Below are 72,089 nucleotides of genomic sequence, written 5' to 3'. Positions count from 1 at the left end.
CTTCTAGGACTGGTTGTGTGGACATCATACTATTATTTTGTCCTTCTAGTACTCGTCAGTGATGTTAGGGACATCATACAGCTATTTCGTTCTTCTAGGACTTGTCAGTGGAGTAAGGGACATAATAAAGCTTTTTCGTCCTTCCATGACTCGTAAAAAATGTCAAAACCTGGACGGGAGGTGCAATAGACCAACTATTCAATAAATTTAATAATTTTCTATATTGGTTAACTTGCTGGACATTGAGTACATGATGACAATTCTGAACCATGACACTATTAAAATGAATTAAAGGATGACAAGCAACCAAAATCCTTAAATTCAATGTGCTTCCACGTAGAAGAAAAGGTTAGGACATTTCCTTAAGTCAGGAGCATTAATGAAACCGGCCTGATGCTTGATCTGAGTACATTGCGACACCAAAACAAACCAGGCAAGGGTCAATAAACGAATGACAACTGTACTATAAATAGATTACTAACGCGTGGCGGACGGCAGTGTGTTGACAGTTCCATACACATAACCATTAGGAATAGAGATGAATCGATAATGCAATTTTTCTTCTGCATAGCATCACTTGATAGCAGAAGGGATCCCAACTCCCTTAGCGACTTAGTATCTCGGACATACGTACTATACATCAACTGTATTTCACTGACGCATTGGTCACTCTAGGAGAGCTTGGACGGGTTATTATCCTGTAATTATTGACAAAGTAGTAAAAGCCTAAGTTAATCTGATGAACACGGATACAATTTTTCAACACTATTTTTTTCTGTGTTGTATTTCAAACATTCCCTGATTAGCGTATTAATACAATACTGTGGCAAAGTTTAATATACTGTATGGATTAGCTGGTATTGTTAGCAGGGATTTATTTCCGCATTAAATAAGCGGCCGTTAGATACATTTATAACGTGAAAATAGAAAACAATTCTCACAATTAAACGTTTTTACTTGTTATTTGTGATTTTTTTGTAAAGGCCGTGTAAAATTTAACATCAGTGAACTAGTCTCGAATTGGACAAACGCGAAATTCAACAACTTTACAATAACCATAGTAGAGATCTTGGCCCAGTTGTTCAAAAGGTGATAAGCTTAATCACTTGATTAGTGAAATTTCATTTCTCTTTTACTTCAAAATCTGTCTATGTATATTCCTTTAAATAGCCAGGAAGGAAGAGACAGACGAGTGTTATAGTTTCATAAAATTTTGTCGAAGTTAGTTTTACTAGAAATGATTTTATCAGGATTTTAAAATTGTTGTTAAACTGTGATTAGCCGAATTACCTTTTGAACAATTGGGCCCATTTCTTTAAAGTGATAATTCCATTGCAGTTGAAAGGAGACGTAAAAATAATCGGTATATGAGATTCACAGTGATTGTTAATGTCCACGGGTTCCCTGCATCTGAGAGAGAATTTCATTTTTATTCCAACAAATATTTCTGTGGATTGGGCAACTTTCTTTGATTAATGCTAACAACCACATATTGTTCACCTTTCCGAAAAGTACATGTGCTTATGCAATGGCGCAACCTCCGTAAGCTTTTCCTAAACATCTCGTAACAAAAGACTAAGTGGATTTTGAACAATCTGAAGCATCTTAGATGAAGATAAACCATTTTTGTATAAACAGTGGGTCTGGCCCATGGGGCCTGAGGATGGAGCTCAATAGGAAGAATTTAGCATTTTTGAAAAATCCTTCTTATACAGGAATGAAAGGATTTGGTATGAAGCATCCTTTCGTAAAGAGGAACCTACTTTGTTTAAACGGGGGTTGAGTGGTGGACCCTAATTAGGGAAATATAATTAAATCTTTAAAATACTTCCCCTTATGTATGAACGAAATGACTTGGTCAAATTTTTGGTAAATGGGAATCAATTTTGCATAAGCATTGGATCTGACACTTTAGGGGCCTGAATGAAATAACGTCTCTCACACAGAGGATGCCATTCCTAAAGGACCTCAGCTGTTGATTTGACCGTGACAGTAGCTTGGCACCCAATGTGAGTGGGATGTAAAGCTACCTGCCCAGGTAGGACAATTCAGTGTGAACTATAAATCAGGACCTATCAAATGCTATGGTCATTAACGGACAAACTTCCCTGTGAGCGGGCTGCATGCGGGTGGTGATTGTTTAAAAGAGAGGCTGTGGTATCTCGTGTTTTTTCTAATTGTGATATCTCGGAATTGATGCCGACATAGTCCTACCTCACAGAAGTACATTGTATTCTGCTGACGGCACCCAGCAGGACACCTTACCCACTCACATTATACTGACAACGGGTGAACGAGTCGTCACATACGCAGAAGGACACCTTACCCGATCACATTATACTGACAACGGGTGAACGAGTCGTCACATACCCAGAATGCTGTGCGTTGACAGGAATACTAGTACTTATAAACAATTCTATATTCAATATGGTATATTTGGCTACGGGATAGGCCTCAATATAGTCTTCATAGCTTTGATCGCTTTATCGAAGGGTAAAAAGCGAGGCAGAATCAATGGACACACTAGAAAAAAGAAAGTTGTTTCGAAAAATAATATCTCAAATTTAGTCGACTTTTACGAATCGTGCTCTTGTGATACAACATACAAAATTTTTATAAAACTTTTTCCATTTGTCGAAACTGTTCTTAAAGACATTAGTATGTTAATAATCCGTGAAAATATTTCAAAACTTGATAAAAACAATTTTTTGTTTTTGCTATAACATCTCTCATTGACGTCATCATGTAAATTAGCACTCGTACAGCTTTCTTTATATATTTATATCAAATATATGTTAATATATAGGGGAAACCATGGTAAGTGTGACTTTCACGTACGTAAAACTTTAAAATTAGATTGTTATTCGGGATAACAATGATTTTACAAACACTATAAGCAATAAACACGCAATAACATGCAGTACATTTTATTTGTAAATATTTTTTCTTCAATATTACATTTAATTTAAGGGGCAATGATAAATGCTTTATAAGGTCTGGCAGATTCTGTGGTACTTTTTTAATATCGTGTGGCGATTTTAATTTGAAAACTTTGACACAATATCCAAACCGGTCACTGACCTTCAGCCACCCAATTCGTTAAATGACCATAACAACACGTAGAAAATTTCTAACACAATACCAATTAACATTCTATATACCAATCAAACTTTTCCCAAGATTTTTTCAAGATTTCAAGATTTTTATTGATACACTCAGACACATGAATTTGTGTAACATGAGGACATTTGTGACAAACCATAGAAATAAGCATGACAAGATGGATACATACAGTGCATAATGCAAGTAACTACACATGTAAATATAGATATACATTCAAATCAAAAGCATCACCTTTCTTAGAAACAGTGCCAGATTGTTCATAATTTGGATATTGCAATTTTTTAGCAGACGTTCTAATTTTAGCATAGTTGGATTTTTGAGAAAGTAGTGAGGTACATGTTTTTTCCTTATACAAGTGATTTCTTCATTTTGACATTTAAACAGATAGTGGAATTCGTCCCCGATACTACTAAAACATAAATTACACATCCTATTTTCCCTTGGAATACCATTCCATCGTCCAGTTTCAATGGGGAATTTGATATTTGAAGTACGCAATTTTGTGATAGTGATTCTATTCTGATCTGACAGCTTTGTTAAATAACTTTCAAATGTAAATTCTTTTTTTAATTGTAAATAAAATTGACCTTTTGAATAAGGTTCTAGATCCGAAAACCATTTTTGTATAAATATATCACATAAACGTTGTTTGACATCATACTTATAAAAACTTGTATTCATGAGTAGTTCATTGTCAAATATATATGTATATCCAGTATCATTAAAAATCTGTTTCACATGATCTAACCACTTGAATCTCATTTGACCGCTGCGGTTCAAACTCGACATTAGCCTATATAATATATTGCTTAATTTATTTTCATTTGTCAGAAGTTGATTCCAAAAATTTAACATTCTTATCTTGAATTTAAGTTCTAATGGGTATCTTCCCAACTCCCCATAAATCATATAGTTTGGTGTATTAGATCTAATATTTAATATTCTTTTACAAAATTTAAGATGTATTATTTCTAGAGACTTGAGATCGTCGTATCCCCAGATCTCTGCTCCATATAACAGAATCGGTTCAACTAGAGAATCGAAAAGTTTGAGTTGCAAATCAATAGGAATTGCCTGATTTCGTATTTTTCTAAAAATTGAGAATATGGACTTTTGTGCTTGTTCGATAAGCTTACGTCTAGCATTTGCAAAATTTCCGTTCGATTTAAAAGCAACACCTAAATATGTGAAGCAGTCTACAGTTTCTAGTATTTGATCGTTAAGTGTGAAATTATGTCGCCGTTTAGTTTTTCTTTTGCTAAAGATCATCACCTTAGTTTTCTTTATATTAACTTCAAGTTTCCATAATTTACAATATTCATTAAAATTATTTAGAGCAGCTTGCATACCTTCCGTTGTTTCAGAGAAAATTACAGTATCATCTGCGTATAATAATACAAATACCTCAATAAAAATATGGAGTTTCTGGTAATCTCATCACTTAAATTTTGAAGGGGAACACTGCCTATTGACATCATAAATTCTTCAAGGTCATTAAGAAATACGGAAAACAAAAATGGGGAGAGATTTTCCCTTTGCCGGACCCCGACCAAGCAAGGGAAAAAGTCTGAGGTTTTCGAATGGTAGTATATACCCAAGTATATAATTGTTTAATGATTTTTTTCGTGATGGATGGGAGATCTTTAATAGTTGAACTTCTGTGTTACCTGAGATGAAGTAAAGTGCCCTATTTCGTCACCTTTCGGTCGTTGTCATAAGACCATTGTCGTCTGCAGCATCTACACTACTATCACTTGTATGAAGAAAGATGCACGACAATTATATTAATTATATGACCTTCGTCCTATAAACATCTCCTAAATTTCTTCTTCTTTCATTATAATTCGGAAATGTTTGTAAGTTGCAAACAAGAACATAACACACACTCCAAAAACACATTAAAAAGACCAAAATATATCTTATACTTCATCTTCAGCAAGTGATAGAGTGTTTTTAATGATCGTGCGTACGTACACTTATTACCATGGTGACGTCACATTCAAACTTTTCTTAGACAGATGATTATACATGGATCTTTTTAATTGAGCGTTATTTGATTTATCTGTCACCCAGATTGCATTGATATTGACAATCATTACAATCTAACAAGTCGTCAATTGTTAAATATTGTCTCAATAACTATACTTGTATGACATTTTTTAATTATCGATCATATTATTCTTAGTGGATTTGGATATATGTATTATATGTTGTAACAATTGCATATGTGATCAATAAAAATAAATATGAGAAAAAAAGAAAAGAAATTTGTCCGGCCATAATTTCAATTCAAAATCGATAGGGCAAACTATGAACAAAAATATAGATTTGTGGAAAAAAAATTGCATGGTGACCATTCAAAAAGTACAATGAGAACAAAACCATGGGCTCTGGAAGGGCACGCGTCTTCTGCTACATTAACGACACGCGCCAAACAATTCTAGGTCAAATACAGTTACGTCGTCATTTTAAAATGAGAATTAGGTAGCTGACAACGTAACCTCTAGACATATGAACAATCATAAAACATGTCCACCTTTATATCACATAATGAAATAGTATCATTTCTGAAATAAGATCATGATATCGACCTGTTTCATGGTAACATCAACCTGTATCTTCTGTGAATATAAACAAAATAATCAACAATACTCGGTATACAGCATGTTAACCTTAAACTTTTGTTTTCCAAAATAACAATACTTTTAAAGAAATGTTTTGCAAGGAATGTTAAAGTTATCTAGAAATGGGAAATTAAAATCAACGTGCTTATCATACAGCTTGTTGTAAGGTAGCTGGTTACATTATAAGTAAAGATCAAAGTAAGCTACTGGTGTTGGAGAGTTTGTAATGTCCTTGATATCACGTTCTACAGGATACATCCGATCGACATGGTGTTAGACAATGCGTCACACATGTCAGAGTGTATGTATTTGGACATTGCCCTTACCAAACTTTATTTGGTAAGGTGTACAAAACAGTTCTGTAACAAATGACCTGATAAATTCTTTGATATCTGAAGATAATATTTTGTTTTTGTTTTTTGTCAGAAATCTCTCTAATACGTCATCTTGAGTTTATATTTGTGTGTCGATAAAACTAAATTAGCACCAGCTATGAATTATGAACTTGTTTTCACAAACCAGTACGTATATAGCAAAGCGATGTTAAAAACATATAGATAACCATGACAAAGGTTACTCCTCGGGACCAGTGAGGTGAACTTTTGCCATTTTCCCCAAAACAGTACAATAAATATGAGTTATTCTACAATAAAAGAGGTTCTGTATGGTAGAAGGGTGGAGACTAATATGGAAATAGTCTGTAAAATCTCCTTTCAACTGTAGTGATTTCGACCTGCATCTTCCATTGATGAAGTAGACATATTAGACTCAAGTAATTATGTCCTATTTTGATGAAGTAATTTTGATCTTTCATGAAATTTGGTATGAAGCGTCTTTGGGTGAAGGGGACTGTATACCATTGAAGTAGAAATTAGCAACAACGCTGGAAAAAACAACAAAAAACGAATACCAACATTATAAGGAAACAATAGTTCCAACACACAAAATTCCATAAACTAGGGGAAAACATGAACAAATGTATGGATTCGTGTGGGAATTATAATTCCAAATTCAAGGTTTCCGGATCCCTTCCGGTGTTTTTAAACTAGACCGGTAGACATGACTTTTTAGTCTCGACAGAACATTTCAGCGAGATTCCACTAAAGAATTGCCGTGACATTGTCCTAAACACCGTCCTTATTGTAGACAGGACGTTAATAGGCACAGCCAACCAAACTTAGCTACACTATCCATAAGATTACAGCGTCAGCGAGCAATATAGCAAACAAAATCGTTCAGGGCGGAATGTGTGGCTTTAAAACAACCGCACATGTCGTCGTGTTAAGGTTTACTTGATGCAAGTCGAAAATTTCGTATAGTATCCTCAATAAATCGTTTGAACCTATGAGTCTAGAATGGTAGAATGGGAGGCAAGAGTCCAATATTTCGCTATTGGTTTGGTACGTTCGGTTGTATTGTGAGACGTATCTACCAATATCAAAATGGTCTGGACTCAGTCACGGTGTCTTGATTTTTTGATGTGGTAATTCTATGCGAGGTCACAACATAATATCATAAGAATATCCGTATCAGTGGCCCTTTGGTTGTTTTGTTAGAGTTCCGTTGATGAATGTCAACAACCTTTCCCTGTATTTGTCTATATTTACTTCAAATAACTCAACTCATAAGATACATTATACAAAATTCGGAGAAGCAATTAATGATATATGTTTAACATGGGGTTTACAAAAAGGCGGTATAGACAGGCCACTGTCAGTATCATGTGATATAGGGATCACGTGTCATACATTTCAGTGTGTCGATATTTGGACATTGTGCTTACCATACTTTATTTGGTAAGGTGTACGTAAAACCATTTTGTAAACAGTTCACAAATGACCTGATACATCACCAAAAAGTCTTTGATAACCAAAGAATGTATTTTTTTTTTGTTTTTTTGTCAGAAATCTCTCTAATACGTCATCTTGAGTTTATATTTGTGTGTCGGTAAAACTATATTAGCACCTGCTATGAATTCCTAGAAGGTTTTCACAAACCAGTACGTATATAGCAAAGCGATGTTAAAAACATATAGATACGCATGGCAAAGGTTACTCCTCGGGACCAGTGAGGTGAACTTTTGCCATTTTCCCCAAAACAGTACAATAAATATGAGTTATTCTACAATAAAAGAGGTTCTGTATAGTAGAAGTGAGGACACTAATATGAAAATAGTCTGTAAAATCTCCTTTCAACTGTAGTGATTTCGACCTGCATCTTCTATTGATGAAGTGACTCATTAGACTCAGGTATTTATGTCCTATTTTGATGAAGTAATTTTGATCTTTCATGTGAAGCGGACTGTATACCATTGAAGTAGAGTCTACCGTCTATGGGCGAGGGATCTGGCTCAACTGAAAAGATCGGTTATCATTTTCTTTCAACGAAATTTGCATTCGAAATCAGGATTGCAACAACAACATGATTTTTTTGTAAAAAAAAATACCAACATTATAATGAAAAATTCCATAAACTAGGGGAAAACATGAACAAATGTATGGATTCGTGTGGGGATTATAATTCCAAAATTCAAGGTTTCCGGATCCCTTCCGGTGTTTTTAAACTAGACCGGTAGATATGACTTTTAGTCTCGACAGAACATTTCAGCGAGATTCTACAAAAGAATTGCCGTGGCATTGTCACAAGCAAGCACCGTCCTTATTGTAGACAGGACGTTAATAGGCACATCCAACCAAACTTAGCTACACTATCCATAAGATTATAGCGGCAGCGAGCAATATAGCAAACAAAATAGTTCAGGGCGGAATGTGTGGCTTTAAAACAACCGCACATGTCGTCGTGTTAAGGTTTACTTGATGCAAGTCGAAAATTTCGTATAGTATCCTCAATAAGTCTAGAATGGTAGAATGGGAGGCAAGAGTCCAATATTTCGCTGTTCATTTGGTACGTACGGCTGTATTGTGAGACGTATCTACCAATATCAAAATGGTCTGGACTCGGTCACGGTGTCTTGCTTTCTTGATGTGGTAATTCTATGCGAGGTCATAACATAAATATAAGAATATCCGTATCAGTGGCCCTTTGGTTGTTTTGTTAGAGTTCCGTTGATGAATGTCAACAACCTTTCCCGGTATCTGTCTATATTTACTTCCAATAACTCAACTCATAAGATACATTACACAAAATACGGAGAAGCAATTAATGCTATATGTTAAACATGGAGTTTACAAAAAGGCGGTATAGACATGTGATATAGGGATCACGTGTCATACATTTCAGTGTGTCTATATTTGGACATTGTCCTTACAGTACTTTATTTGGTAAGGTGTACATAAATCCATTCTGTAAACAGTTTGTAAATGAACTGATAAAGCACCACAAAGTCTTTATTAAAAAAAGAATATACATTTTGTATTTTGTTTTTGTTGTTTTTTTTCGTCAGAAAATCTCTAATACGCCATCCTAAGTTGTTTTGATATCCTTATATGTCGATAACACTGTATTAGCACCTCCTCGAAATTACTCAAAGTTTTCACAAATCTGTACGTATATAGCAAAGCGATGTTACAAACATATCTAGATAACCATAGTAAGGGTTGTCTCAGAGTATATTTAACTTAAAAATAAATTCTTTGTCAGATTCAAAGTAATTATGCAGACAATCATTCATAATATCGACACACGGTATGTTTGACTTACAAACGTATTGCTTTTTAGAATTATAATATGACGAGGATGTTATGATTTTACATCCTTTGATTCAAGTTCAATTGCCTGTGGATGTTCATGTTCAGTAATTGTGATTGAACTGATGAATGTCGATACAATATAGACGTACTCTAACCAGTTGTAATGCCAATTTAATTGTACTCAGTGAAGCTGTGTTTTCTAATCATATTCTAAGAAATATAAACAAGCTAGTTACGTATAGACCTACCTCCGGAGGAGGATTCTTGTACTCGATATTGGTTGTATATAAACATATAAAGATCTCTTGAATAGTTACTTAACATATATCTCTCCTGATGAAACTGTATATAGTCTACGGCTTGTTTATAGTATTTCTGACTAACCATAGCTATGAAACTGTTTATAGCCTACTGTTTGTTTATAGTATTTCTGACTAACCATAGCTATGAAACTGTTTATAGTCTACTGTTTGTTTATAGTATTTCTGACTAACCATAGCTATGAAACTGTTTATAGTCTACTGTTTGTTTATAGTATTTCTGACTAACCATAGCTATGAAACTGTATATAGTCTACGGCTTGTTTATAGTATTTCTGACTAACCATAGCTATGAAACTGTATATAGTCTACGGCTTGTTTATAGTATTTATGACTAACCATAGCTATGAAACTGTATATAGTCTACGGCTTGTTTATAGTATTTCTGACTAACCATAGCTATGAAACTGTATATAGTCTACGGCTTGTTTATAGTATTTATGACTAACCATAGCTATGAAACTGTATATAGTCTACGGCTTGTTTATAGTATTTCTGACTAACCATAGCTATGAAACTGTATATAGTCTACGGCTTGTTTATAGTATTTATGACTAACCATAGCTATGAAACTGTTTATAGGTTACGGCTTATTTATGAGTATTTCTGACTAACCATAGCTATGAAACTGTTTATAGTCTACTGTTTGTTTACAGTATTTCTGACTAACCATAGCTAAGAAACTGTATATAGCCTACGGCTTGTTTATGAGTATTTCTGACTAACCATAGCTATGAAACTGTTTATAGTCTACGGCTTGTTAATGGGTATTTCTGACTAACCATAGCTATGAAACTGTTTATAGTCTACTGTTTCTTTATGAGTATTTCTGACTAACCATAGCTATGAAACTGTTTATAGTCTACGGCTTGTTAATGGGTATTTCTGACTAACCATAGCTATGAAACTGTTTATAGTCTACTGTTTCTTTATGAGTATTTCTGACTAACCATAGCTATGAAACTGTTTATAGTCTGCTGTTTGTTTACAGTATTTCTGACTAACCATAGCTATGAAACTGTTTATAGTCTACTGTTTCTTTATGAGTATTTCTGACTAACCATAGCTATGAAACTGTTTATAGTCTACGGCTTGTTTATGAGTATTTCTGACTAACCATAGCTATGAAACTGTTTATAGTCTACTGTTTGTTTACAGTATTTCTGACTAACCATAGCTATGAAACTGTTTATAGTCTACGGCTTGTTTACAGTATTTCTGACTAACCATAGCTATGAAACTGTTTATAGTCTACTGTTTGTTTATGAGTATTTCTGACTAACCATAGCTATGAAACTGTTTATAGTCTACGGCTTGTTTACAGTATTTCTGACTAACCATAGCTATGAAACTGTATATAGTCTACGGCTTGTTTATAGTATTTATGACTAACCATAGCTATGAAACTGTTTATAGTCTACTGTTTGTTTATGAGTATTTCTGACTAACCATAGCTATGAAACTGTTTATAGTCTACTGTTTGTTTATAGTATTTCTGACTAACCATAGCTATGAAACTGTATATAGTCTACGGCTTGTTTATAGTATTTATGACTAACCATAGCTATGAAACTGTATATAGTGTACGGCTTGTTTATAGTATTTCTGACTAACCATAGCTATGAAACTGTATATAGTCTACGGCTTGTTTATAGTATTTATGACTAACCATAGCTATGAAACTGTATATAGTCTACTGTTTGTTTATAGTATTTCTGACTAACCATAGCTATGAAACTGTTTATAGTCTACGGCTTGTTAATGGGTATTTCTGACTAACCATAGCTATGAAACTGTATATAGTCTACGGCTTGTTTATGAGTATTTCTGACTAACCATAGCTATGAAACTGTATATAGTCTACTGTTTGTTAATGGGTATTTCTGACTAACCATAGCTATGAAACTGTTTATAGTCTACTGTTTCTTTATGAGTATTTCTGACTAACCATAGCTATGAAACTGTATATAGTCTACGGCTTGTTTATGAGTATTTCTGACTAACCATAGCTATGAAACTGTTTATAGTCTACGGCTTGTTAATGGGTATTTCTGACTAACCATAGCTATGAAACTGTATATAGTCTACTGTTTGTTAATGGGTATTTCTGACTAACCATAGCTATGAAACTGTTTATAGTCTACTGTTTCTTTATGAGTATTTCTGACTAACCATAGCTATGAAACTGTATATAGTCTACTGTTTCTTTATGAGTATTTCTGACTAACCATAGCTATGAAACTGTATATAGTCTACTGTTTGTTTACAGTATTTCTGACTAACCATAGCTATGAAACTGTTTATAGTCTACGGCTTGTTTATAGTATTTCTGACTAACCATAGCTATGAAACTGTTTATAGTCTACGGCTTGTTTACAGTATTTCTGACTAACCATAGCTATGAAACTGTATATAGTCTACGGCTTGTTTATGAGTATTTCTGACTAACCATAGCTATGAAACTGTATATAGTCTACTATTTGTTTACAGTATTTCTGACTAACCATAGCTATGAAACTGTATATAGTCTACTATTTGTTTACAGTATTTCTGACTAACCATAGCTATGAAACTGTTTATAGTCTACGGCTTGTTTATGAGTATTTCTGACTAACCATAGCTATGAAACTGTATATAGTCTACGGCTTGTTTATGAGTATTTCTGACTAACCATAGCTATGAAACTGTTTATAGTCTACTGTTTGTTTACAGTATTTCTGACTAACCATAGCTATGAAACTGTTTATAGTCTACTGTTTGTTTACAGTATTTCTGACTAACCATAGCTATGAAACTGTTTATAGTCTACGGCTTGTTTATAGTATTTCTGACTAACCATAGCTATGAAACTGTATATAGTCTACTGTTTGTTTATAGTATTTCTGACTAACCATAGCTATGAAACTGTATATAGTCTACTGTTTGTTTACAGTATTTCTGACTAACCATAGCTATGAAACTGTTTATAGTCTACGGCTTGTTTATAGTATTTCTGACTAACCATAGCTATGAAACTGTATATAGTCTACGGCTTGTTTATAGTATTTCTGACTAACCATAGCTATGCACTTTCACTAAAACCCAGGCCCACTACCCATGACCTTTATGAATAGTAAAAACTATCAATCTTAACACATTGTAATCTTAATGTATGTTCCCTTATAAACAAATATGATATTGTTGAAAATGAATGTTCCGTGTTTGACCTAATATGTCTAACTGAAATTCACTTAAATGCGCGTATACCTGACCAAAAACATCTTTGATGATCACAAAATCTTCAGAAAAGATAGAACAAATCAAAGAGAAGGTGCTCCATTATATGTCAATAATAATATATATGCTAAACATAGAAATTATTTAAAGAATGAAGACATTGAATTACAATGGATGGAACTAAAATTGAATGGCTATATTATATTGATAGGTTGTCTTTACCGACTTCATAACTCTCCTGTATCTTGCTGGGACAAACTTGATGGTCTAACAAATATTGTATCAGAACCAACAAGAACTGCTTTGTCCGCTACTAGCATTGTTGTCATACTAATCAATAAACTGGACTTCATCAAATGTACCAATGGATATTACAAAACTTTCTACCACTACTTTGCCAATGCTAACCTATTTCTATCACAAAGTGTTCTAATGGACCTCTCCAATCTTGATAATATTGCAACATTAAGCCAAATCAATAATCAAGTTCCTCGGTGTGTTGATCAATATGTCAATCTTTAAATATATATATAAGACCAAGCGATGAAATTTTGATGAATGATAAATTCGACAAAAAATAATGCAACGAAATAGGCCAGATCACAAAGCTAAATAATCCAATACTGATCAGACAAAATTTAAACAATTACATGTACTTAAGTGGGAAATAACCCTTTGTGGGAATGCTAAAGAAAAATGTAATGGTTAATTACAAAAAATATCTGGATGATAAAACTCTTTCTTCTGACCAGTGGTGGGAAACAGGAGAAAAAAACTGCACTAAATGGTGAAAACCAACAGAATTAGAATCCTCCCATCATCTCCACAAACATTCATCCATTTACTACAGACACGAATGATGATCGTCTTCCTTAATCTACTCAAACTTACCTCCTGTCACTTGATACTACTGACATTTCTGTTCAAGATGTCTTTAATCAGCTTAGATTTGATTTACAGTTATAAACCTGAAGGACCCGATTAAATCTCCAAAAGAGTAATCGAAGACTCCATCACTAAATAAACTTCTTCACATTCTTTTTAACAAATCTTAATCAACTGACTCTAGTAAATATCAATCCTATCTATAAGGGTAAACAAATCTGATCCATCTAATTATAGACCTGTATCAATAACACCAATATGTGGTAAGATACCAGTGAAAATATCGTTTTGAATATCTTTATAACTACCTAATATTTGATCATCACATACTACTTATATAAAACCAATCTGGCTTTATTCCTAAAGTTAGCTCCTCTCATTATAGTATACTATTATAAATAATTTCCCATTGTTTGTAACAGAATACAGCTTTCTGATTCATCATGATTGACGTGCGATATATGCATTTATTCAGTTTGTAATTCGGTTTCTCCCTCATACCAGTATAAAACTGAAAACATCATACTAACAGTACATGTACTTTGATGTAAGTGAGAGTGGCATGTTGAATTTCACAAAGAAGTTAAAACTGTAAGGCGTTTTATTTTTTGGTCTGTCACCGATCCCAATCTGACGTCATGAGCAAGTGTGACACGTTGGAGAAATAATTTATTCATAGTAATGACGCTGGCCACTAGTGGGGATTCACCAGTTTATATACGTTACAATCACTACACTATGGACCTCCTAAGTTATACCTGTACTTGTACTATTTCAAATCACATAACAGGGGTACATAACTTTCATTAGGTCATCTAAGACGAAGTCTCAAGTGACCTATTGCGATCGCCTTTTCTCCGGCGTCGTCCGTCGTAAATGATTTTCAGCTTCGACTTATATAACCAAGAGATACTGGGTCATGATATTGGGCCAGGCAATGAATGCCCTTGACCTACTTCCAAGGTCACATGGGTCAAATGTCTTAAACATTTTAAACGATTTCTTATCAGTAACCAAGAGGCATAGGGCCATGATATTTGGGCCAGTAGTATGCAGGTATGAAGGAAGTTTGTTCAAATCAATGACCTTGATCTTCGTTCAAAGTCACATAGTCACGTTTACGTGTAGACTTACGACCTTTAGTGAAACTCGGTCCAGATGTCGTAAAATCTTTGAACGACTTCTTCTCAGTAACCAAGAGGCCCAGTGCCATAATATTGGGACTGTATCATCTTTGAAAGAGGGTCTACGAAACTTCTGCAATTGAAATTTAAAGATAAAGGCAACAACTAACCTGTCCTGCTAAACGTTGAAAAGCCTCCCACCTCCTAGCTGTTTACATAACTAATTACCCAATACGCCTACCACGCGTTTCTCTTTTGGCTCACCTGGTTCAAAGGACCGGTGTACTTAAATTATGCCATGGTGCCTCTTCCGTCATCAATCCGCCCGTCCGTCCATCCATCTGTCACCTTTTTTTTCAATCACTACTGTAAAGGACTGAATGGATTTCGACCAAAGTTATTCATAATCATCTTTCGGGAAAGGGAACAGTTTTTTGTATAAAGGGTGACTCTGTCCCTCCTTGGCCTGAAATGTGGGCCCAAAAGGGAAATATAGCAAATGTTTCAATACCCTTCTATGGGGCTGAAAGGATTTGGTGTGTGCTTTGTCTGAAGCATCCTAGGATGAAGGAGAACCTATTTTTTGAGGTTGGTCTAGTACCCATGGGCCTAAGGTGTGGGGCCCAAACAGGGAAATATAGCAAATCATTCAACATTCTTCTCCTTCTGCAGAAATGAAGTGTGTTTTGTCATAATCATTTCAATATCCAGTCGAGCGATGCTCTCTGGGAATCTTTTATTACCACAATGTAAATTAACCGACATTTTACTATCTGGTGTCGTGTTGCAGTGATATTTGTGTACTATCTGATAGAAAATTATTAATAGTCAAACCTGTATTAAGCGGTCACCCGAGGGACCGACAAAAAGTGGATGCTGAAGACATGTGGCTGCTATAATTAGATTCACAAGAAACTCACAACAACAAAACAAAAATTGCATAAATTTATTGCTTGTTAAAAAAAATCCCCCATAAAAGTTTGTTTGCTACATTTCAAATAAAGTTTTTTCATGTTCAGCCTCGGTTTGCATGATAACGCTTAATCCTGCAAAAATTCGACAAGTGTGAAGGGTCCGAGTGTGAAGATTATTATAAACGAAAAAAATAACGTTACGATCGATAATAAAATCTAGTCATGTGATCATGTAGGTTGTTTACCTCCGGACACAATGGCCGCTCAATACGGGATGAGATAACGACTAGGGCAAAGTTTTAGTAACCACTTGCCGCGTTAGACAGGTGACCGCTTATCTAACGTTCATTATACAGTATTTCCCATCGGTCGGACCACAGACTGGCCGCATAATCAAGCTGGCTTGACCGTATTATACTTTCTTATATATAGTCATTTATTCCACCCTAGGGGTGGACTTATATAGATATTATTAATATCACACTATCTATATATAAAGTCCTTTATTCCACCCTAGGGAGAGGGCTTATATAGGTATTAATGATAGCACACTATCTATATATACAGTCCTTTATTCCACCCTAGGGAGAGGGCTTATATACATGTAGGTATAGATAATATCATACTATCTATATATACAGTCCTTTATTCCACCCTAGGGAGGGGACTTATATAGGTATTAATAATATCATACTATCTATATATACAGTCCTTTATTCCACCCTAGGGAGGGGACTTATATAGGTATTAATGATAGCACACTATCTATATATACAGTCCTTTATTCCACCCTAGGGAGAGGGCTTATATACATAATGTACATGTAGGTATAGATAATATCATACTATCTATATATACAGTCCTTTATTCCACCCTAGGGAGCGGACTTATATAGGTATTAATAATATCATACTATCTATATATACAGTCCTTTATTCCACCCTAGGGAGCGGACTTATATAGGTATTAATAATATCATACTATCTATATATACAGTCCTTTATTCCACCCTAGGGGGCGGACTTATATAGGTTTTAATAATAGTATAATATCTATGGAAAAATATCTCGGGGAAGAAAAATAAAAACTTTGAAAGAGATGAAAAAAGACAAAAGACATTTTGTCCAGCAAATTCATGGCTGCTATTTTCGTACTCGTCTTTGATGATTAAGTATTCCATTGCAGATCCAAATTGTATGAGTTAACGGGAGTTAAGAACTGGTATGCTGTCCTCTAATTGCGGCTGTTCCAAAAATACAATTTAGCAGCTTCTGTATGTCCCGGTAGTAATCATAACATTTTGTTGTCAGACCATTGCCTCGTCCGCCTCGTTTTTATTTAATAAAGGAGCCTAAAAATAAACACAGCACGTCAATACGTTTTGGCTGGTAGCTTTGTCTAAGACAGCTGTAAATTGCTTTTAAATCGGCTCTTCAATCTGATAAACATGAGCTGAAAATAGCTACTTGGGGACATAATGCATATACTTTACCTCCTGCAGAATCGGAAAGTTCCTTCTGTCTTTCAAAACAAATAAAATTGGATGTTTCAATTAATGTTTTTGTATTTTTCTAGTAAAAGTATAGCGTATCCAGTTATTTCTCTATTATGTGTGACCTAATTGTGTTGAAATTGTGCAATGCAAATAGTAGATTAGGAATCAGAATTCCCTTAAGTTGTCAGAACAATGCATTATATATGGCAAGCCGTTTTAACATTCCATCTTATTTCCTCTAAGGGGAGATTGTTTTCACTGAAATGAAATTCTTTTTCACTTAAGTAAAGACAAACATAATGTGAATAACTATTTTATTTAAGGTAAAACGACCTTCACTTCGATAATCACCGAGAGCTAATACTCAATTCATCTTAGTTATTTTTTAGATTAAAGAACAAAACCATCTTATCTAATTAGCCTACCTATGTCTGTGGTGCATCGTCCGTATGTTGTCCGTCTATCGCCCATCGTCCGTCCGTCTGTCGTCTGTCTGTCGTCAGTCTGTCGTCCGCCTATCGTCTGTCTGTCGTCAGTCTGTCGTCCGTCTGTCGCCCATCGTCTGTCTGTCGCCCATCTGTCGCCCATCGTCCGTCTGTCGTCTACCTGTCGTCAGTCTGTCGTCCGTCTATCGTCCGTCTGTCGTCCATCGTCCGTCTATCGTCTGTCTGTCGTCCGTCTATCGTCCATATGTCGCCCATCGTCCGTCTGTCGTCCGTCCGACGCCCGTTTGTTGTCCGTTTGTCGTCCGTCTGTTGTTAATCTGTTGTCCATCTGTTGTCCGTCTGTTGTCCGTCTGTCGTCTGTCTGTCGTCTGTCTGTGTTCCATCGTCCGTTGTCCGTCTGTCGGCCAGCGTCGGTAGGTAAACGATTCTTGTTATCATTTAATTGAGAGGACAGTACATGAGGGATCTTACTTCATATGTTGGTTGGTCTACTCTAAGTGATGCCAATTAAAATTTGTGTCTGACTAGGAAAACAAGATGGCCTACATATGGCCATCTTGGATTTTGAGAGTTGAAATTTATTACTGATCGATATATTTTTGAAAGTTTCTCTTAGAATTTTCTTAGACTTCAAATGTAGGCTTTCGTTTTAATTAACGGGTCTGGTGAGGATGAATCGTCAAAATGAAAATGCCGTCCAGCTTTTAGGATCTTTATTGACTTGATACAAACACTGCTGAAGACGGGTTTTATAGTATACAGCTAGGTCCAATGCAGCACAACTCAACTGCAGTCTCTGTAGGCCTGTCTTTACGGAGTGTTATCAGTGATAGTGATCGGAACGCTGCTGTAAAGGACCTTGGATGTGGATGGTGTGTTATATATTCTGGGTGAGTATATATGTGGATGATGTGTTTTATATTCTGGGAGAGTATATATGTGGATGATGTGTTTTATATTCTGGGTGAGTATATATGTGGATGGTGTGTTATATATTCTGGGTGAGTATATATGTGGATGGTGTGTTATATATTCTGGGTGAGTATATATGTGGATGATGTGTTTTATTTTCTGGGAGAGTATATATGTGGATGATGTGTTTTATATTCTAGGTTAGTATATATGTGGATGATGTGTTTTATATTCTAGGTTAGTATATATGTGGATGATGTGTTTTATATTCTGGGTGAGTATATATGTGGATGGTATGTTATATATTCTGGGTGAGTATATATGTGGATGATGTGTTTTATATTCTAGGTGAGTATATATGTGGATTATGTGTTTTATATTCTGGGTGAGTATATATGTGGATGGTATGTTATATATTCTGGGTGAGTATATATGTGGATGGTGTGTTTTATATTCTGTGTGAGTATATATGTGGATGGTGTGTTTTATATTCTGGGTGAGTAAATATGTGGATGATGTGTTTTATATTCTGGGTGAGTATATATGTGGATGATGTGTTTTATAATCTAGGTGAGTAAATATGTGGATGATGTGTTTTATATTCTGGGTGAGTATATATGTGGATGATGTGTTTTATATTCTAGGTGAGTATATATATGGATGGTATGTTATATATTCTGGGTGAGTATATATGTGGATGATGTGTTTTATATTCTGGGTGAGTATATATGTGGATGGTGTGTTTTATATTCGGGGCGAGTATATATGTGGATGATGTGTTTTATATTCTGGGTGAGTATATATGTGGATGGTGTGTTTTATATTCTGTGTGAGTATATATGTGGATGATGTGTTTTATATTCTAGGTGAGTATATATGTGGATGGTGTGTTTTATATTCTGGGTGAGTATATATGTGGATGGTATGTTATATATTCTAGGTGAGTATATATGTGGATGTGTTTTATATTCTAGGTGAGTATATATGTGGATGATGTGTTTTATATTCGGGGTGAGTATATATGTGGATGGTGTGTTTTATATTCTAGGTTAGTATATATGTGGATGGTGTGTTTTATATTCTAGGTGAGTATATATGTGGATGATGTGTTTTATATTCTAGGTGAGTATATATGTGGATGATGTGTTTTATATTCTGGGTGAGTATATATGTGGATGATGTGTTTTATATTCTGGGTGAGTATATATGTGGATAATGTGTTTTATATTCTGGGTGAGTATATATGTGGATGGTGTGTTTTATATTCTGGGTGAGTATATATGTGGATGGTGTGTTTTATATTCTGTGTGAGTATATATGTGGATGATATGTTTTATTTTCTGGGAGAGTATATATGTGGATGATGTGTTTTATATTCTGGGTGAGTATATATGTGGATGATGTGTTTTATATTCTGGGTGAGTATATATGTGGATAATGTGTTTTATATTCTGGGTGAGTATATATGTGGATGATGTGTTTTATTTTCTGGGAGAGTATATATGTGGATGATGTGTTTTATATTCTGGGTGAGTATATATGTGGATGATGTGTTTTATATTCTGGGTGAGTATATATGTGGATGGTATGTTATATATTCAGGGTGAGTATATATGTGGATGATGTGTTTTATATTCTAGGTGAGTATACATGTGGATGGTGTGTTTTATAGTCTAGGTGAGTATATATGTGGATGGTGAGTTTTATATTCTGGGTGAGTATATATGTGGATGGTGTGTTTTATATTCTAGTTGAGTATATATGTGGATGATGTGTTTTATATTCTGGGTGAGTATATATGTGGATGATGTGTTTTATATTCTAGGTGAGTATATATGTGGATGATGTGTTTTATATTCTAGGATAGTATATATGTGGATGATGTGTTTTATATTCTGGGTGAGTATATATGTGGATGATGTGTTTTATATTCTGGGTGAGTATATATGTGGATGGTGTGTTTTATATTCAAGGTGAGTATATATGTGGATGATGTGTTTTATATTCTAGGTGTGTATATATGAGGATGGTGTGTTTTATATTCTAGGTGAGTATACATGTGGATGATGTGTTTTATATTCTGGGTGAGTATATATGTGGATGATGTGTTTTATATTCTAGGTGAGTGTATATGTGGATGATGTGTTTTATATTCTGGGTGAGTATATATGTGGATGATGTGTTTTATATTCTAGGATAGTATATATGTGGATGATGTGTTTTATATTCTGGGTGAGTATATATGTGGATGATGTGTTTTATATTCTGGGTGAGTATATATGTGGATGGTGTGTTTTATATTCAAGGTGAGTATATATGTGGATGATGTGTTTTATATTCTAGGTGTGTATATATGTGGATGGTGTGTTTTATATTCTAGGTGAGTATACATGTGGATGATGTGTTTTATATTCTGGGTGAGTATATATGTGGATGATGTGTTTTATATTCTAGGTGAGTGTATATGTGGATGATGTGTTTTATATTCTGGGTGAGTATATATGTGGATGATGTGTTTTATATTCTGGGTGAGTATACATGTGGATGGTGTGTTTTATATTCTGGGTGAGTATATATGTGGATGATGTATTTTATATTCTGGATGAGTATATATGTGGATGATGTGTTTTATATTCTAGGTGAGTATACATGTGGATGGTGTGTTTTATATTCTGGATGAGTATATATGTGGATGATGTGTTTTGTATTCTAGGTGAGTATACATGTTGATGATGTGTTTTATATTCTGGGTGAGTATATATGTGGATGATGTGTTTTATATTCTGGGTGAGTATATATGTGGATGATGTGTTTTATATTCTGGGTGAGTATATATGTGGATGATGTGTTTTATATTCTGGGTGAGTATATATGTGGATGATGTGTTTTATATTCTGGGCGAGTATAAATGTGGATGATGTGTTTTATATTCTGGGTGAGTATAAATGTGGATGATGTGTTTTATATTCTAGGTGAGTATATATGTGGATGGTGTGTTTTATATTCAAGGTGAGTATATATGTGGATGGTGTGTTTTATATTCTGGGTGAGTATACATGTGGATGATGTGTTTTATATTCAAGGTGAGTATATATGTGGATGATGTGTTTTATATTCAAGGTGAGTATATATGTGGATGATGTGTTTTATATTCTGGGTGAGTATATATGTGGATGGTGTGTTTTATATTCGGGGTGAGTATATATGTGGATGGTGTGTTTTATATTCTAGGTGAGTATACATGTGGATGATGTGTTATATATTCTGGGTGAGTATACATGTGGATGATGTGTTTTATAATCTGGGTGAGTATATATGTGGATGATGTGTTTTATATTCTGTGTGAGTATACATGTGGATGGTATGTTATATATTCTGGGTGAGTATATATGTGGATGATGTGTTTTATATTCTGGGTGAGTATATATGTTGATGGTGTGTTTTATATTCTGGGTGAGTATATATGTGGATGTGTTTTATATTCTAGGTAGGTATATATTTGGATGATGTGTTTTATATTCTGGGTGAGTATATATGTGGATGATGTGTTTTATATTATAGGTGAGTATAGATGTGGATGGTGTGTTTTATATTCTGGGTGAGTATATATGTGGATGGTGTGTTTTATATTCTGGGTGAGTATATATGTGGATGATGTGTTTTATATTCTAGGTGAGTATATATGTGGATGATGTGTTTTATATTCTGGGTGAGTATATATGTGGATGATGTGTTTTATATTCTGGTCATGCTAAGACCATCCGTCCGGTCCTCTACGGTCTAAACTGACTATATCGCTAATGGCTTCAGATGTTGTAATCCCGTTGTGGGAAAAAAGCTCTTAAATAAGAAATTGAGATCCGTGCCTTGATAAAAGATAACTTGCTTGGAAGAACCATTTGAGACTGTTCACAAGCATGCAGACCCTCCCGAAAGTAGGTTGAAGATACGTAATCTAAATATCAGTATGTGTATAAATACATGAATACGTTTATAATCAATAATGTATACCGTATGATGTAGAAGATTAAAAACCACTCAGCTAGTAGAATGTTTATAATAGAGACTGATAATGATCATAGCATTACATCATAATTCCAGAAAATTGCTTGTCATACAGATTTATACGTATAGACGTATGATGGACTGGCGACTTGGTTATTATCAGAAGGCCACACAGCGGTATAAAACTCGCTGGTAATGTCAATGAACTGCTGAAACATACATCATGTTTTCACTTTAAACAACCTTAATGTGGCGAATTGGTTTCGAATACCTATTGATATCCCTGGGTGTAATCAGCTGTTATCTGATCCGGCGCGAGGATAACAAAGGGAATTAAACAGGTTACTGTCTGGTTAATTACAGGTACTGATAAACATCACAGGTAAGTATTAATAAAACTAATCAGGGTGTTTACTTCTAATATTCTACAAGTCCACATTAAATTAAAGATATGACAAATTGGTTTTTAATAATAGATACTGATAAAGGTCACAGGTAAGTATTAATGAAATTAATCAGGGTGTTTAATTATAATATTCTACAAGTCCACAATAAATTTAAGATATGACAAATTGGTTTTCGTATACAAGCAATATCATATATCCTCGTGATGTCACACTAAGTCTGAATCAATCTAATTAAATTATAGATGCTTATTCACACCACATGATTCCTGGATTCCTGTGACCTTGAATGATGTCAATGTGTTCACTCCAGCATGCTACAGGCAAAATATATATAGTTTCTATGTGTGTTGGTCCTCCAGAAGATGCTTAAACGATTTTAGCATACAATTGTATTTGAGTCTGGTGGCTGTGAATGAAAGTCAAGGTCATGCTCATTCATCTGAACAATCGCTATAGCCCTTTACCCCAGCATGCTATATGCCCAATATCAGGTTTCTAGGCTTCTTTGTTAATGAGAAGAAATCGTTCTAAAGTTTTAGCATATTTGACCACTGTTACCTTGAATGAAGGTTAAGGTCATTCATTGGCATTCATTTAAACAATCTTGATAGCCCTTCACCCAGCAAGATATAGATCTAATATCAGATCTCTAGGCCTCTAGGTTAATGAGGAGTTTAAAGATTTCAGCATATTTGACCCTGTGACCTTGAATGAACGTACAGATCATTCATTTGAACAATCTTGATAGCCCTTCACTCCAGCATGCTACAAGCCTGATATCAGGTCTCTGGGCCTCTTGGTTATTGAGAAGAACTTTTGTATAAAGATTTTAGCATGTTTGACACCTGTGACCTTGAATGAAGGTCAATGTCATTCATTTGAATGATCTTGATAGCCATTCACCCCAGCATGATTATATATATATGCATAATATCAGGCCTCTAGGCCTCTTGGTTAATGAGGAATTTAAATATTTTAGCATATTTGACCCCTTTGACCTTGAATGAAGGTCAAGGTTAGTCATTCGTACTATCGTGATAGGCCTTTACCTCAGCATGCTAGACCAAATATCAGGTCTCTTGAGTCTCATGATTATTGAGAAGTTGTTTTAAGATTTTAGAAAATTTGACCCCTGTGACCTTTAATGAAGGTCAAGGTCAATCATTTGAACAATCTTGATAGCCCTTTACCCCACATGCTATATGCCCAATATCAGGTCTCTAGGCCTTTTGGTTATTGAGAAGATGTAAATGTAAATTGTTTACGAATGGACAACGGCGGACAAAAGGCGATTAGAAAAGATCGCTCGAGATTCCTAAACATCCTTCTCTTATGTAATTTACCTAAATTTGTGAACATCCCTCTCCATGTCATTTACCATAAAATTTGTAAACATTCCTCTCCATGATTTCATTCTGTCTCCTATGTCCAGCTATGTCCCAGTCCAAATTTCATCAAAATCCATTCAGGCATGCAGGACAAGTCGCAATTTAAAGTAAATGTTTAGGACGATAGACGCTGCCCCATGACATAAGCTCACCAGCTCTCTGGGGCAGGTGAGCTAAAAACTGGACATATAACAGATAAAACACACCAGATGTGCTTGTTTTTAAATAAATTTAATGAATGTATATTGGTATACATAATGTCAATCGATATAACATTGCAAAATAGAAAATAGATATCTAAACGTATGCATTATTACATACAATTTATAAACCTTACAAGATGTAAAAGAAAACAGCAGATCTCTATCCCATAACCAGTAATTAAACTTTAACAGGTAATCAATGTAGAAAGAATTCAAACTTTAAACCAACAATATGAAAAAATAGCACATGAAATAGGCTTTATCATCCTGACCTTTAAAATAAATTATCTGTCAAATAACAGGGTATTCCTAAATTGCAGATTTTATTCTAATTATGTTATATATATAGCAGAAAAATAAAATTAATACTGGTCAATTATATCTAAATGCAAAATAACAGAAATATCTAGTTTCAAAGTTTCAAACATTAAGGGAAGAGTATTGGTTTAAAACGTTATACCAACCCATTAGCACTCTAAACAACATACATATATGTGTGGACAATTCACACAGGAGAGGATTCTGTTAGTTGAGCCTAATCCTCTTGCTTAAGTAAGCTATAAAATATGTTTAGAAGTCCTGTATTATTTAATTAAGCAAAAATTACAATCACATTTAAATGAAATTTTCAGTTAAACAAAACATGTTTGTCAGACTTTCTGTTTTAACAGGTTTGTTAATAATAATAATGATAAAAAAACCCAAAAACAACAACAGTTTTGACATTTTTCAGTTATCAAGCATAAATTGTTTCTATGAATATAAAAAAACAAAAAGAAATAACTGTGCAGTAAAGACATAAAAAGCCTTTATGAATTATCTATCGATTACGTTTTATAACGAACTAAATCTGAATTTCAATTATGATCGAGGGACAAATGTCCTTAATGTTAAAGTAATTAGTGGTGCGACAGGGTTATTTATTTGCAAGTTGTAAATCTCATATACAAGATTGGATTTCAATAGTTAATGTACACTCCCTGTGTGAGAAGTGACAGAGAGATCAGTCTATGGATAGCAAACTAAATCAAATACAACGTTTGTTGTTTATTTCATGTACCTAAACCTGATTTTCCTACAGACCCTATAACACATTGCCTGTATCCAAAATTCTGTGCCAATAAAAATGAGTACATGTACCTGGGTATTTGAATTAAAATTCTTTAGACCTAAACTAAGAAATAAGAAGGATTTCATACAAGGATGTTCCTTGTCATTCAAAGCCTAATTGATTTGCTGTGTAATCAAAGGATACTTTCTCAAAATAACATTTTTTTTTAGAACTACATGTAGATGAAAATAATAAAAATATTTCTGAACAAAATTGAAGATATACAAAATGTAAATATTTTCCATTTCTATATGAGCTTTGAACAGGCTAAGCCCAATTCTTTTATACATGTTGTAAGTACAGTATTACAAAGAAGTATTAAGGTTACACAAAAATATGTAGAATCTATATCACAATTGTTATTTAAATCTTAGCTTTATAACAGAAACTAGAAGGCACTCTCTGAAATAACAATGTATATTTATTTAAGTTTTCCTACAAACTTCCATTGTTTAACAAATGTCCAACAACAACTTACAGTATATATTTAAATCATGTTTTCAATTAAAAATTGATAACACAGAACTACTATAAATCTGTATCTGGCTGGAGATAAGTCAAAATGTTAAAGTCCCTAAAGAAATGACCAAGTGTATATATAATATAGATGTGTTTCTAGTCGTGTTAATGGTATCCATGACAACTGATTGTTTAGGAGAAGACGACTCTATATTCCAAAATCATTAGGTTTTAACAAAGACTGCTTTCTATTGTTCTCATATCACACTGAACAAGCATACTACGGATTGCTTTAGTAATACATGTCCCCTACCGGCCCTGCCTGACTTTTATGGTCCTTTACAAATGTCTGAAGTTTGATCCAAATCCTTAACGAATCAAGCCTTTAAACTGCTGACAATGATTTTGAATAGAAATGGTGACCTTGACCAAACAGCTGACAAATGTACAAGACCTCCCACGGTAGGGGAATAAAAATTCAATTAACATGCTTGAAGCTGGCAAAACAAGAGCAGATCATTGTAAGAAATTGAACAAACTTTTCAAATGTGTAAAAAAATTTAAGCATGAAAAATTGTAATACATTTTCAAGAGATGGATATAAATCAAATGTCACTTGTTAAAACATTGTATATGCACTGATAAGTGTAGACATTATGAAGTTTTGGAAAGCAATTGTTTTGGTCTAGAGATCGTACTTTACAGACACAAACACTACAGGCACTCAGGTAAATGGATATGTTATACACAATTATAGGAGATGGAAAATATCTCGTATTATTATACTTCTAAATTACAAATACAGATTTCATCAACATAGCCATATATATGAACACATCCACATAATAAATATCCCCAACCCAACAATGATAACGAAGATTTGTTCTAAACATGAATTCTGTTTTGCAAGCTAACATTTCCTTGCATCACACACGGGACTATTAGACCTCACACCACCGTATCACTGCTATACGACTCCATGGATTGGCATTTAGTACAATAACAACTATCAAAACATACGATTATAAAGTGTGATCAGACATTGGGAATGTCCATGGTAAGATAATGTTACAATATACCAGGTATTTCTCTAGAATTGGGAATAACTTTTCTTGTTTCAGACACATGTCAAACCAGCCTTTTCTAAATATTCTTCATTTACAGTAAGTATATAAACTACATAATACAGGACACTCATAGTGCCTGTATTACCCGGAAATATCAGTAAACATGGCAAAGCACTCAAGTTATATCACAAATACTTTTCCCTTTTTGGGATCTGCCCCTTAGTACCATGTATTTCAACTTTTTCTTTAAACTAAATTTAGCGTTCTGGTTCCAAAGAAAATTCAAAGGAAACTAGAATTATGACAGGCCAGAAAGGGCCCCGTCGCATGGTTATATATCGCCAAAAATCCCTATAATGCTGAAGTTGCTACATTTCCCCTATTGGTCCCACCCTTCAGGCCCCTGGGGGGCCAGATCTACTATTTGTTCAAAATTGGTTTCCCTAAGTTTAATTCAGGGATGCATCAGACCAAACTGGGTCATAATCTAACAAGTCATTTCTGACTTGTAATGATTCTTAGGAAAAGTTTACTGACAGACGGACGATGGGCGACAGACAGCCCTTTGGGCGGACAAGCTACACAAATTATTAACTTTTATATACTATCAAATAAAATGAATATAAAGATTTAGTAAAGAATATTCCTCACCAATGCACCCTACCAGTGTACTAGATGAGGTTTTAGATCAATTAATGGCAAGAATTATTACCTAAATGTACATTATACAGTATAAAGCCAGTGTTTATTTTATAACGTAAATTTGATTTTTAATCATTTCATCTTTCTATTATCAGTCTACTGTACATGTTCTTAAATAATATTGTAAATGTATAGATAAATATTGAAAAACTAAAATGGAAATTTGAAATTCTGTAAAAAATACACATAGTATCTATAGATGACCAGTTATAATCAATTAATTAATTGGTTTACAACTATTAATCCTTGATTTGTTTTTATAAATTGAAAACATCGCAAAATACCTAGTCTAGTATAGGATAGGCAAATTGTAAATTTTGTTATTTTTGTTAGGAATACATTTTTAAACTTATTACAATAAATATTTTAGCTATTTGATCATAATATTTTCCTTTTTGAACTCACAAACTCCATTCTTTCCTGTAAAATGAACACGAGAAATGTTGGAACCTAAGGTAGGACAGATGAAGAATCATAACAAACCTTAAAGGTTAAATAGAGATAACAGGTTCTGAAAATTAATTCATGGTTGTCTGTAAGTGTGAACAATATCACAGAAAGCCATGGAATTTAGACTGGTACTCCTCATCTCTAAGCCTCAGGCCAGTGTAGCGCAAGGTCAGCGCCCTCTTTGCGGAACATCGGTGTGCTGGTGGCCGCGGCTGGTCGTATTGCAACTTGACGTCTCTTGTTTCCAAGCATGCATGTGATCGGTTTGGATATTGTGACCTTCAATTCTTTGCCTTTCCTAAACAAACAAAATAAAAAAGAGTCAGTGAAAGCTGAGGACAAGGATCTATAGACATGTAAGGGCAAAAGTTTAATAAATATACCATTCTGGGAAACACAACTACATATCATGATTATAAATTTAATCAAAGTGATCAATTGAAAAATGTAAGAGATCTTTAAACAAAAATCAAACACTGAGAATAATTTCAAACAAGTTTGAGTTGAAACCAACTGGTAGATTTGGAGAAGATATATAAACTAGGTGTTGTTCAGGAAAACCATGATTGAGCAATAATTTTACAAAAATTTAAATAATTTGTTGGCTTCCCCTCCTTAACATCCCTTCCAACTTTCAGCTCAATGGCACCAGTAGAACCGGAGAAGAAAATTAAAATATGTTTTTCAAGATGGCATCCATCTTGGATTTTTGACTGACCCGACAAATAACACCTGGTTAAGACAATCTCAGGGTCATTCCAGACAAGTTTGAGATGAATCCCACTAGTAGACTTGAGAAGAAGTTTGAAATGTCAAAAGTTTACATATGGTGCACAATGCAAACAATTTACGAGGTACAATGACTATAGGTCACCCTGATGGTCAGATGACCTAAACATATGACCTTTAGTCAGCTGACTCCTTGTGTAATTCTAATCAACTTTGCTTCATAATGATTTAACAAAATGTTTATCTGTGAAAAGATACCAATATGACCTTTACCTTTGATAGCATAGCGTTAACCTTTGGTCAGTTGATGTTTTATTATGAACATCTTTGCTTCATCAAGTCATGTCTTAACAAAACTTTAATCAGTAAAATTACCTTGACCTTTGACCATGTTTTTTTTTTTACCTTGGTATGAATTCAGATTAAAAATTATATGGGTTCCCCTCTCATTTGGTTACTTTTTTTTTCTTTTTCATATGTAACCTCTTTTGATTTGGACATGTAATTTGGGGAATTTCTTGCCTCCAATTCATTATTTTATGTTGTGTGTGTTTATTTCTTATGTAGATGATAAGCTGGGGGTCGCCCCATCTGAAACAGTCTAAGCAGAGCCGCCTGCTATAGCTACCAGCTGCTTACTCTGTGGCTTGAGATGGCTCAAGTTAAGGGATCTCTCCTTTCTTTATTCAGTCATATCTATCTAAGCTTGTGATCGCTCTAGCTCAGGGGTTGCATACCCTACTAGTATCACTATTCTTTTAATAGTTTAGGTATATCTTCTAGTAGTGAGTTAAATTAATTATGTAATATTGTAAGTTGTGTTATTGTAATTTAGTGTAAGAATGAGCAGCCCCTAAGAATGCCAAAAGTTTAAGTAATTAATGTGAGCCTGATTAAGATATTGGTTCCATTCAATAAATTTTTGAACTTCTATACTCAGTCTGTTTGGTGTGTTGTGTATAAAATAGGCACATCGAGGGACAAAGAGAAACCTATACATATGAAGTTGGAGAAAAATCCTTCCCGTACTTCTAAAGAAGTGATAACAAGGAATGTTAACAGACAGACAGATGACAGAGGAGATTTGAACAGTCCACCACCATACCATAATACTCCTGTCTATTGTTGGAACTCTGAGATTAATGTATGATAGATACAGAGTTGTATTACTGTATTCTTTGAAGAGGGGAGATTTATGGTTACTTAATACTTTTTATAGTAGCTATCATGATATTTTTCCAAAGGACCAAACATCCTTAAACCTGTCCAGGAAGCTACTTACTGCTGCCAGAACCTGCAGAGAGTGCCAACAAACTCGCCAACCCGTTCCTCTTTGCCTGGACTGGACAGGCAGATGACCAGGTCATTTCCTCCGTTCAGATGCATGACCACCAATTGGTCAGAGTCAGAAGTTACACTAAGACCAGTGACCTGGAAAACAACACATAGTTAAATATTTTCCCAGTGTTGTCGACAATAGTTGACAGAATTTCAAGTTCCAGGCTGTTCTGATGTTATTTTACAATTACAGAATGAAATGACATATCAAAAGTGCTTAAGAAATTTGAAACATTCTGTTGCTAAATTTGTGTTTATTTTGTTATGTATTTTTCATAAGAGTAATAGGTGACATTTCAGCATAGGTTATTTATGTAAACAATATGACAGAATGCTGGACTTTCACTAAGAATAGCCAGGGCTGAAAGTGGCGCCTATGTTAGTGGCCATGGCGCCTTAAATTCACCATTGGCGACCAGTTATTGACCTATAAGGCGCATGCATGGCCATTAAACCAAATTGCGTAATTTTACGATTTGGTTAATTTTTCAAATGTTGCAGTCCATGCTAAATGACATTAACAATTGAAAAAGTTACAGAGAGATATTATACTGATGTAAGAACAAAAAGATTTTTTTTTATTTATTCAAAGACAACAAGGTCAGGCGACTAACTTTTCCAAATTGGCTCCTAGATTTAATGACTTAATTGGGAGCCAAATAGGCCACCTGGTAAAAATATCCACTTTGAGGCCTGATAACATTTTTTGACATTTGACATCAGGACTTTAAAGGCAATTGCAAGTAGGCAGCAAAATAAACTTTGCTGTGGATCTTGTTTCCTACCATCTTTATATACCAGTATATTAATACTCATGCTTTGTTTTACATTATCCATGGCCATATAGTTAGACCAATTAAATGGCCTTGAACTTTGACCAAGTGACCTTGATCGTTGGTCAGTTGACATCTTGTTTAATCTCCCAACCAATTTGCTTTCATAATGTCATGACAAAATGATCATCAGTTAACAAGAGGCTGAGAGGGCCTGCATCGCTCAATTGGATATTTTAGTAATCATGGCAAAATACTCTTATTTAAGTTATATTATAAATATTTCCAACTTATTGAGCTTTCTCTCTTAGCAATGGTTAAATGCGTCGATTAACATTTTAATGACATAAAATGTTTTTGTGCAGTAATTTTTATCATATGGTACCAAAAATTATTTTATTTTTTTAACAATTTTAAGATGAAGAATTAAATATTTCAAAATGCACATGGTGCCACGTACAGTAAGTGATGGCTATTTGACCTCTGTGACCCTTATTGTAAGTAAAGGTTATTCCTTTGAACAAACTTAGTAGCTTTTCACCCCAGCTGGCCTAATGTCAGGCCCCTGGGTCTCTTGGTTATAGAGCAGAATTTATTCAAAGGAGAAGTTGATGGATGAATAGATGGAGGGATGGACCGAGGAACTAAACAGAAAATAAGCTCACATGCCCTTCAGACAGGTTAGCCAATAAATAAGGGGGATACTGAGCATTACCCCTTCAGACAGGTTAGCCAATAAATAAGGGGGATACTGAGCATTACCCCTTCAGACAGGTTAGCCAATAAATAAGGGGGATACTGAGCATTAGAATAAAGTCTTACATCAGACGTGGGTATTCCTTTCTTCATGGGTTTAAATTTTTTATTCGGGTCCAGCTTGTAGATGTACTTGTCTGTGATAGCGACCGCTCGCTCTGCCTGCTGGTTGTGTTTATTCACCTGCCACAGAGGAAATAACTTTATTTAAGTATTCATATCATACCAACATATAATTGAGTGAAACACTTTTGTTACAGTAGTAAATTTGTCCCAAATATATTTCAATGCTTTTTGTTGCACCAAAATTGTTGTTAAATGACTATAGAAACCTTTTTATGGCTGTTCTGAAAGAAATTTGTCATAAAAACATCAGTGCTTCTTAAAACCTGAAATTTTCTAGAGATCCAACAGGGATCTCGGTACCCATCAATGAAGGAACATTTTGATTATACATGTATGTATGACTGACCTTTACTTTTCCCTCCTTTCACAATTTCCTTTCAATTATTTGATAACAAGGGGAACCTATAAGCAATAAAATCTTACAGAAGTCTTAGAAGAAACAAGCAATTGTGATAACAAACTTCATTTTGTACCCAAATATGGTGTGATGTAATACTATTTGTGTGTAACTTTACCATACATCCATGGGAATCCAAATGATTATGATGTCATACCTTCTTGACGTATGTAGAGAAGAGGATCTTTGTAAAAGCATCGTGTGTTTTGAGTGAGTTCATCTTTGTCACAAAATCAGCGGTACTACTGTTGTCCTTTGTCTGAAATCAAATCATACTTCTGTTAAAGGAGCCGATTCACTAGATACATTGTAACAGATTTTAACTTACTGAGTAAATCAGCTAACACTGTAAAATCTCATTAGTCAACATATATATCTCTAATATATATCCAATGTTTGAAGAGTTGAGTACTGTTTCTTCTGTGGGACAAATTTCTCCCAGCTTCTCGTATTCTAAAATTAATTTATTTCGATCAGGATGATAATTTCCCAAGAATTTGCATTTCCTTTTTCAGGCAAGTTATTGTTCACAAAATATGACCAGGAAAATAATCAACTGCCCAATCACAGCAAAAACAAACTTGAGGACTAACTCCAGTCTAGCTGAGCTTGATATCTCCTAGGTGAGCAAAACATGTTACCTATATACATATATCACTGATAATCTGAAATAAAGAAATGACTATACAAGCATGCTTTTTATTCAAAGTACCATTAATCCCATAATGTCCATTACCCATTTTACCTTGACCAATTAATGAATCAAATCTACATTTAGTTTCTTTGCTAATAGTTTTTAACTCTGTGTGTTTAATGAATCAGTTATTAAAATGGTTCACCTTGATTGTTTTATTCAGGTTTAGGAAATGAAGACCATTACAAGAGGCCCCAGGTGCCTGTATCACTCAACTGGATATTTCAGTAATATCACAATAAAAGCACTCTTAAGTTACATAAATAAATAAGAATTACAAATACTTCTCCAAATTTTTGGGACCTGCTTCTCAGTACCATATATTTTAGTCAATGTTTTCCTGTAACTAAATTTAGCATTCTGGTTCTAAAGAAAATTGAAAGCAGACTAGAACAATGCGAGGTCAGCAAGGGCCCCATCATGTTGCTATTTATCCCCCACAATCATAAAGAAGCCATCTTTCCATATCACCGAGACATTCAAAAGCAGTTGCAAGTAGGACGTGGAATACACATTGATGTAACTCTTGTTTCCTTCCACCTCCATATAACAGTATAATGCTCATTTGCAAAGCTTGATTGGGGCCATTGTCTGCAAGAGATCAAATTTGTCCTTGACCTCAGAACCCAAATGGCCTTGAACTGTTACCCAGTGACCATGATCTTGAGTTTAGTTGACATCTTGTTTAATCCCAATAAACTTTTCTTCATAATGTCTAGACAAAATGTCCATCAGTGAAAAATAAGAAAATTTGAACTTGACTTTGAAGCATTGGACCCGGTAACCTTGACCTTAAACATAGATATTTAATCAGTTGACTCATTGATTGACCTTAACCTTTGGTCAGTAGACTTATTGTATTATTCCAAGTAACTATGGTCAAGGTATTCATTTGAACAAACTTTGTAGCCCTTCACCAAAGCAAACGTACATGCCCAATATCAGATTCCTGGGGTTTTTGGTTATTGAGAAGAAGCTGTTAGAAAGATTTGAGCACATTTGACCCATGTTACCCTGATTGTATGTCAAGGTCAATTATTTGAACAATTTTAGTAGCCCTTTACACCAGCATGCTACAAGCCAAATATCAGGTCATTTGGCCTCTTTACTGAGAAGCAGTCATTCAAATGTTTTAACATGAAAATCAAGGTCTTTTATTTGAACAACTTGGAAGCCCTTCACTGCAGCATGCTGCAGGTCAAATACCAGGTTTCTGGGGCTCTTGATTTTGAAGAAGTTGTTTAAAGGGAAAAGTTAATGCTGGATTGATACCAGCCAGACAGCCATCAGAAGGACGCTGTACCACTACATACGCTCACTTGCCTTGAGCTATGAAGTAGATACCAGCATAAAGCGATCTGCCAGTATATAGCTACAATTTGTACTTAAAATGGGTAAGTTACAGCTGTAGGAATTGTAATTTGAACAAGATGAAATGTGTATATTTAGCAATTTAAACAAGAGATCCAAGAGGGATCTTGGCGCCCGCTGTTGAATGATCTTTTAAGATCTTTTCTCTTCTTTACTGATCTAATAAAACATACAGGTAAAATTTCAGAGATATCAATGATCCTGAAAAAACGTATACAATATCATGTATGTGTTAGTGTTGTAAACAAAAAAATGGTTAGTTTGGGTAGACACCTATTCGGTACTGTTGAAAAAACAGACAGTGAAATACACAGGACAGCTAGAATTCAATTATTTCATGGTAATCAGGAATTTAAAATCTGTAGAAAATTGTGTGTAAACAAAACCAAGCGGTGAAATAGAAATGCAAGCAGTTTATAATAATCATTTAGCTTGTATAGCTACTGTAGCCGACATGGTAGTTTATAGCTGATATAAAACACTGCCCTATATATTAGTTTAATGAAACTAAAAAACTTAATCCTTGCTATTGGTGCTTTCTATAGTGAAACTGAAAACCTTCATGTAGCCAAACTATATATACACCAACATTAATGAGCAAAGCATAGTATATATATGCATAAAAGTTGGTACAATTATAGTGTTGCAAAAAATGGAAAAAAAAGTTAACTAAATAACCATGTGAAAATGAATTTGAAAATTGAAGAATGTTATTCTGGAAAAAAACTTTAAAATGAGGCTTACTGCTAAAAGATGTTCACGTCTTGATATGAAAGTGAATATAACAACTCACTGTTATTTCTGTACAAGACTTTCTATAGAAAGCAATGTCCAACTTGTTTTGCCCATGGCACCCTTAAAACACGACTGGGTCACGTACGTACAAACAGAATGCTATATCTTCGCCCCGACTTTGCGTGGTGTATAATAAAACTACTCTGAATTTAGCACTACATTAGCTGTATGTGAAACCTCTCTATAACATCAATGACAATAAACAAGAAACAATGAGATGTGGGATGACTTGGTGAATGTCGATGAATGAGGTTAGATGTGCTCTGAAGTCACATCTAGAAAACAGTGCTAATCAGAACAAAAAACTGTTCGCTTTTCTTTTTGTGGAGGAGAGAATCATTCAGACGGAATTTTTTAAGCCAGTGTAAGGGAGATAACTGGTGTAATGCATTCTCAAATCAATGTTTTTGAGAGAGATGAGAATTATTTGTATGTAACGTATGAATTTGTACACTGTCAATAAAATTTGATTGAAGAAAGATTTCATCCATTCACAAAAAAGAAAGCAAACAATAAGTTACGGAATTGAACAGTTATGCATTCCTCTAGGCCATAGCAAGCTAATATTTGTATGTATACCTGGGAGACTTCGGGTGCCTGTCAAGTGTATAAAAGGGGAGACAAGTCTGATACAATTCCATGACAACAACATCAACAAATCATGCAGAATACCTAGTAGGTATGGGAACTATTATTGACTCTTTGATATACAAAAACCCAGAAGTTATATATCAGTTGTGTGCCACAAATTTAAACATGGACAATTGTTCTTTATACATAACATCGTTTTTGTTACTCAGCTTCAACATGCAGGTACATACAAATGTAGTAACTAAAATATTTCCACAAAAACTTCTAAAATGACAATATTTTCATTTTTCTTTTACATGATAAAATTGTCTGTTCTTTTAACATGACCAAACTTGATCCTCATGACATTCAAATTGTCTTTTGCATGATAACATATTGCCAAAGGTCAATTTTTTAATATTTTTTTGCTGAATGATATAAGCAATAATGCATGTATTTTTTCAGCATAAATTTGACTTTGTATGTCTATACAACAACAAACATTTACACAGTGAACTCTGTCTAAACCAGACTCTGTTTATTCTGTAATCTGGCCATATTTCAAGGTCCCCTTCCTCACTTAGTCTATTAAATCAAATCTGTGTAAACCTGTGACAACTTCATTCTGGTTGTCTACAACAGTGACTTTGTGGGCTATCTGCGAGTGTTAATGCCCACTGGAGTCTAGTTTAGACATGGCTGAACGATATCTACCCATTGGAGTCTAGTTTAGACATGGCTGAACGATATCTACCCACTGGAGTCTAGTTTAGACATGGCTGAACAATATCTACCCACTGGAGTCTAGTTTAGACATGGCTGAACAATATCTACCCACTGGAGTCTAGTTTAGACATGGCTGAACAATATCTACCCACTGGAGTCTAGTTTAGACATGGCTGAACAATATCTACCCATTGGAGTCTAGTTTAGACATGGCTGAACGATATCTACCCATTGGAGTCTAGTTTAGACATGGCTGAACAATATCTACCCATTGGAGTCTAGTTTAGACATAGCTGAACAATATCTACCCATTGGAGTCTAGTTTAGACATGGCTGAACAATATCTACCCACTGGAGTCTAGTTTAGACATGGCTGAACAATATCTACCCACTGGAGTCTAGTTTAGACATGGCTGAACAATATCTACCCACTGGAGTCTAGTTTAGACATGGCTGAACAATATCTACCCATTGGAGTCTAGTTTAGACATGGCTGAACAATATCTACCCACTGAAGTCTAGTTTAGACATGGCTGAACAATATCTACCCACTGGAGTCTAGTTTAGACATGGCTGAACAATATCTACCCATTGGAGTCTAGTTTAGACATGGCTGAACGATATCTACCCATTGGAGTCTAGTTTAGACATGGCTGAACGATATCTACCCATTGGAGTCTAGTTTAGACATGGCTGAACGATATCTACCCACTGGAGTCTAGTTTAGACATGGCTGAACGATATCTACCCATTGGAGTCTAGTTTAGACATGGCTGAACAATATCTACCCACTGGAGTCTAGTTTAGACATGGCTGAACAATATCTACCCACTGGAGTCTAGTTTAGACATGGCTGAACAATATCTACCCACTGGAGTCTAGTTTAGACATGGCTGAACAATATCTACCCACTGGAGTCTAGTTTAGACATGGCTGAACGATATCTACCCATTGGAGTCAAGTTTAGACATGGCTGAACAATATCTACCCATTGGAGTCTAGTTTACACATGGCTGAACAATATCTACCCATTGGAGTCTAGTTTAGACATGGCTGAACGATATCTACCCACTGGAGTCTAGTTTAGACATGGCTGAACAATATCTACCCACTGGAGTCTAGTTTAGACATGGCTGAACAATATCTACCCATTGGAGTCTAGTTTAGACATGGCTGAACAATATCTACCCACTGGAGTCTAGTTTAGACATGGCTGAACAATATCTACCCATTGGAGTCTAGTTTAGACATGGCTGAACAATATCTACCCATTGGAGTCTAGTTTAGACATGGCTGAACAATATCTACCCACTGGAGTCTAGTTTAGACATGGCTGAACGATATCTACCCACTGGAGTCAAGTTTAGACATGGCTGAACAATATCTACCCACTGGAGTCTAGTTTAGACATGGCTGAACAATATCTACCCACTGGAGTCTAGTTTAGACATGGCTGAACAATATCTACCCATTGGAGTCTAGTTTAGACATGGCTGAACAATATCTACCCATTGGAGTCTAGTTTAGACATGGCTGAACAATATCTACCCACTGGAGTCTAGTTTAGACATGGCTGAACAATATCTACCCATTGGAGTCTAGTTTAGACATGGCTGAACAATATCTACCCACTGGAGTCTAGTTTAGACATGGCTGAACAATATCTACCCACTGGAGTCTAGTTTAGACATGGCTGAACAATATCTACCCACTGGAGTCTAGTTTAGACATGGCTGAACAATATCTACCCATTGGAGTCTAGTTTAGACATGGCTGAACGATATCTACCCATTGGAGTCTAGTTTAGACATGGCTGAACGATATCTACCCATTGGAGTCTAGTTTAGACATGGCTGAACGATATCTACCCACTGGAGTCTAGTTTAGACATGGCTGAACGATATCTACCCACTGGAGTCTAGTTTAGACATGGCTGAACAATATCTACCCACTGGAGTCTAGTTTAGACATGGCTGAACAATATCTACCCACTGGAGTCTAGTTTAGACATGGCTGAACAATATCTACCCACTGGAGTCTAGTTTAGACATGGCTGAACAATATCTACCCACTGGAGTCTAGTTTAGACATGGCTGAACGATATCTACCCATTGGAGTCAAGTTTAGACATGGCTGAACAATATCTACCCATTGGAGTCTAGTTTACACATGGCTGAACAATATCTACCCATTGGAGTCTAGTTTAGACATGGCTGAACGATATCTACCCACTGGAGTCTAGTTTAGACATGGCTGAACAATATCTACCCACTGGAGTCTAGTTTAGACATGGCTGAACAATATCTACCCATTGGAGTCTAGTTTAGACATGGCTGAACAATATCTACCCACTGGAGTCTAGTTTAGACATGGCTGAACAATATCTACCCATTGGAGTCTAGTTTAGACATGGCTGAACAATATCTACCCATTGGAGTCTAGTTTAGACATGGCTGAACAATATCTACCCACTGGAGTCTAGTTTAGACATGGCTGAACGATATCTACCCACTGGAGTCAAGTTTAGACATGGCTGAACAATATCTACCCATTGGAGTCTAGTTTAGACATGGCTGAACGATATCTACCCACTGGAGTCTAGTTTAGACATGGCTGAACAATATCTACCCACTGGAGTCTAGTTTAGACATGGCTGAACAATATCTACCCACTGGAGTCTAGTTTAGACATGGCTGAACAATATCTACCCACTGGAGTCTAGTTTAGACATGGCTGAACAATATCTACCCACTGGAGTCTAGTTTAGACATGGCTGAACAATATCTACCCATTGGAGTCTAGTTTAGACATGGCTGAACGATATCTACCCATTGGAGTCTAGTTTAGACATGGCTGAACGATATCTACCCATTGGAGTCTAGTTTAGACATGGCTGAACGATATCTACCCACTGGAGTCTAGTTTAGACATGGCTGAACGATATCTACCCATTGGAGTCTAGTTTAGACATGGCTGAACAATATCTACCCACTGGAGTCTAGTTTAGACATGGCTGAACAATATCTACCCACTGGAGTCTAGTTTAGACATGGCTGAACAATATCTACCCATTGGAGTCTAGTTTAGACATGGCTGAACAATATCTACCCACTGGAGTCTAGTTTAGACATGGCTGAACGATATCTACCCATTGGAGTCAAGTTTAGACATGGCTGAACAATATCTACCCATTGGAGTCTAGTTTACACATGGCTGAACAATATCTACCCATTGGAGTCTAGTTTAGACATGGCTGAACGATATCTACCCACTGGAGTCTAGTTTAGACATGGCTGAACAATATCTACCCACTGGAGTCTAGTTTAGACATGGCTGAACAATATCTACCCATTGGAGTCTAGTTTAGACATGGCTGAACAATATCTACCCACTGGAGTCTAGTTTAGACATGGCTGAACAATATCTACCCATTGGAGTCTAGTTTAGACATGGCTGAACAATATCTACCCATTGGAGTCTAGTTTAGACATGGCTGAACGATATCTACCCACTGGAGTCTAGTTTAGACATGGCTGAACGATATCTACCCACTGGAGTCAAGTTTAGACATGGCTGAACAATATCTACCCATTGGAGTCTAGTTTAGACATGGCTGAACAATATCTACCCATTGGAGTCTAGTTTAGACATGGCTGAACGATATCTACCCACTGGAGTCTAGTTTAGACATGGCTGAACAATATCTACCCACTGGAGTCTAGTTTAGACATGGCTGAACAATATCTACCCACTGGAGTCTAGTTTAGACATGGCTGAACGATATCTACCCATTGGAGTCTAGTTTAGACATGGCTGAACGATATCTACCCATTGGAGTCTAGTTTAGACATGGCTGAACGATATTTACCCATTGGAGTCTAGTTTAGACATGGCTGAACGATATCTACCCACTGGAGTCTAGTTTAGACATGGCTGAACGATATCTACCCACTGGAGTCTAGTTTAGACATGGCTGAACGATATCTACCCATTGGAGTCTAGTTTAGACATGGCTGAACGATATCTACCCACTGGAGTCTAGTTTAGACATGGCTGAACAATATCTACCCACTGGAGTCTAGTTTAGACATGGCTGAACAATATCTACCCACTGGAGTCTAGTTTAGACATGGCTGAACAATATCTACCCACTGGAGTCTAGTTTAGACATGGCTGAACAATATCTACCCACTGGAGTCTAGTTTAGACATGGCTGAACAATATCTACCCACTGGAGTCTAGTTTAGACATGGCTGAACAATATCTACCCACTGGAGTCTAGTTTAGACATGGCTGAACAATATCTACCCATTGGAGTCTAGTTTAGACATGGCTGAACAATATCTACCCACTGGAGTCTAGTTTAGACATGGCTGAACAATATCTACCCACTGGAGTCTAGTTTAGACATGGCTGAACAATATCTACCCACTGGAGTCTAGTTTAGACATGGCTGAACAATATCTACCCATTGGAGTCTAGTTTAGACATGGCTGAACAATATCTACCCATTGGAGTCTAGTTTAGACATGGCTGAACAATATCTACCCACTGGAGTCTAGTTTAGACATGGCTGAACAATATCTACCCATTGGAGTCTAGTTTAGACATGGCTGAACAATATCTACCCATTGGAGTCTAGTTTAGACATGGCTGAACAATATCTACCCATTGGAGTCTAGTTTAGACATGGCTGAACAATATCTACCCATTGGAGTCTAGTTTAGACATGGCTGAACAATATCTACCCATTGGAGTCTAGTTTAGACAGAGTCCATTGTATACTGAAATCAGAACTCCTGGATTTCTGATATCATAATGGCAGTCAGTGTTTAAGAAAAATCCACATTGCAACAATGAATATGCATGCACATATACAGACCATTACGGAAATGAATTGTGTACATCATAATGATTTTGTAATTCATTCTTAAAACTCTCATGACGTTCAACAGTGTTGATTCTAATTTGCTGAAAAAGGGGGTACTGGGTCCATCCCTTCTCAGAACTGCATGGGTAACATTTTTTGCTGTTCTCACATAAAGAACATTTCATGCCCTTTTCATCTTTCTTTGGCCATAGAATTTTTACATCGAATGCATTAGGATCCTCAGCAGTTTTGTTCCAAAATTCTTCCAACAGCTGTGTTGTCTCATCTATGTCTGTTTACGATGGTTTGAATCGGAAATAAAATATTTTTTGCTTCACTTTCACCGAATGTCACATGTGGGTCAACAACTTTGACAGCACAGTCCACACATATGGCAGAAGTCATTTTTGTCTCCATATCTCTATTTGGACAGTGTAATAAGCTTCAACCAATGGTAGGTAGCATAGTAAAGTCTTAGTGCAGATGTAAACAATATGGCGTCAGAAATCATGATAATGAAAGCCTTTAGCTAGATTTTCTGTTTGATAAAAGGGGATTATCATTTAATAGCAATGAAGACTAATAAATGATAAAATGCAGACCCCCAAAAAAACGCAGACACGGAACAAAAATACAGACACAGAACAAACACTTCCCCTGGTTTGACATTTTGCTACATCATTTGAGTATATGTGGTAATACCACGAAGCTAGGCTCTAGAATCAACACTGCTCAACACCTACACATTTGTCTGTAAAACGTACAGCAGAATACTTACAGAGGAAAGGTAGTTGGCATCCCACCTTCTACGGTACCCCCAGTCTGACCTCTGACCTCGGAGTACATCCTGTGCTGTGACCTTGAGTCTCAATACAGGCCATTCTGACTTTGGCTGGTGTCGTAGAATCATGTGTGCACGCCACCTTCAGATCATATAAATAATATCTTCATTATAAAATAATTTCTTAGTACTTTTCTGAATACACTAGCTGAATTGATATATTAAAGTGATATGCTGCTGAAGATCAGCACACCCTTCCCTCATACACCGAGTAGATATTATGTTATGCGTGAAGTTCATTTTAAATGGAAATATGTTTCGTAAAAGACAACATAACATAGCCATAACAGTAAGTTATTGTTTACGGATGGACAAACAATGGATATCAGACAACAAAGATAATTTTTATGGCCAAACATGATCATGATGGGCTAAAAACATCAGATGTGGCTACATACCGTCCATGAGTTTGTTGTAGCATGGCCACCATGCCTTCCAGTACAGATGGAGGCCTTGGCCACTGGATTGACTTTCCATAGTCTTTCATGTTACGTACATTCCTGAGATCAAAAGATAAAATATTTTGTTGTGAACTTTTAACTAGAGACATCTATAGGACAAGAAAGTCAAGTATCATTATTTGACAAATTTCCATAAAAAGCAACAGTGACCTGTATGACATTTGAAACCCTGAAATACCAAATTGCGGAAGATATTATTGTTCATTAATAGGTAGAGAGATATTGAAGTGATACTCACCTGAATCGCTCTACACAGCTGTTAACATAGCGCCTCATTTTGTACCTCCTGAATCGTGACATGATCAGATAGATAGCTCGCATGAACTTGGCCTTTCGTCGAGCATTAGCTCCTCGCCACATCTGAAGAAGAAATCAAAATAAAACTCATTAAATTGTCAAGCAAATACTAACAGATCATAATATAGCTATTTCATTCATAAAAAAATGTCCAATTACTATCCCTTGATTTTTTGAAACCTTTGAGTAATATCCCAGAATCGTGACAGTTTTCAGCTCACCTTCACAAATGAGGTAAAGATAGACTAGAGGCCAAATGGGCCTGTATCAGCATCAGGATTTTAAGTCATTATTGCAAAACACTCACAATTTAAGTTATATTACAAATACTGTCAGAGTTTGAGATCTGCCACTCAGTATCATACATTACAGTCAACAATTTCCTTTGATTACCATTTAGTTTTCGGGGTCCTTCATTGTGGGAGATCTTATCTGCTATATAGTACTGACCCCCAACCCACCCACACACCCTCATAGGGAACTGATAATAACATTGCATGAATTCTGTATCCATCATTGTGTGAAATTTAATCAAAATCCCTCAAGGAATGAAGCTGCTACAAACATATGTACAAGATGGCAAATATAGATCAAATCCTTTCATTCCAACAGAAGAAGAATTTTAAAGAATTTGGTACTTTTTATATTGGGTCCTGCCGGCCCTTCAGGTCCCTGGGGGCAAGATCCATAGTTTATATACAAAAAAGGTTCCCCAAGGATGCTCCAGATGAAATTTGGTCAAAATCTACTAAACACGTTCGTAACTAGTAGCAAGTTAAGCTTTAAGAAAAGATGACAGATGGATACTATGCCATAAAGCCATAAGGTCACAGGCCCTTTTGACCAGGTGAGCTAAAAATCTGAAATCATACACAGGTGAGGTAAAAATAGAAAAGTTTGAAATAAAACGTGTACCTTCTGCATGAAGATGATGATCTTTGGTAGGGACCTGTCCCTCTCTTCTTCCAGGGCAAACAAGGTCTGAGGCGAGCGGATAAATATCTTTGATTTCCCATACTTGACGTCGTCATTGTAATTGAACTGGTTAATGATAGTCTTGACACCATCGATATCAATTCCTCGAAAGTTTGGCCATGTTGCTTTTGTGGTACATTTGTATCTATTAATTAGCAAAAAAATTGATATTGAAAAGGTTTTAAGATTTTCTTTAAAACAGTATTTATTCATTACTTTCATGAGTAACTGGATTTCATTGTTTAATGGGTAATATTTCAGGCTATTTTTCTTTGAAAGCATAAAACTTAACAAACGAATTTGGTAATTTGATTGCAAAAAGTGATATTTTAAGTCACAGTGAACTTTAATATTAAAATGCAACCATTTTTAATTCTCCTTACTTCAGTGTAGTCCAATCAACATAAATGTATTTACCTGTCAATAAGCATATGTCCACAAATAAGCCCCTTTCCTGCCCACAAATATTCGCCCCCTTCTTCATTTTTGTAGAATCATCATATTTACAATATCATAATAGTTCCCAAATAAGCCCTCCCCAAATTTTGAGTGTAGATTTTTAAACCAGGAAAAGTGACACAATTATTTGAGGTCAAGTACAACAAGATTGTGTTACTCGTTAATATGAGAAACCAACCTGACTGACATCTGATGCGATGAATGTATTTTAATTTAACCATGTGTAGAGTGTATAATATTATGTAAGAAAAGAATAATACCTTTGGAGGAATCTTCCGTAGCCAGCTCGATAGGCAAAGCCCGCCCTCCGTACATGGACATTCTCCAGCAGTCCGAGGTACATGACCTGATGTTGGACACGCTCTGTGTCAATGCGTGATGGAGACTTGATCTCATTTGGCTTGATGCATCTGACATAGTGTGGCTCCTAACAGGGAGAAAAGCAAAATATTGGGGTCAAATGATTTCTTTTTTATGAATTATCTTTCAGAGACATAATAATTGTCGATAATAGTCAATATTCTGTCTAGATTGGGAATTAAAGTATAGATTATCAGTTGATAACACCTTTTCTAGTAACTGATGGTGTTTGCATTTGTCAGATTATTAAGTATTTGTTTATTTTTGGAAATTTTGTTAAGCAATCTCTAAACAGCAGAAATCAGTGAAAGTAAACCATAGATAGATCTGTAAATACCCTTTGGATTACTGACAACCCGAAAAATTACATTTGATCAGAACTACATCTTAGTATCATTTCAGATAAGTTTGTGTAGAAACCAACTGGTAGTATTTGAGAAGTTTAAATAGTGTTTTTCAAGAGTGTTTGGCTGTCATGGTTGTCATCTTGGATTTCCGACCTGAATGAAAAACAATCTGAGAGTATTGTTAAAGCAATACATGTTCCGTACTAGCCCCTGCTAAAAATAATGACGGTGACCTTGACCCAAAAACCTTGAACTCAAACTTTATCTGTAGCCTCATACAAACTTTCACCAAATACACCTTGAAGCATGGCTGATAAAAGTGTGGATAACTGAGTGGACTTTCGACATACAGACAGATGGACGGACTGATATATAGACAGACGGACGGATGGACGTGGAGGAAAGCTATAGTCCCCCCTGTTTCACAGGTAGCAGACTAATAAGCATTCTTGTTTAGACTTTTTGTGTGAAATTTAAAGCCAGGGAGGTGATATGCCTCACTTATAAATTACAGCAAAGTTCCCCTTTGGAAACACTGTCACTCTGTCCTGAGGGGTCAGACCGGCCTCATTTATATAAAATACGATCGCCATGCCCCAAAAATGCTTCACACAATATTTGGTAGAAATTTACTTAAAGGTAAGGTTAAGGAGGAGTAGTGTTTCGAAAGTGAAAGTTTAATAGCACAATGGCTATACACCATAGGGTATTTCACTTACTTTTGAAGCCAAGTTTTGCACCAGAGAAATAATGGAATTCTTGAAGTTAGTTCCTGCAGTTGTGGGACGTTTTGTTGTCTCTGTGATTTTTTGGCTGCCATCTGGCCACATATCCTTCAACAGGGACTCTTTGCTGTAAAACAAAAAGAAAAAAAAATTGAAATGAAAAATGCTTCAAGAATTTTTCAAAAGTCATTCAAGTATATTCTTCAGCTTAGCACATTAGTCTACCTAGCTGTATATAAACAAGCAGACATTGGATGGTGTTCCTGGTAAAGGCTTGATGTACATTTTGTAGTTCAGCCATAGTGATGTAATAGTGTGTCAGACAGTATTAGAATGTGGTTCAGCCTTAATTGTTGATAATACAAAATTTTGTTGTAAAGTTTACATCTGTGACCACAGGAAATTTTAACCATTGTTTTCCTTAGTGTACATAAATGCTGTTTTTTATTTCAATAGATCTGGGTAAAATTTCTGTATAACAAGTTTCCCCAACCATTGGAAATTGTTATATTGTAACTTTATTATAGGATTTTAAAATAATACAGCCGAGCCAAATTTAGGAAATTTTTGTTTTTTATTATCCAATAATCTATTCTACAACTAAAACACATACAGGGCCTGGTGTCCAAAAAGTTATATACTTGAAATCAGTGGTGATTCTGATCTTTGTACAGCAGCAGTTTAATTCTGTAAAAATTTTTCACCTGTTGTACAGTAATCGTTTAATGTCCTGGAATAACGTGTCCCTGTTCTTGTCGATAAACCCTAGCACACTGTATTGCACTTGACCAGCGTAGTGTTTGATTCGGAAGTCACGACTGTGTTCTAAGGTCTTGTCAGACGGGGCAAGCTATAACACAAAATATACATACTGCTTCATAATTTACATTATCAATTGTATACAGTAATAAGGATGTTTGATAAACAATAACACATTTGTAAAACATTTGTGCCCTAGCTCCCAATTTGAAAGATAAGGAATTTAATGCAAAATTTATGTTCAAAACATGTCAAAAGTTTTGAATTCATAAAATGTAATATGAATTGATCACTTCAATACGGTTACTGTTTACGAGTAAATTACAGATTCTGCAAAACTTCAGGCAAAGCATAATGCCACTATTAGGCCTCCTACTGCACAAAAAACTGACGAGTGCCGAGAGGAATGAAGGAATTTTATAACCTATTTCCAATAGATTTTCAACAAAAGATAGTCAAAAATGTGATTATCCTGTATAGAATATAGTAAGTTAAGCTCTTCCCCAGACGCAAACATGAGATCGTATAATTTATAATTTTGTTGACCATTGGCTGTGGGAGGTTTTTGCAAAATGTCTCTGACATTAGAGAAGTTGAAAATGTAAAAATGAGAATTAAACATATTAAGCTACATTAACCTAATTTGGCATACTTGGCAACTTCTTGGAAAGTCTATGGAGAGCACACATGTTCATTATTTCAAGCCTCTTTGCAAATACCTCGAAACACTACTTTTTAAGCTGCTCTTTTTGTTGTTTTCAAACCAAGAACTTTTTAACCAACATTTAACACATTTGACCCATGACCTTGAAAAGGTATGCTACTCTCTGCTCCTGGTCCAATATCATGACCCTTTGCCTCTTGGTTATTGAGAAAATCAAACCTGTTAATTGTTGACATTGCAAGAAACAGAATATAGTCTCAGGTGACCTAAAAATTCACACAATTAGAGTTCTCCCTTCCAAATAGGAAGTGCTGGCAAATAGCTTTTTTTATTTTCCAAACTATGACTGATATTTGAGTTGAAACTAGATTAAATGTTCAAGGTCAATTTAATAAGTGAAATGATTGGAGGCTATCTCCCCTTCTCCACTTGTAGGCCCTAATTAATACAAACACGATCTCAAACATGAAAGACAAGTCTGAATAAGCCAGAAAGAGTTATTCCCCTTTGACAGACTTACTATCTTCTTGCCAATGCTTCCCATCTGTGTGACACCCTAAATTTCTGCTGTTAATAATAACCATGACAGAAAATGGAAACTTCAAAACTCCACATAAAAATATATTCTTAATTCTACGTACCTCTCTGCAGGTAAAATGGTCATGCTTGCCAAGTTTCTTAGCCATCACTGATAAAAACATCTGAAAAGGAAACCACATTATCAAACCATAATACAAGTCAATAATAACTTACCCCAATTTTGAAGTGAAACAGAAAAAAGAGAATTCAATTGAACAAACTAATTAAGTAGCACTTCACCTCAGCAATCTCCAGACAGAAGTTAAATATTTTAGCCTACTTAACCCCTGTGACCTTGAATGTAGGTCAAGATCATTCATTTTAACAAACTTTGTAGCCCTTTACCTCAGCATGCTACAGACCCATTTTCAGGTCCCTGAACCTCTTGATTATTAAGAGATTGTTTAAAGATTTTAGCATTTGTCATACAGTTAAAATTGTTTTAAAGACCCTTTCCACGAGATCCTGGAAAAAAGGTCACATGACATTTGGTCTCTTAATTAAATCCAAAATTCGATAAAAAAAAAAAAGACTTAGAAAGACCATATACAGTATCAAACTCTTTAAAATGCAATGTTTCAGTGACAACATAAGACAATAAACCTGTGCAAAGTAATAACTAGAGGATGCAAATAAATTGAAAGTTACTTAGCAAATTAGATTAAAGAGAAAGAAAATTTTTAATGTTTACCTAATTAACTCTTTACATACTGAAAACAAATTTTGCGATTGTAAATGATGGATTTTTTGGTAAAAATCAATTCTGACTAGGCCTAAATCCAAATATATCTACCATAATGAAGTTTGAGTGCTTTGGTCTTAAACAGTGGTCTTGACACATTTATTCTTCGCAAAAAAGCATTTTTAACCATTTATAGGCGAGTGAGTTGAACTCCTGGTTTCCTGTAAGATACTGTCAGAGCTTTGAATCCTGGGGAATATTGCTTTCAAAGTTAATGATAACCTCTTTACTCTTTCTCGAATTGCGTATCTGTCTTTCCCACTTTCTGCTGCTATCTTGTAGGCCAATCTTCCAACATTACGTAATCTGATTGCTTCAATCTTGTCATTTAAAGTTAAACTTTATGTTTTGGCCATTTGTTTGTTTTTACTTAACATCCTATTAACAGCCAGGGTCATTTAAGGACGTGCCAGGTTTTGGAGGTGGAGGAAAGCCGGAGTACCCGGAGAAAAATCACCGGCCTACAGTCAGTACCTAGCAACCTCCCCATATGGGTTTCAAACTCACAGCCCAGAGGTGGAGGGCTAGTGTTAAAGTGTCTTATTAACCACACTTTGGTGAAGTCATACTCTGACTACACTGGGCAACTAAAACAACAACAGGGCTTAATGGCACATAAAGCGTCCCAAGTGAGCACTGTTCCTTAAATCTCACGAAGAAAAAAACGAAGTACCTCATCAGTGACCTTGCCGACACTGAGACAGGCCTCATCCAGGATGGCCAGCACTCCTTTGTGGGGCTGTTCGACCAGGTCACAAATGATCTTGTTATTGAAGTATTCAATGTGGGTCCATTGGATTCCCTCCCTCATGTACTCCTCCTGTTCCTGTTTCAGGACAAGCTCGATAAACAGCTGCTGTAGCTTCTCGTTACAGTAGTTAATACAGAACTGTTCAAAACTGAAACAACAAAGAAACACATAATCTGCCGTGTCAAATGTTTAGCTCAAGGATATATATATAATACATGGTCAGTGTCTTAAAATTTCAGATGTATTTTGGCAAGGGGTAAAGAAAGACGAAAGTGGCGAGCCTTGGCAAGCCACTTTTGTCTGTCTGTCCCTAGCCAAAAATACAGCTTATATTTTAAGACACTGATCATGTATTCTATTTATCCTGCAAGAGTCATAAGAAATTTTCTTCAAAAATAATCATTTTGAAGTGAAACAGTGTCAAAAATGACAGAAATATGTTTGCTTTTTAAACGTTGTTTCACTTTGAAGTAGGTCAGTTGAATTGACGCACGTGCTAAAATCCCAAAACACGGCTGTTTTCCATCAGTGGGTGTATTCCGACAATGCAGTGGTAGTTGCAGGATATAGGTAAGAAAGACGACAATAGATGTAGGATCACACTAAAATTATCCCTGAGTAATCAGCTGGTTAAGACAGGTTTACAAAGACTATAATTAGTGACCTTCAAAACTGAACTAATGGAGGATTTTAATCAACCTTGTTACAGTATGAGACTGAAAGATATTTTTCAACAAACAATGTATTGTTGTTGCTCCGCTCTGAGTGTAACAGGCCTCAGGACCATTAAAAAAATTCCCTGCCCACTATAGTAAGCCTCTTCTTCATTTTTGCAGAATCATCAATATCAAAGTAGTTAAGCTAAACATGATTCACAGATTATCTCTTCTCAAACTGTAATATCAAAATTTTACAATAAAGGAGGGACTTATTTGAGGATAAATACGGTGTTACCATTCTTGTTATGAGTAATCTGTCACTTAATTGCCTTCATTTGTTTTAAAACTACTTAACATCCCAGATCACTTGATTTATTCCTATTTAAAATAATGACTGCTCCAATGCAGGTTTGGTAAAACCCTGATAATTACATTCATATCTTGCTCACCTGTTGTTGTCGAAGATTTCAAATCCGTATATGTCGAGAACACCAATGACCGTGTTCTTTCCGACGTAGCCCATACCACTGACCTTGGGGTCAATAGCCTCATTGATCTGTGCCACAATCCATGAAAACATTCGGTCATAAATTGCCTGGAAAATACAATAAATGGTAATTAAAAAGATTATACATTATTCTACCACGTTTGCTATGCAACGCCAGTTTTGATTGGTTTAAAACGGTGTATGATTTGCCAGTAATCCACTCTTGTGTCAATAATACACGCTCGTGAGTAACAGTGCCTTGTCGTTTCTTGTGAATTGTAACAGCCATGTAGCGACACATTTCCCGGGGTTTCTTTGCCATTTTTATATTAGGAAGAGGTAGATCTCAGAACTAAACAGTACTTGGTAGAATAATAATAATTAACTTTGCCTCGTGTTTTGTTGCAGGATATACAACGAGAACGAGGATATTTGCAATTATATTAATAACGAAGGCCGCAGTTATTAATATAATTGCAAATATCCTCGTCCTCGTTGTATATCCTGCAACAATTACACGAATCATTGTTAATTATTTCTTAAAAAAACAAATTGGAAATCATGAAAGGAATACTTTCATGTAAAATATATACAGTCATACCCTGTTATACCGTCACTTTTGTCCCATGCCAATTTTGGCAGTATAACGAGATGGAGGTATAATAGGGTTTCAGTAAGGCAGCCGTACACATATTAACCTCGGCTACAATGTACATCAGCAGGTTGATTAGTTTCATTTGTATGTTTTAAGGACTATTTGTAAAATGAACTGTTGAACCAGTAGCCACTGGGTAATTATAGTATATCCTTCACTCTCTAATGTAAGCAGCGTTATAACATTTATTTGGTGTCTAAGATTAAACTTTGGTTTGGTTTATTTTGTTTCCACATCCTATTAACAGCCAGGGACATTTAAGGACGTGCCAGGTTTTGGAGGTGGAGGAAAGCCGGAGTACCCGGAGAAAAACCACCGGCTACGGCCAGTACCTGGCAATTGCCCCACGTAGGGTTTCGTACTCGCAACCCAGAGGTGGAGGGCTAGTGATAAAGTGTCGGGACACCTCAACCACTCGGCCACCGCGGCCCCTTCTAAGATCAAACAAATCTCAATTTAACTATATTGGTGACATACCTTACAGAAGGCATCCCTAGCATACAGGGCATCAGATGTACTTAGTCCCTTCTCCACCACTTGACCCCCTGCAGCAATCACACGGTAACACAGAGCCTTCTCAAGGTCATCAGGGGTCACAGACAACATGGCTGCTATGTTGCCAAGCAATTTCTTATCTTCAATAAACGCCACATCATGGTCTTCACTTGTTCCATATTCCACATTTCCCTGCAGAAATAGACAAGTCACTTGTTTACTACTTGTAACATGATTTGGAGATTCGGAGACAGGTGTTCATTTCTTGGATTATATTACTAGCTTCTAATTTAAGGACATCAATTGAAACTGAATCCCTCTTATATAGGAAAAATATTGAGCGATACCATAAGATTATTACTTCTATCAAATATCAATTGAATTTCACTTAGGATTATTTAGCAGCATATTAAAAGTGTAAATTTAGAAAGAAAATGAGATACACAGTTTGCTGGATTTCATGATCTCAACTGACAAAATACATTCATAGATTTTGCAATTGAAACTAAATCATTAAAGGGAGACAACTCCTTGCTCCCTATTAGTATAATATCTTGACTGTTATAAAAATTGTGACCTATTCCTTATACCAGTTGTAGGATTGCTGACAGAACTTTCCACAATGCTTCGGCGTGGCTGTATGCAAATCCCATCGTCTTCATGGCCGACATGACGGCACGGTAATCCTCGCGATCATTTAATGAGGCACACTGTCAGGAATTACAAATATAATACATGGTTAAATAGCTTGAATGCTTCTTTTAAATTGCGAAATTTTCAAAAGCTCTTAAAACTATGTATTTTTTTAACAAATTAGCTCCTGCCAACACATAAGTCACCTTTATTTATGCCAAATGATCAATTTTAAAATAGAAGGCTATATAAAGCAAGTTTTAAATAATCAAAGGTTTCTAGAAGGCTATATAAAGCAAGTTTTAAATAGTGAAAGGTTTCTAAAACATAGTCTGTGTACCTTTGGGTCTCCACCTTGTCTGATGAAGTGATATTTCATTGGATCTCGTGTCAACTTGAGCTCTGCTAATTTCTCATCCTTGGCCCCATACAGTAACTATAAAGAATAAAACAGATTTACAATGATCCTCACATAGAAACCTCTCATTATTGACAACATTATCAGTAAAAATAAAACCAGTTTGATTTATTGCTTGTTTGAAATCATTTATGTTTTGATTGTACGAGAAGACATAATAGTTTTTTTAAACAGGCAAAGCAAATCCTAATTCTTATTGATTCCTGATCAACCTGTATTCAAGTGGGGTTTTTTTTCATCAATTTTCCAGTCCTAGATAAGGGCTGATAATTAGCATAATAAATCACTGCATTAAATGTGTTAAATGTAATAGGCCCCATTACAGAATTCCCCAAAACTACCCCCATCAGTTGATAATGGAGATTAAAGAATTAAACCACAATATTGTTCCCAAGTCATATCACATCTAAACACCATATCTCATCGAAATTGAACACCTAGATTTCCACCAATCAGACGATAGCAAATGGGGGTCATTCTTTTCCATTCAGAAAGGAATTCACAGTTGTATTTTCCTATCAAAAGTATCAAAATTTCCAAACCATCAGAGGTTTCTAATTCATTAACATGGCAACAAAACTTTTTCAAACAATTTTAAATTTCCACCAATCAGAAGCCAGAAAATAATAACCATTTTGTACAAGAGGCCCACAGGCCTAATTTAACGGTCATCTGATCATGAGTTCATTCGGGGTGATTTAATGATAAGAAACTGAAATAAAAAACAAAGTCTTCCACTTCGTTTAGGGGACTTAAAAAAGAAAAGAATTAAAAAGAAACGTCAGTAAGTTCCCAAACACGGACTTTATTACTTACATGATAAAATGAATGGAAATTTCTCTCTCCCTGTTGTTGATGAACTACTCTGGACTGAAATAGATTAAACACATATCAATATGGTCAGATTCTAAAATCTAAAATTCTTAGTACTTATAATTCTGTATAAAGGCATCGATGCAAACAAAAGACATGCTCAAAACAATATTTTGAGACACTCATTTCTAAATGTTTCTCATTTAATGTAAATACTAGGGGTACACATTGGGACATTAAAGTACCATATAAGGCCGGTCAGGTTATTCAATCCACAGCCTCCCAGCATGCACTAGAGAGGGATTGTAAACTGGAGAACACTTTCTGCTGTCAATTTGTATATTTTGGAAATTTCTTTTGTTCATTTCCTATGTCATTTTAGATCCCATTATTTTTTATCTTTCAGATTAAGACCAGTAATAGTTTATTGGTGTTTTGATAAGATTTCCAAAGGATATTTTTTCAAAATTAGATTTTTAAAAAAAATTCCTTGTACAAGAATATGAAAATTCTGAGTCAGAATGAGATTTTCAAGGCTTACAAGCATGTATATCAACTCCTATGAAAACCAAATATGAACAAATCAAAGGAATTTTTGAGTCAGAAGTGAAGTTTTGAGGCATGTCTGACTATATATATATCTACTACTTCCTTAGTCATCTTTTCCACTTACTTTCTCTAATAAGTAATTACTGATATGGCCACCAATTGGATCCCCCTTAAAGTCAAAGTTGATGTCCATATATTTGCCAAAGCGACTGGAATTGTCATTTCGATTGGTCTTTGCATTTCCAAATGCTTCGAGGATGACATTAGATTTGATTAGCACGTCTTTCACTCTGAAAATATATTTCAACAAACTGCATAAAAAAATCTGAACTGATATAACAATTTACATTATTTAGAACTGTTGGAAATTGAAAAAAAAACAAAAAACAACAATTTCATGACTTTGTCAACATGTACATTAGTTATGATCCTTTCTTGTATTTGATGTTGCACAGATTAAAGAGACTTTATCCGTCAAGTTTAAATTTTACAGTTCTTTAAATTAATTGATAATCAGTTCTATGAATGAATCAAATTACATGTAATAAAAATTTCTAATTTCATAGATGATTTTTTATATTTATAAAAAAGCCATACTTTTGTACAGCATCTGTATCAAAATTATTTTCAAACAGTTTTTGAATTACTATTCATAAAATTATATTAAATTTTTTGTGTAAGGAACACCTCCTGACACTGAATCGGGAAGCTCTGTTAAAACCTTTAGTTGTGTCCAAATGTGGTTAAATCCTCTGTAATTTTAAAGGTTTTAGCAATATCAATCTCAAATTTTCCACACATTTTATAAAACAAAGTAAAACCTTGTTATACTGCCACTTATTCTGAAATCCAATCAAACGACGTAGTCAAACAGTGACACAGAAAGAAATACTGTAAACGTGGTAATTTTTAGTCAGGGGTAAAGTTCTCAATTTTGATATGTAAATTATACGTGTTAGGGCCATTTTTGCGTGGGGGATTTGTTATCAAAAGGACTTCACATAATTAGTGTAATTTCCCCCTCCTGTAAAATTTCATGTTAAGAGTATTTAGTAACAACAGAAATCTGTGATATGTTGTCAATGAAGTGGCTGCTGAATGGTGTTATAATGAAGTTTAATTTTCTATTTATCTCATAAAGCTGACAACATCCAAACTTTCAGTTCAATGTACACAAAACCACAACTTCAAGTATCTATATGCTTGAAGAAAACTACATTATCAATATTCATAGAAATACTTTAATTCGCAAAATTAAATATAAGTGTAGTTTTATTGAAATTGGTTAACTGTGTTTGGAGTAGTCCACAGACAAGATATTTCTTAGTGACATATCAAAGGGCCATAACTCCAGAAATAATTGATAAAAATTAAGCCACTGCTAAATAAATGTATAAGTGTAGTAGAGGAAACTTGTACAATAGGCACAAGACAAAATGTATCATTCCAGAAGATGAAATCAACACCATCTTTGATTTAGCAATGATTTATATTTCTAGAGTTTTAATCTTGAACTAGATGAAACAAAACTTGTCTTAAGTCATTATAGTAAGTTCTTAATATTCCATCAAATAATTTATGACCAGAGAGGTATACTGGTAATTAGAAGGATTCAGGGGTACATGAAGGATAGGTGGACATTTATAAAGTGAATATAATCATATTTATAGTAATATATTCATGAGACATGCAGAAAATCTATTCTGGCAGCTGAAGCGAATAATAACTTTCTTTTTTTTTAGATACAAGACATGTAACACACAGTCTGTGTGATAATTTTCCACCTGGATTGCTTCGAAAAGATGAGATTTTGTTTTCCACAAGCTGGCAGTACAACAGCTGCTGTTTGCTGTGGTTCTGTACGCTGCGTCATTTTCCTATTGACTTTTTGTATTTCAAACGTAAAGGCACGGTGATGAAATGAATCCATGCTTTAAATGCTTATACAGAAGGATATTCAGGACACAAATCAATGTAAAGTTAAAATCAGAGCTTTTCTCTAAGCTTGAAGTAAATTTTCCAAAATACGGCTGAAGTAAATTTTCCAAAATATGGCAACTTTTAATTTATACTGATTTTATACCATGATTAAACCTGCAAATTCAATATTACACGACTGATATTCATGTAATCAGGAGACGATGAACTACAATACAGCTAGATGTTGGTAAGAAATTCAATAACTATACATACTACATCAAGCTATTTCAGGTGTTTGTGACAGAAATGTGAACTGATGCAATTCAGAATCACGAGTAAAAAAGGATTTCCAAAGAAGGAGGTAAAGAAAGACAGATTGTCAGCAAATGAGAGAGACAGCAATATGTGAAATGATATAGATCGAAACAGCAAACTGATCTCAAACCTAATAACAGGTAGCTCTGTTGTATACAATACAGATATATAGCATTGTTTTTGCTTTGGAAAATCAATACAATTTCACTGCAATAAAGATATCTGTTCTCGTAGACATTAGGATTATCATTTTTTTAATTTTTCAATTAGCTCTTGTTTTGCCAGGTAATATAAACCAATGTTATAAATATTGTATGACACTTGTGTGATATGACTATTATGTTGTATCATAAACAAATCACACATCACATAAATGTCTAGTTAACATACCCTATGGGTATTTTTTTTATTTTTTTTTTATTTTTCCCACATCTGAATAAACTTCCACTTTCTTACTATAAACTTTTTAAGATTAAAGACATGTCAATCCTACCATCTTTTAATTCACCGCAAACAATTAATGACAAACGATATATAGACATAAATTATCACACAACTGAAAAAATTCCCAAAAGTAATTGTGTTAATGAAAATCGTGAATAGACTTGAATCTATCTGCAGTATTGCCAATTCATTAATCAAATCAAGAAAATGAAATTCCCTAACTATGTGTAACAATTATTACATCACTAGAACAGCAATTTCCAAATGTTTTAGGGACAAAATTTAAGAGAACTTTCAAGAAATTGCACAAACTGCAGTGACAGAAAAGCACAATGTAGATATTTTAACCAACGAAAAAAATTATAAACTTTTATTAATTCAATAATCTTTTTAATTTTTTTTAAATTACAACACTGAATTATTGTTGCAAATATCTTTATCAAATAGATTGAAGAAAATCTCAATTCCATCGAAAACAGATTTAAACACAACTTACATGTGCATGTCATAATTAGACATCAAACAAAGAAAATTATACTAGAAAAAAATTATGGCAATTACATCCGATAACATCTTAACTGCAAAAACCATAATTTACCAAACCTTATATCAAAGATAACCTTGTAGAAAGCTGCAATTATAAGGAAATGGCAGGATGAAATAATTTCCATGTTATAGTTTTCTCAGATTTTACATGCAGAGATATCGGATATAGAGGTATTTATCCTTGAGCAGACATTCACAATTTTGTGTAGGTTTTATAAGTGAACACAGTTGAACTACATAAATGATCTTAAACTTTTACCTTTCTACCTCATTCCTGTAATAAATATTTAAACAAATTTCATAATGAGATTCTTTCAAGTTATATTAAGACTTTAGTGGAAGGTAATTTTGTGAAGATTGTTATCATATTAAGTTATGTTATTTCCTGTTCGACAGATTTTCTTTAGAATGTTAACCTAAAACATTTAATATACATGAGGGTTGAGGTCTCTATGTAGGATTCCATTTTTATACTTCAATATGATTTTGTGAGTTACCATCTTCTTTCATACTTTACTATGTTATGGGTTTTTTTCAATCCATAAGCTTAGGATCCAGACTTGAATACAAATGATATCACCCCTAAACAGTTCTGCTGCTTTCCAGAATGTTTTATTACATTTGTCCATTCAATACAAGCTTTGATTTGTTTGCATTATTTTAATTTCATAAAAAATAGTCTTACTAATATCAAACTTAAATAAAACAAGCATACTGGATATTATTAAAGCAGTAGAATGACCCCTGCTAAATATAGTAATGACTTTGACCTTGAACCAAAAACCCTGAAACTTGAACTCATCCAAGGTCCTTTATCTTTGTGTGAAAATTTAACAAAATCCCATGAGGAATGAAGCTGCTAAAGGGCAAACAACTTATATGTATGAACACACATATATACAAGACAGACAGAGAGGAATTATTTAGTTCTATGTTTTATCAATAGGGGACTGTTCTTGTATACAAAACGTCTGATATCAATGTTAGTAATCATATAATCTATACACATCTAGTGATGAATCTTTTTCAAATCATAAATATATTTAATTATTGATTTTAATCTTAAATTATCTTTAATGAAATTCATATTAAAACTTGAATGTTTGGCCCTAATACCTTTCCACTTCCTTCTGTCCACCGAGATTGGTAACTGCAGCGATGTACCTCATGATAATTTTTGAAGCCTCTGTCTTACCTGAGCCACTTTCACCTGTAATGAAGATAATTTTGTGGTATTATGAATAAATTCTGCATTACTAAACACGCAATACTAGAAATTAAGGTAAAAAACTTCTATGCAAATTAAAATTATGTTCTTTTAAATGAAGATTGAATTGACAATTATCTATGCCATATAAAGCATGTACAACGTCTTTACCCTGTGTGTAGCATAGTCATCTCATCTCCTCTAAAGCCATTAGCATAAGAGGCCAAACAAGCCTGTATATTGCTCATCTGATTCTAATGCAACTTTGAAGTTGAAGTCACTCATGCAGATATGTAGATAAGAAGGAAGGCTACACACAAGTAGCTTATCTATGGACTGGGGGGAACCTACAGATGGAGTTTGAGAAAAATATCTTTAGTACTTCTCGAGAAATAGTGTTGAATAGGCAAACTAAGGACCACGACAAACCTACATATGGAATTTGAGAAATACTTTTTTTCTCAAGAAACAGCATAAATATCAGATTGACAGACGATGAATAAACCAATTTGTACACAGGACAATTTGAATATACACAAATTGTTTGTTATCCAATGCCAATGGAAATCATTTGATAATGCAGGCTCATTTGAGTTGGGATAAAGTGTATAGGCTAATTCTTTGGTTTATTCTAAATTATTATTTAAATCTTTTTTGTTTTTATATTTGAAATAGCATACATGATTATATTAAAAACAATGCAAATATTTTAAATAGATAACTACATTCTTTTTTTACTTTTTTATTTGAAAGGTGTACCACAAAAAAGAAGAAAATAAAAGTTGAATAAAAGTTAAATGATGTTATACCTGAGATAACGATACATGTGTCTCGACTGTTTCTCTTCATCGTTTTGTAAGCACTGTCGGCCAGGGCAAATATGTGTGGAGGTCGTTCATAGATCTCGCGGCCCCGGTATTGGTCAACAAAACTTTTGTCGTAGATGTCCAAGGTACGGTAGGGGTTGACCGACACCACCACCTCCCCAATGTACGTGTAAATTCTGTTTTTTTCATATCTGTAAAGCAAACAAACAGGAATACATGAAATGTTTTTCTACATGAAATTTACATCAGGTAATTGTGCCTGCTTAATTAACAGGTAAAATAATATACATCTGTGGTTTTGTTCTTTGTAGGGGATTTTGGGACATTCTGAAGTCATTTGAGTAGGATTATCCATGAGATTCCGACTCAGCCAGAGATATGATATGAGGATACGAATGTCAAGGAGACACCAACAGCTCGAGTCATAGTATGAGGATACGGACGTCAATGAGACACCAACAGCTCGAGTCATGGTATGAGGATACGGATGTCAAGGAGACACCAACAGCTCGAGTCATGGTATGAGGATACGAATGTCAAGGAGACACCAACAGCTCGAGTCATGGTATGAGGATACGGATGTCAAGGAGACACCAACAGCTCGAGTCATGGTATGAGGATACGGGCGTCAATGAGACACCAACAGCTCAAGTCATGGTATGAGGATACGGGCGTCAAGGAGACACCAAACTGAGCCAGAGATATGGTATGAGGGTACGGGCGTCAAGGAGACACCAACAGCTCGAGTCATGGTATGAGGGTACGGGCGTCAAGGAGACACCAAACTGAGCCAGAGATATGGTATGAGGGTACGGGCGTCAAGGAGACACCAACAGCTCGAGTCATGGTATGAGGATACGGGCGTCAAGGAGACACCAAACTGAGCCAGAGATATGGTATGAGGGTACGGGCGTCAAGGAGACACCAACAGCTCGAGTCATGGTATGAGGATACGGGCATCAAGGAGACACCAACAGCTCGAGTCATGAGGACCGTGAAAAGTCAATATATATAGTTAGTTTTTAGCAAACTCCAAAATTCAGTAAAATTTCAGTAATTTTTTCTCAATTCAATAATCATAAAACTGCTACATAATAGTATGGAAGCACCTTTGAATGGTCGATTTCTCTGTGTGTCTTGTTTGTGTGCGGTTTTCCCATTTATTGCCGATGAAGTGACCTAATTGAATATAAGTTTATATAACTTGCTTCACAATTGTTGTAAAATAATGAAAGTCTCAGAAAGAGCGGTAAGAAGAGGAAGGGTAATTTGAATGGTCGTTAAAAATCCCTTTTGTATCACTTGTCTTAATGTGTCAGTAAACTGATAAAGATTTCATGTAAACACGCTGACACATGTGTGTGAAACCTACACATTACTGACAGCACTCCAGCTCTGAAAGAATGAACACAATTAATTCTTAGGGTGAACCTTTAAAAAATCATCACTACAAACAATAGTAGCAATTAAAACCTGCCACATCAAGGAAGGGACGGCACAATTGAATCTGACAGAGATTAATTATATATATAAAGTCTAATATTTAGCTGTGACTTTGGCTGTGTTGTCTTTGATCTGGGTGCATTTGTAGGTAAAAAAGTTGTGGTGATTTTGGAAAAGCATGCATGTTCCCCGAGTGATCGACAGCTAGATGATAATCTAGCTCTTGTTAGTTAATTTTCAAATTTAGAAAAAATACACTAGTTAAAAGCTTGTGTCTTTTACTCATGAATGTATATAATATATACACACTTTCATCACGACTCCTACATCCTATTATCATAGTACCTTGGGATGTATATAGGATTCATTGTCTTGTTAACAATACCTATAACTACAGCAGCTGTCAATATATGACACTGTGTATAAGACGGATGTACATAAATAACTATCACTACCATGTTTGGGTAAAAAACACACTGTTTTACATGTACTGCACTCAAGACACACCCCTTATGTCCTCAACAGTCATGCACTTATTATTCAACAGTCACTGTCAAATTGGTCCATACCTATACTTGGGTGGTGGAATTTCAGTATTTTAAGTCATTGAATCTCTATAGGAACATTAAAGAACAGCTGAAAACATCCAATATGATTTCATTATAGGATTGAGGAACATATTGAGGGGGGATATCATTATTACTTTATTTATTCTCACATAAGGACAGTCGTTCAGATCCCTAACCGAGGCAGCCCACTCACAGCTGCGCGTGCAGGGAAATGGACCGGGCTGCCCTAGTGATCAAATTTTAATCATTTTAAATTTGATAATACGCCATATTTATGAACCACATTTAGCTTATTACACTATTTTTAAATGGATGGCACTGCCAAAGTGAAAGGGCTTGTTGAAATAAATGTGGGTGTAGGGCTTACTCCTGTGGGCAAGCTTTTTTGCGGATAAATGCGGTAGTTGTAATTTAATGTTTTTTGCGGATAAATGCGGTAATTGTAACATAATGCTTGCTGTGTAACAATCGAGATGCCCAACATTAATTGTTTGTAAACAATGGATGATTAATAATTGGATTTGAATAAGGAAACACATATTTGTAATTTGTTTACATCCTCATCAGTTTGATGTGACATTATATTTATGAAACCTAGTCCTTTATAAGAGGCCTAATGGGCCTGACCATCGAGATTGGAGTACCAATTTTAGGCCAGAAATACTTTCTTTCTTTCAGCAAATTCAAGATCATTTTTAGCTTCAATAGAGTTCTGGATTTGGATGTCATAGATTTAAGGATCTATTAATACAAAAAGCACAAAAACAAAAATTGTATAAGTAGCAGCTGGCCAACCATATTGCCCTTATCATCACTGATGATTCCCATGATCTGACTCTACAGCTGTACCTATACAAATGTAATGAAAAGTGCTGATGTCTTGTACTGTGTTTTGTACAAATTCCTTTATCATTATCAAACACAGAATTGGCCAAGAGGACAGTGATGGACTAAGAGGTGTATTATTAGCTATAAAGATCAGTGTTTAATGATCATCAGTGATGTCCATATATGAGTCCATGTCCATCACTTGCTATAAATCTGTAATAGTGACAATGTGTGACAGCCATATTAAGTACCAGAGATATAGGACTAGTTCAAGTTTTATTGTAGGTATATAAACCTTACTCCACAGGTACATACATGTACTTTATAGTACACAAACTATACCATATCTAATTCCCTACCTTATTTACACGATCTTATATAGCTTCAGTGAGTTTCAAGGAACAACAGTTTTGATAAAATATTTGTCAATATACACATATAAACTAGAAAATCAATTATTTTAGACAAAAGATCGAAGTCACGTTTTCCCACCTTTATCAAAAGATTTTTTTAGACATAGATACTGATAAAACTATGTTTTACAGTAAAAGAGATTACAGATATCATGCTGTTTAAGATGTCCAGCATGATAAAGGTGCCTACGCCCTAGTTTCACAGTGTCACGTTTCATCACCCTGTAAGTGTCGATTTCAGATTCTTAAACATCCAGGTCAGTTGTTTCACAGGAATTTTATACTACAATTCAATTCAGGACCTACTCGAGTAAATAAACAGGTCATTTAGACATCCTTCATTGAATAACATATAATCTACCAACTCGAGTGAGATGGAGATATTACTGTAGCACTTTTATACCTGCTGCTAGGAGGGGATAAAATATTGACAGAGTCTCCAAGAATTTGATAGTATTTAATGAAACCCTGGTTTGCAGATTTGACTTGATGTAGTACTAGTGTAAGAGTCTGCCTATACATGTATTCAATTGTGAAAAAATACAAACCTGTTTGTACACATCTATACAAATACCGAAAACAGCAGACATTTAAAACTTTCCAGTATATCTTCAAATACAACAGTACTAGTGTTAACACTACAGGTAAATTGAACAGACTTCCTGTTATGTATAATCATGGCATGTTTATATCAAAAGTATTAGAAAGTTTGTTTTTTAAAATTATTTTGTTCATTTATATTTAGTAACAGTGACCTTATTTGACCTTTGAATTTTGACGCTGAAAAGCAACTCTTTCAATAAGGAAGCACTGTATGAAGTTTGAGTATCATCATCCCAAGGAATCTCAAGTTATTCCTTGGTAACTGATTTCTATTAAAAGTAACAGTGACCTTGACCTTGGAAGCTGAAAAGCGATAATTCTAAGAAAGCACGTTCAATAAGAAAATACTGTATAAAGTTTTAGTTCGATCAGTCCAAGGAAACTCAAGTTATTGCATGGAAATTTATAAAGTGCTGGCAGACAGGCTGACAGACAGATGGACACAGCGGACAGGCTGACAGACACACAGCGGACAGGCTGACAGACAGATGGACACAGCGGACAGGCTGACAGACAGATGGATAAGAAGGACAGGCTGACAGACAGATGGATAAGATGGACAGGCTGACAGACAGATGGACACAGCGATATGGCACCCACACTTTTGTATGGGACCCTAAATATAACAAACCATGTACATGTGAATACATCAATGTAAGCAATACCTCAGGAAGGCTAGGTACAAACCTGTCAGATTTTATTGAATTATTTAACTACATCAACTAACACTGGATACTGTACATGCTATAAATTCCAGATAACACATCAATATACAGACTCTGTAAGCATGGTTAGCTTAACATTGAAATAAAAGACCTGATTTTATACAGCCGTAAAATCATGATCATGTTATGCATCAGGGCATTTATTTTCATATTTTTAGGAAAAAGCTGAAACTAGAGATCGTTTATGTGAACAAAAACATATGTCTCCCTTTCTCCCCTACTATATATATGCACCCCCTGGTGATTAAGGTCACTGTGGATGATAAAGATCGATGTACAGCAATTTTCGTTAAGATGTCCTTAAAGGTTGAATAGTTATTGTCCAGGCAAAAATTATAAGACATTTTACCTTGAGGTCATGCAAGGTCACAGTGACCTACAGTAGTGCTTTGCACATTATCTTTAGAGGATGCAACTACTCGTTTCTTCAACATATCTTCAAAAGTGTTAGAAACCCTTGTTGGCCAAGAAAATGCTGACCAACTTTCATTTGTTTGACCTAGAGGTCAAGCTCACAATGAAGTAACTGCAGTTCACTGACATCAGCTTTAGGTCATGCAACTATACTGTATACCATTGAAGATATGGTTATGACACTTGCACAAGTGACGTCACTTTCGTATCTTCAAAGGTTTAGAAATTAAGGCCCAGACAAGACAAAATTAACACTTCTCTGAACCTTTGACCTTGACCTAAAGGCAGGTCATAATGATCACTGCACATCAGCTTTAACTGATCATACAAGTATTTTTGATGAAAGTATATATGCTGTAAGCTTCATGAATATACCTATTATTGGATATTTGCACTTACTTGACCTTTGACCTTGAGGCCAAGGTCACTGTGACCTAACAGCAATGCATTTCACATGTATGTTGTCTTTATGAATATGAAGCTATGCCGTTTCATTACTAAATCTTCAATGCTTAAGAAGTTATATGATTCTGGCAAGAAATTATTATATTTTATTAAAAGAAGAATTAAAGAAGAAAAAGAAGGACTAATGCCATATATATCTTCCTTCATTCTAAGGCGAGACATAATTATCAGATCAAATTAACAGAGACGCTGATTTCTATTTTTCAGTCATCACAATTCAGAGAAACTGATCATTAATAATATCCAGTAAATAATTATCTCAAGTTGTAATCTAAAATGTCGTAACCTTTCAAAATATATATGGCAGAATTAAGAGTGAAGACGTTCCATATGTTCTTTAAACCTTTCCTGAAATATGAGTATATTTTAGGAAAGGAAGCTGACAATGCTACTTTAATACTGTTACTGAAATGTGATGTGTAGTTTCTGAGTCAGATCCTGTACCTAAGTAAACCCACTATATCTTCCTCCGACATTCTAGTGGAAGTGTTGTCTAAGTCAACATTGTCAAGCATGCTGAGCAATTAATTTCAAAACTATCTTTCTACTTGATTTGTCATGAGTTGAAGGGTTCAAGCTCCTTCAATAAATCCCATATCATAATACAGCAAGGTGGAAGTTTGAACATTTTGTTTACTTTTTCAGATGATGTATATACGTAGCTCATTTAAAAAGTGTATACAATTTTAGTATACATTTATATTTCATTTTTTTACTCCAAATCACTGTCAAGGCAGAGTTAAGAAGTGTAATTTTGAGAAAACAAATATGATTTTCCTATTAATCTTATAGTTTCAATAATGATTTTAAGCTATATGTGTAAAATAATCATCTTGTGTTTCAATTTATCTGTATAATTAAATATAAAATCAGGATCTGAACAATATGGCCTCCGACACTGTCAAGCTCTGCACATGTAATTTGTCAGTAATTGATTCACTTAGTGTTATTTACAATTTGCCAATATCATTTTTGGCCACATCACTCATTCTATAAACTTTCTTGAATTAGATATTCGTCATTTTAGTCAATTACTTTAGACAATTTCATATTTAATAGTTTGATATAAATATATATACATGTAAATGAAATTTGTCCAGTGAATCATCCTGGGTTTTTTTCTGATTATAATATAAGTGAGGTGAAGCACAAACTTCATCAGTGAAAAAACTAAAATATCCACCTAATTTTATTCAATAACCCCTTCCATCTTCTGAAGTAGTTTAGACCCATTGAAAATCTAGGGGTGACAGCAGCCTTACAAACACTGCCCCACCAAGAACAAACAGTAATGTACTGGTACTGAGAAACGCGATTCCTCTCGATGTTTGGTAGTTTAGCCTAGGAACAGAAGTATGTGATAAGAAATATGGGTATAAAATCCTAAAACTACAAAACTTTGACACCGAGACTTTTCTGTAAACTGATCAGTATATATATAGCAAGTAAATAGACTCATGAGCTGCAATTTAAATTAGGTAGGGCCAATCAAGGGGCTGTGAAATATATTACGAAATCATATAACATGCGTTTGACTACAAGGAATAAGTGCTAATTAGTTTTCTCTAACAATTCTGCACAATAGCTGGCACATTTGTAGTGGCATGAAATGCTTATGTAGATGGTGAGCTGGTAAGTTAATTCCAGGGCAACACATGGACACTGGTCAAAACGAACAGGTTAAACTTTTTATTTTTTTATTCACCTATTAAAGTGTATTATCCAGATGATGAAAAATTCATTGTAATTTTGTAACTGTTGTTTATTTAATGACATTGCTGGTTCAGGCCGGTGCATTGTGAACAGCCTATTGGTGTTTGCCACCTGAGGGTGGGTCGTTGGAAAAATGCACTACATGCCTGATTAGAATTGGGCACCTAATATCAATATTCAACAGGATGTTTTTACATGTACAAATGTCATACTAAAGGCTAGAATTAAATCCAGCTATAATTGTGAATGGATATTTAAAATAAATTTTAAATATCAGAAATTAAACAACACAAACAAGAGGCCTATCACACCTATGGGTCATCTGATCAAGTTCTACCCACCTCAGCCCCTTGGGGGTCATGATCAGGGCCAATATGTGCATATATACCATCAAACTGCCATCATATACCAATGATTCTACAAGTTTGAATTATTGGCAAATCAGATTCCCTATATAAAATAAAGTTTACCCCATAAGATTAGATACAACACCCATAAGTGTCATGAAATTCACAATTTTGGTAAAGCACCCTAGGACTTTTCCATTTGTGAAGAATTTTCGATTCTATCCTATCTGGGCCTTGAAAAAAAGATTATTTGAAATTTCAGTCAATTTGATCCCTTTTTGCCCTATCCATAATATAAGGCCCCTGGGGGATAGGAATCAATAATTCAATGCTAGTAAGTTGTCTTTTGGCAATATGTCTATAGAGTGTTACCTAATTATATAAGTGAGGGCAATCTTTGGGGAAACAAGCATTCTGTCAGTATTACTAAAGCAATACATGTCCCCTACTGGCCCCGCTAGAAATATAACAGTGATCTTGACCTTGGCCCATAAACCCTGGAACTTGGTTCAGATCTGTAGCTACTCATACATACATACCAACTCTCACCATCATTCCTTGAAGGATGGACGGAGACCGATTAGAAGGCTGGACAGGTAGACTGGGAGGAAGACTAGTCTTCGCAGGTTTCACCACCACTTCGGGGAGAGGGGCTGTGATACATTTTTTGGTCTACATCAATCAGTGTGGGGAAACACATGCTTCGCCCCCTCTGTCCATGTCACATAGTATTATACCTATGAAAGTAATCTTGGGGCCATAGCTAGTTGGGGAAGGAGGGAGAACACATTGGTGCCCATGTGATGTCTTGGACTGTTAATAACAAAATAATGGTGGAGGATCGGTTTGGGTGTTAACATGACTTGAGCAAGCTTAAGTCTACCTGTTGCAGATCAAGTCACTTAGATACAACACTTTGTCTGCTTCCCTTGGAATACTCTAGTATTTAGGGGATTTGGAAGAGCCCTTAATTTATAGAAATGCAAGTAAACACAGAGTTAGCAATTGAGCAATCAAGGGAAAGCCTATACTAAATAAGGTGCCTGCATGAATTAAACCTATTCAAGTCTCTATGGGGAGTCTATAGGCTGAGGACATTCCCCAATAGAAGTTTTTGAAAAAAAAAAAAAAAAAAGATGCAAAATGGTATATTCTTTGATCATTCATCAATGGAAGTTTTTGAAGGAAAAAAAAGATGCAAAATGGTATATTCTTTGAGTATTGTGTGGTATCTTTTGCATTATAATACATAATGAGCTTAAAAAAGATTGAGTTTAATAGGATAATAATATAAAAAATTCTTCTCCAGACTATCGAGTGGCATGTCAGATGCTGCCTGTGTTAATCAGCTTGGTGATCATCGATGGCCACGTGTTAGACATTTGTGCAGCTACACCCCTATGTACACTTACTATCAAAACACCCATATATTAATTCTAAAAGTACACCCAATTTCAATTTATTGTATTATTTATTTTTCGTCTTCCCTCATAGTTTCTGTCATCCATTTTTTGTTATTATTCATCGGAATCAATGCGACACTTATTACACAACTCGTGTTTCAAGCGTCTAGGTGTGTTATAAATGACTGACCAAGAAAATAGATGGAAACAGGAAAAAATTCTGGATTTGCAGATTTTTCCGGAGGTGCACGGCAAAATTATTTCAAATTTTTTTCTGGACATGGACATTAATTTAGTGTGGCCTTACGATTGAATCTGCACAAATATGTCCGAGATATCGTATTGATGTACCTTGGTAATTTAAACTTAAATAAATATATATCTTAAGTAATTGGACAGCTTCTTTAAATTATAAATATCCTCGAAAATGAATATTCTGCAAAAATGGCTTATTTAAGGACAGATACATTTAAATTATTGCAGATGGGAAAAAAATCAACAATTTGACAATAGCACTCATATTTTGAAAGGTCATGAAATTGGGAGTACTAATAATATGATGTGTCATCAACTGGTTTACAACATTTCCTGAATGATGAATGTGTGTACTTATACCTTAAGTAATTTATATGATTGTAAGTACACAACCAGTTGGCTGTTAAAGGCTTAGGAAGGATATCGTATTACAGATACTCTTTGAGATTTGTTCATCATGGCTAAAACTCACCACATGATTCATAAGTTATGATTAATACATCTAATTTATTCTTTATTAGTTTAGTGATGTACCTAGACCCCCACCCCTCCTTCAGGTCAATTTCTTAGTTCTCATCACAAAATGACAATTATAATAAATAAGGCCCACTTTGCCCACAATTTGCTGATTCATGCAGGGACATTTTTTAGATATAAGGTTATATTTTTTTCATTTTACACACTGCCTTAAAATAATGTTTACTTCAAAATATACATATGATGATATGTCATAATTTGACCTATACTGAAAAAAACATGGAGCTATTCCTTAGATTATCCACAGTAATATGCTTTTATTTTTAAATTTCGATGCATATCCTTTTATAAGAAAGCTAAAATAATATATCAGTTTACAAATTTATGCCGTATAGATTAACACTAGAATGAAACAAACATTCAACGAGGAAATGGAGTTTACGAAAGTTATTTCCCTTGTCAGTAAATTAAATACCTCGGTTCGGATATTTGTGCCACATATTATAAAATGACTAATACTTGTTTCCTATTTATACTGACGTAGCCAGATGCAAATTTGTCAAGCTGAAATTCATGTCATTTTATGTCAAAATATAACTTATGAATAGTATGGTTTATCTTATCTAATTTTGCTACCTTTGCTGACAACCCCGGCAAACTTCCAAAAGCCAAGAGGGTGCGGACCTAGCTAGTGTAGTTGTCGCATGCTCGAGACGTAAACAACTTACCTCAATTTTAAATTGGACATAAACGCTGACATGGAGACTTCTGGCAACAGGACGAAATCCCCTGTGCCATATTCAGGCCCTTCGTGCATGCTACCCGCCATTTTGTCGAGTTTTCTGACAGTCACATATTACACTAGTCCACTCCACGAAACTCAGCGCACAGGTGCTCGTTTACTTTGCGATCGGTAGATGGCGTAACCTCCCGTGTATTCTGTGAGGCCAGCCAAAGGGGAATTTTCCTTATCACCTCAAATCTATTTATATACCACCACAGCAGGTTCTACCAATGCTGCATGCTTGAGTTACAAATAATTATATCGCTCCACAAACATTCTTATGTTAGCTTACTATTACAAGTACTTGTAATTATAGAATACTGTATATATATTCTATAAGGGCCCCGGACTTCCTCGTCAAGAGATTAATTGTTTGTTTCATTTGGAAAACATAGAATCAGGGATTTTGGCCAAACTATATCAATAAAAATAGAAGATTTTTTTTATATAACTGGCGACTGAAAAATAAATAACTAGATAATTAAGATCAACTTTAAAAGTCCTTAAATGCATTAGCATTAGGGAACATACATGTATATATAGAGGGATTAGGTATACGTCCCTGCAGGATTTGCATGTATTAAATGTGTAAGTTAATAGCTATGCGAACATCGCAGTTAATGCGGTTTGACTAGAAGATCTTTAACATATAGTTCCTAGTTTGACGAAAATACCTATAATATCAATCAAGGGCGCGCGACGTAATTGTCCAAATAATTTCTGTACTGACATAATTCACTCTAAATGGACAGTATAAAAATTGTATAATTATCGGTTTGATCGTGTTAACCAGCTCGCCAGATACAGTGTACAGTACGTGTACATAATGGGTTTAAATATCTCTTTATTTGATTAGCACACCTGCATGCCAAATCCAGAAGTTAGTATATATATATAGATATCTGCCAAAACGTACGATATCGGGTGGGCCTATAGTACGTATTTTCGGGTATGCAAACAGGTTTTCAAGCACAAGAACAATGTACACATACGTTATGCTGGATCAGAGACGCGCTATGTCTAGTTAGGTTTACAGAAAAAAAATGCAATATATTTTTTTTTAAATCGGCTAAAATAAGCATTCGTAGAAGGGAGGTAACTCGTGTTGTTTTAAAAAGGAGAATAAGAATGACATTGGGAAATTGGTGAATATTTCTTTTTTTTTTGTGTGTGTTTATTGTAATTTTATTATTATAATCATAATAATTTTTGTTGCAAAACCGTCCTTTTATGTTGTTTTTTTAATTCCATTACCATTTTTTTTTTATCTAAGACAGGCGCGTAGCTGCCTATACGCAGTTGCGTACACATCAGTTTTCAAAATTATAAAAAAAAAAAAAAAAAAAAACAACAAAAAAAAAAAAAAAAAAAAAGCTTTGTGATTTATATGAGTTTATCTATAGACAAAATATGAATGCTGTACCTAGGTGATGGTTCTAATCAAACACTATAATTGATATAACTAGTCATCACGTGGCAGGGAACGCAATCAATCGGTTGGTTAAAGTGAGACAAAGAAAAATCCCTTGTTGAAGGGTCCTTTGTTGAATTTGTTCAGTTTTGAGCCTGAATAAGTGGAAAACAAAATGGCCAACAGGATGGTATTAAAGTGGGTGATTTCCCCATACTTCTCTCTCAGTATGCTGACGACACTTTTTTCACACTTGATGGATCACAACAATCATTATCTGAATCTCTGAATGAACTAAATACCTATGCAGATCTCTCAGGACTTAGAGTAAATATTGATAAGACACAGATCATATGGATAGGGTCAAAAAATATAGCCAGGACATACTTATGCCCGAACTTAATCTACAGTGGGGACGGGAACGGTTTAGTCTACTTGGGATAGAATTCGATGTGAACCTTCATGCTATGCCAAAGATCAATTATGACAAGAAAATTGTTAAACTTAAAACTCTTGTAAATACTTGGAAAAGAAGAAACCTCACACCGATAGGGAAGATACACATAATTAAATCTCTTTTTATTTCACAATTCATCCACCTTTTTACAGCTCTGCCTAATCCAGATGAAAAAACATTCAGCATTATTAACACTATTTTCTATTTG

General features: G+C 35.0%; 1 protein-coding gene across 4 annotated transcripts; it reads right to left on the bottom strand.

Annotated features, from left to right (window-relative positions):
* Window positions 1–24,723: 24,723 nt before the first annotated feature.
* Window positions 24,724–70,145, bottom strand: LOC117343092 (unconventional myosin-Id-like). Of its 4 annotated transcripts, XM_033905387.1 has the most exons (24): window positions 69,958–70,145; window positions 59,557–59,765; window positions 58,657–58,750; window positions 57,800–57,814; window positions 54,440–54,605; window positions 53,770–53,823; window positions 52,876–52,971; window positions 52,493–52,612; window positions 51,885–52,094; window positions 50,715–50,860; window positions 49,529–49,754; window positions 48,176–48,235; window positions 46,816–46,961; window positions 46,106–46,238; window positions 44,940–45,106; window positions 44,161–44,365; window positions 43,187–43,308; window positions 42,886–42,987; window positions 42,425–42,569; window positions 36,060–36,077; window positions 32,778–32,879; window positions 32,164–32,280; window positions 30,513–30,661; window positions 24,724–28,799 (listed from the first exon to the last, which is right to left on the bottom strand). In XM_033905387.1, the coding sequence occupies exons 1-24, from the start codon at window positions 70,056–70,058 to the stop codon at window positions 28,643–28,645; spliced, it is 3,060 nt and encodes a 1,019-aa protein (XP_033761278.1). In that variant the 5' UTR covers window positions 70,059–70,145; the 3' UTR covers window positions 24,724–28,642. The 4 variants fall into 4 exon arrangements, with proteins under 4 accessions (XP_033761278.1, XP_033761280.1, XP_033761279.1 ...); XM_033905389.1 differs by lacking the exon at window positions 36,060–36,077; XM_033905388.1 differs by lacking the exon at window positions 57,800–57,814.
* Between the last annotated feature and the right edge of the window lie 1,944 nt (window positions 70,146–72,089).

Source organism: Pecten maximus, chromosome 15 (assembly GCF_902652985.1).
Source record: "Pecten maximus chromosome 15, xPecMax1.1, whole genome shotgun sequence".
NCBI lineage: Eukaryota > Metazoa > Mollusca > Bivalvia > Pectinida > Pectinidae > Pecten > Pecten maximus.
Note: the sequence above shows the minus strand (reverse complement) of the source record. Positions and strands in the feature narration are given on the sequence as shown.

What these genes read in the sequence shown, in the direction of transcription:
- LOC117343092 (XM_033905387.1), bottom strand. Translation starts at nt 70,058, where the DNA reads ATGGCGGGTAGCATGCACGAAGGGCCTGAATATGGCACAGGGGATTTC. An exon ending in ATTTCCATTCATTTTATCAT is followed by an intron (nt 52,972 to 53,769) that starts GTAAGTAATAAA and finishes TATTCTTTATAG; the next exon opens with TTACTGTATGGGGCCAAGGA. An exon ending in GACAAGGTGGAGACCCAAAG is followed by an intron (nt 52,613 to 52,875) that starts GTACACAGACTA and finishes AATTCCTGACAG; the next exon opens with TGTGCCTCATTAAATGATCG.